Genomic DNA, 72,089 nt, shown 5'->3' on the forward strand with positions numbered 1-72,089 from the left:
GTTGTATCATTAGGCAAGACTGAATCTTCTTTTTCAGTAATCCACTCATCATCATATTATAAATCTAATAGGGTAACAGGATCATAGGACTCACATTATAATACTCTTTTATTATGTCTTACCTATAATTGAAGATTATACTTTACAAAAACAAGTTCACTTAATCTTTGTTGCTCTAAACAATTTCTTCTCTTTGAGTGCACCTATTTAAACAATACAAATATTTAAATTAACCATATATAATATTTATTAATATTTAAAAAATAAAATACTATTCCTGATCACATGTACTCCAATTTCTTTCACATTCAGTGGCATTGTAAGTTAAACTAAGAATTCTAATGGCAAGATTTTGAAGCTCTTTAAAACTTCCACCGAACAAGTCCCACCATAAAGCTACAAAATTAAACCAAAAAAAAAAATTAGTGTATATTTAATTTATATAATCTAAACGTAACTAAATTTAATCTTTTAACTGGTTGCTTTTTATTTCTCATTTGAATAGCCATATTCATACCAAACATATTTTTTGCATTTCAAAATTGCTCCAACTGTCTATTAATTGTAATCCTTAACTTTGGTGTAGGACACATTCTTTGTATGGTCTAATAAAGGTTGGCTTTTACTTCATAATCCTCATCAAATTTAGGAAAATATTGAAATTTACACTTCAATTCAAATATGATTATTTATTAAAGTAGAAGAATAAAATCTAATTAATTAAGTTATAAAAATATTATAATTGATAGCTGGACTACTATATAAAAATAAATAAATCACTAAATGATAAATAAAATAAAACTATATTGTACCTTGGATTAATAAAATAGGTTGCTGCTGATATGAACTTAGGTCGACACACGTCTAAACCCATATTATATTAGTCTGGATTTCAATTAAGTTTAGATTTTAATGGAATGACCTCAACCCCTAACTAACCTGTGATTAGAAACTTTGGTATAATGAAGACGCCACAATAGGTGATGGATATCCTATTGATAAGTCAAAACTAAAGCACTCACTCTCTAATGGTGTTTTAGGTGTTCAAAGAGAAATTCAATCTCACTATTAATTTTCTGTATGAATAATGTACTGAATATTATTGATAAAACAAGTCCTTAAATAGGCTAAAAAGTTACAAAATAAAACCCTAATTATTGAGGTAAAATCGGCCACCTAAGAATAGGAACCCTAGCTTGGTTGAAATTCACCTTCTTTCCTAATCTAATTTGGATTAATTAATTATTTCATTTTGAATTAGGAATTATTTAATTTACAATGAAAATAATAAAATAATAACATTCCTAAGTTTATTTTTCCATCAAATAAATAAATAGAAATCAAATAAAAGATTAATTTCCTAAAACAAGAAGTCAAAATCAAATTAGTAAACTAGTTGACTAGTTTGACTACTAAGGTATCTTTGACCAATCTCCAGCTTGTCTGGACTCCAAATCAACTTCTATATGCCATTTAGGATGCCAAATATGATTAATAATTATTCCCACATGTTGCCTCTTGATTGGAATGAGTCAAACAAGAAGAAAAGTCGAAGACAACGACTAAACAGCACATTTTCGGCCAAATTAAGATGTTGTCCGTAAAAGTCCTTTTTAGATGCTTTTGATTTTGCCTTGGCTGGATTCCATGTCCTCTTAATGATATTCATTGAGTTCATGAAGTGTTGGAACCATTCCTTGTTACTCAAAGTCCAAATTTGCACGAAAACAACTACCCATGTCCATATCGGCTTCCAACACTCGGATGCTTAGAATAGGCTTTGTATCTTTGGGTATGAACAAGCTTTTTTGAGAATTAAATACTCCCTGTATAAATGCTCCTAGATTATCATTAATCCTATTGGCTTGAGCTCTAGTGATTGGCCTAATCTTCATCCATATTGGGTCGACACCCCAGCGTATTGTCAGCTGTGTGGGCTCGGGCGGATTCTCATCATTCCCCTCCTCTTGAAAAGGATTTGTCCTCAAATCAAAATCATCACCTACAGCAAAAGGAAATAAGTCAGTAACAATAAGTGTAGCACTAACATTGTACTTATCTATTAAATCAAGTTTGTTGGCATTCTCGTTAATCCACTCCAAAACATGAAAGGGTACATCCACACGCGGCATAAACGTTGACTTTCTTTGTTTTGGAAACCTCTCCTTTCGTAAGTGCAACCAAACCAAATCTTCTGGGTCAAACACTATCACAACAAAATCTAATAATACATACTCATTATGGCAAAAATTATGCTTTTTAAAGTTAACAACTAATCTCTTCTTAATTTTCAAATTCCACAAAGTAAAGCTCTCAACAAGACAGATAAAGTTCTATACATCAAAAGCATTTTTAAGTAAGCATCTTTATAATTTATGACTAGCAATGGTTTTTTACTCAAGATGGCTTTATTAGCATCCCCAAAACTAAGATAAAAATTTCTATTTTTCCTCTCTTTTCTTTGCTTTTCTTTTTTGCTCTCGGTTTGGCCACCACTCTCGACTTTTTCAACCTCCCTCGCACTCTCGGGCTTCTCTTTCTCTCTCAGTCCACTCTTAGCCTTCTCATGGTTTTTCCACTCAATTTGTATTTTCAAATGCTTACCTTGGACAGCAATCTCGGACTTGCCTTCTTGGATGGATGGTGAAGCAGTAGGTACCATACTAGGTTTCTCCTTGAGTTTTTTGGCCTCCCTGTATTTGTAGTTGATCTCTATACACCTCCTTGGGAGTTAATGGCTCCATCTTGACCTTTTTACCTTTAAATCTAAAAACAATACAATTCTCTCCATCATAATGAATAGAATCTTTATTAAATTGCCATGGTCTACCTCATAAAATATGTCCGGCATGCATAGGCACAACATCACATAAAGCAACATCCACATATTTATCTATGCTAAATTTTACCTTGGCTTATTTATTCATTTTCATCTCACCACTATTATTAAGCCATTATAATTTATAAGGTTCTGGATGTTTAATAGTTGTTAAGCCTAATTTATCAACCACAATGTTACTAATTACATTTGTACAACTCCCATTATCAATTATCATACTACAAATCTTACCTTGAATTTCACATCGGGTGTGAAAGATGTTCTCTCTTTGAATTTGGTCCTCATCTTCATACACGGTTAGAACCCTCCTTGCTATTAAACTCAAATCAGCCTTAGATGCCTTGAGATTTTTGGATTCATCATGCCCATCATTTCCAATTTCTTCATCATCAATTTCGGTTTCAGCATCACTTTCTTCACTTTCGGATTCTAGTTCGCCATTACCTTTCAGCACCATGATTCTCCTATTCGGGCATTGACTAGCAATGTATCCTCTTCCCTGGCACTTAAAACATACAAAATCATGAGTTCTAAAAGGTTTAGGATCAGATTTACCTTCATTCCTTGGTGCTTGGACAGATTCAGCCTTGGCTTACCTTTTTGGCCGATTGAAGCTTTCTTCACCTAGTTTTGGTATTGGCTTTGAATCATAGATGGGATTGCTTCTCCAAGCACTTGGATTTGACCTCCCACTGTTTGTAACTCCTCCAAACCATCAACTTACACCCCTCCTCTTGAATTGATGCTCTAATTTAGTAGCCACATGCAACATCTCGTCCAATTCCACATTGCAATTCTAGTTAATTGGCTATTTCACTATTCAAACTACCAAGAAACCTTACCATGGTTGCTCCTCTATCTTCATTCATACTTAGCCTTATCATAAGCATCTCCACCTCCTTGTAGTGACCTTCCACAAACCTATTTCCTTGAGATAAAGATTGAAGCTTTTGATGCAGCAGCCTATGATAGTCTGATGGTACAGATCACTTCCTCATGGCTCCGTTTATTTGTCGCCATGTAGTAATCAATTCATCACCTACTCTCCTTTGAGTGTTTTGCTCATTAGTCCACCATTGGAGTGCATAATGTCCAAACTCCATTGTTGCCAATTTAACTTTCTTGGCCTCCGAATAGTTGTGGCAATCAAAGATCATCTCTATTCGTTCTTCCCATTCCAAGTAAGCTTCCGGGTCACTTTTCCCCATGAAAAATGGAATGTTTACCTTGATATTGCCAAGATCATCATCTACCTCCTCTCTCCTATGCCTCCCATGGCCTATCCTTTTTTGGACAGCAAATGTTTCATCCATTCCTTCCTCGAAATCATCTCCTAAATTTCCCTTTTCAAGCTCCTCTCTAGGTCATCCACGACCTCCTCGACCTCCATGGAACTCGTGCCTCAAATTCGGCCTACCATGAGATGTTTTTATTCTATCTATCCTTTTACTTATGTGGTCAAATTGAGCATTCATCCACTGTAATTGTTCCAATACAGTACTCATGTCCATTTGCTCACCACTCCCTGTAGCTCGGGAATCACCATAGAATACTACGGATTTTTCTTCATTAATTCTTAGTGGTGGATCTCCTCTCCTCAATCTTGAATCTGCCATGTTAGTATAAATAATGCAAAATAAAATAAATTCTCACCAAAAATCACTCCTTCATGTGTTTCACTTAAACAAGGTCTCAACACTCGTGTTCGCAACTAGTTTCGGCTTTTACATTTTTTGAAGCTCACACACACTTGTCTTTTTCCACTCAATGAATTATCTCAAAGTTCCAATTAAAACACCCACAAAATAGCAATTATATCACAATTATGTTTTAATTAAACTTATCAACAAAACAGTAGCAAAAAACACTAACACCAAATGAATTTAAAATACCTAAACTTCAGGTATTCTAGGCAAAATAAGGCAAATTACAAGAAAATTTTGAAATCAATAAAAACTGGACTAGATGGCAAGAAATTAAAGATTCAAGAATAAAAATTTACAAAAATAATTTCAAACATGAACAAGAATCAATTCGAAAAAAATTAAAGAATAGTATTGGTTGTTGTTCTTGTAATTCTAGTTTTGTATCAAATCCTTTATCTAATTTTAATCCAAATACTTTAAGCACCCAAAATTCAAATATCTAGTAATAAAAATAAGTCTCCAGCAACTCCAAATATTAAATAAATAATCAACAAATCAGCAGCTTCAAGAAATTTCCATCAACAAATTTCAACACCAAATGCAACAAAACAATTTGTTTTTTTTAATATTCGACTTTTCTTCTTTTCTTTTCTTTTTTTTTTTTTTTTTTAACTCACAGAACATAAGAAAACTTCAGTAGCAAGAATTAACACCAAAATTGCAATTCCAACACCAAATAATCACCAAACTTGTGACCTCCAAAACAAAATAAAAATTGTGCAGCTTATTTTTTTTTTTTTTTGGGTTATATGTTGCTGTAAACACACTTTTTTTTTTTTTTTGAATATATGAATGAAAATATTTAAGACTAAAACAGCAAAGAACAATCAACAAAAATCAAAATTAACAAAAACAATGATGAAAAACAACCAACAAACTAGGAAACAAAAATACGATAAAACTAGAAAAGCCTAATTTAACTAGGAATGATTTTTTTTTTTTTTAATAATATGCAAAACTTGTATGATGATAGAAGCAACCTTAACCTAATGCTAAAATTATAGATTAACACGAAACAAAATAAAGCAAATAAAGATAGATCAAACTTGAATAAAATTCAGCTTTGATACCAAATGATATGAACTTAGGTCAACATGTGCCTAAACCCATATTATATTAGCTCGGATCTCAATTAAGTTCATATTTTAATGGAATGAACTCAAATATGATTAATAATGATTCGCACATATTGCACCTTGATTGGAATAAGTCAAACAAGAAGAAAAGTCAAAGTCAGCTACTAAACAACACATTTTCGGCCAAATTGAGATCTTGTCTGTACAAGTCCTTTTTAGATACTTTTGATTCTGCCTTGCTGGATTCCATGTCCTCTTAAAGATATTCATTGAGTTCATGAAGTGTTGGAACCATTCCTTACTGCTCAGATTCCAAATTTGCATGAAAACAACTATCCAGGTCCGTATTGTCTCCTACCACTCGGATGCTTAGAACAGTCTTTGTATCTTTGGTTATGGACAAGCTTTTTTGAGAATTAACTACTTCTTATATAAATGCTCCCAGGTTATCCCTAAACCTCTTGGCTTGAGCTCTAGTGATCGGTCCATTCTTCATCCGTATTGGATCGGCACCTTAGTGGATTGTCGATTGTGCGGGCTCTGGCGGATTCTCATTAGCTGCACGAAAGGGTCTGTGAAGTTGTAATCACATCTTTCATCAATAATATCCCAAATAGGCTTGTAATGCTTTTGAACTTTGTTGCAATCAAATTCAATTTTTCTTTCACATGGTCCATTGCTTCATAGATATAAATCATGACACATTTCAAGTTTCCATCAACAAGTCTCAAACTTTTACTAATGAAAGTATACATTCCAAAAATAATTAATTGATGTCCAAAATTTTTTATCACAAAAAATAATATCGATAACCATTGCCCCATTTGAACTTTTAGAATAATTGCTTCTCTACCATTTTTCAAAACCAAACATTACTTTTAGTCCAATTTTATTCTCTTTCAAACTTATCAAAATCAAAGAAGAAGTAGCAAAATGAGTCACGGCAACTCTAATTAATTTTCTTCCTTGCCTATAGATATACATTGTAACCTTTTTTACCTTAGAACTGTATCACTATGTATGGGTAAGTTTCCAATATATATTAAAATCAAGTCTAGAGAATGTGCTGCACAACGAGACCAAAATAATTTTTTCCTTTTAGCTATCAAAAATTCTTTAGCTTTAACATGTGCTGAGGTGCTATCTATCAGTAAATGAACTACATTATTTTCACCAATTTCATCTATTACAAAATTAATAAGCTCAAATAAATTTTGTGCATTTTGAAATATATCGTGATGAGAATCCACCTGTACTGTACAACTGATTACTCGCTAAGGTGTTGATCCTATACAATTGAAGACGGGGCCAATTACTAGAGCACAAGCTAAGAGATTTAAAGACTATCTGATTAACTTCATTCAAGATGTTATTAAATCTCAAGAAGGCATGATAATACCCAAAGATTCAAAGTCTGTACTATGCTTCCAATTTATGAAAGTTGAAATGGATCCGAAAAGCTGTTTTATTGCATTTATGAACTCCAGCACTAAGGGATAAATTTATTGGCTTATAAACGCGATTGAGCACTCCAAAAGACCATAAAATTATGCCAAGATAGAAGTAAGGCTGATCATTCAACACATTTGCACATACACTTTCAATTTAGCCAAAATGCATGGTTTTGGTGCTGGAAAGGTATTGTCTTGTAATTCAAGCAAGTTTTGATCATTCTAATCAAGGGCAACGTATGTGAACCAGTTCTAATCCTATTTAGTATCCTACATGACATATTAGAGTTGATTTGAAGCCTAAATTAACTGGTGATCAAATAAAGATAGCTTAGTTGGAAAACTAGTCAACTAGTTTCCAAATCTAAAATTTGACTTTATGTTTTAGGAAATAGACTTATATTTTGGTTTATTTGATTATTTGCGGGACAAATTAATTTAGTAAGGTTGATATTTTATTATTTTAATTGTAAATTAATTAATTTCTATTTTAAAATAAATGAATTAATTAATCCAAATTAGATCAGGAAAGGTACTTAAATTCAGCCACATCATGGAATCTTTCTTATTGTCCGAATTTATCCTAGTTCTTTTAGGGTTTTTGTTTTGTGACTTTAGCCAATTTAAAGGCTTATTTTTCAATGGAAGAGCTTATATTAATATTCAAAAATTATTTGTAAGAAGAATTCTCTTTGTTCTCTTTGAACACCTAAAACATTGAATAGAGATTGAGTGTTTTAGTTTGATTTATCAATGGAGACATCCATCACCTATAATGACGTCTTTATCATATACCAAGATTTATAATTACAAGTTGATTATGAATCAAGGTGACGATTAGGATCTGAACTTAATTTCAATAGAACTAATTTAATATGGGTTTTGCATCATATCCAATGTGTCAATACCTTTTAGAAACACAGTCTCTATTGGACTATTCACTAAAAAATTAGTAGTAGATCTATTTTTCCATCTATCTAGCCATTTGACATGAGTGTGCATCATACTTTTTTTTTTTTTGCCATTCACCTCTATATTTTTTTAATAATTCCTTGTAATTGTTTCTACTTCTATTTTCAAATATTTAATTCTGATTTTAAGATGGAGGTTTCAAACCTGGATCAAATGAAGAATTAAATCCAACATAGCTGTAAAATAAAGACTTTTTACTAAATTAAAAGAGAGAGCATTTGCATAAAAATCTACAAATTAAACAAACACTATCTCTGTCTCTTTTTTTCCATATAGTATCTAAGGTGGTAGTTGCTGATTTTTTTGCCACTTTTAATAAAACATCGATCATCAATTTGTTTTACCATGTTCATCTTCGTCATTATCAAAAAAATTATCTCCATCATTTTTATTATTATTTCCATCTATTAATATTTGAATAAATCATGAATATCACTAGGTACTCTTATGCATGGGGTATTATCTTTTTGTGTACAAAGTAAATGATTTTTTATTCTAAAAATACATTCCCATAAACAATTTTCCACAATGTATACACTTCAACCTCATCTATTATTTTTTCTTTCCTCTAGTTTTTCATAATGATCCCAAGTTGTATTCACTATTTTTTCCCTTCTTTTTTTTTTTTTTTGTTTCTTTTTATCTACCATGTTTCCTCATGTAAAAAAAAAAAAAAAAAAAGTAAAATATGTTTGGATACCGATATATTGAAAGGGACAAAATCTTACAATGGTGCCGTCACTTTATTACTACTTAGATAAATTAGATTTATATGGTTATAAAAAAATTCTATGGTGTAGACTTGTAATATTAACGATGATTTTTGAAAAAATTATCATTAATAATATCTCTATAGGATAATATTGATAATAATTTTTTCAAAAATCATTATCAATGCTATAGATACGCATGTTGATGATTTGCACCACAGACGAACTCTATAATTATATTATATACATATATATATATATATGTATATATATATATATATATTACATATTACTACTTATTTTATTATTTATTTAAGCTAGTAAAAAGGAATTTTATTGCATTTGCACGAGTGCGTCTTGAAAGAATATAGCACGTCTTAATAAATAATAAGGAGTTTTATTCCACTTGCACGTGGGTCTTGAAACAAATCCTATCTTATCAATTTATTATAAATAATAATAAATATTATTCATCCTTTTTAATCAATGAAAATTAAAAGGAAAGGAAATAAAATAATAATAAAATTTCTTTCATCTCTACCATTATCGTCTTGAGAAATGTACAATAATAATAAATATCATTTGTTCTCTTCAACCAATCAAAATTAAAAAGAAAAGAAATAAAATAATAATAAATTTCTTTCATCTCTACCACTATCATCTTCGTCTTCTTCTCAACTTCTATAGACTCCGAAGCATCATCTTCTTCTCCATTTTTTCATTAAACCATCATCATCTTCTTCTCCATCTTCTCAACTTATTTAGTAGATCATCATCCTCTTCTTCTCCACTTCTCCAATAGATTTTTCCCTAAAGCATTTTGCAATTAGAGGATTAAAATCAATTCAAGAGCAGGCAAACAAGATCTGAAGGTTTGAAATCGATGAATCAATGGTTCAATCGGATCATGCAATTCAATTGGGTGAAACGTCAATTCACCGGCAAATCGATTCAAACAAATGATTTTTATTATTTGACATCCATCCCGATACGAATCGGATGATTTGTATCATGAATTGTTTGTCTTTAACAACAATGGATGAAAATATGAAGAAGAAAAAGAGCTAAAATACATCTTCGATTTAAATTGACAGTGCCACTATTGATACTCAAATTTCTTCTATTATATCTCCCTAGATGTATGTTCATGAGCTTCCAAAGGTGACCCTGAAAAAATGGACAAACAGCATTAGAAGGATACCAATGGAGATTCTCTCTCTCTCTCTCTCTCTCTCTCTCTAGAAATGGTGATTTTATATATAAAAAGTAAAGAAATGGTTGCTGAAGATTTTTTTGGCAAAGGAAGAAGAAAGGTAGAGAGAGAAAGAGAGAGACAGTGAGAGAAAAGAAAGTGAAGAGACGTGGTGGCTAGAGATTTGTGCCTTAACTTTCTAGGGATGTGTTCTTACCCTTACAAAGGTTAAATGGAGAGTTCTGCTCATTTTGTTTCCAAGCCTAGTGCATGAATTTGTGAAACTTGGCAAGCACTCACAGTTTGGAGTTTTGTGCAAGATGAGTATGGGTCCCATGAATTGGGCTTTTTCATCATCCATGGATTTTTGTCCAACAATTAAATGTGAGTCTTTAGGTGTTAAGGTGAATATGGGCTTTTCTTTAGGTATAAAATTCACCTACAACAATTTTTATTTTTGTTAATTGTTGTTTAATGTGCGTGAGCACAAGATTGTATTTATTTTTTTCTTTGTAAATGTATATGTTTATAGGATGAGGCTTCAGAGATTATGATGTGAATGGTTTGTATATAGATTAATGCCAAAGTCGATATTTAAAAAAAAAAAATCAATTTTGCTATATATATGTATAACAGTAAAGCTAATATTTTTTTGAAAAAACGTTAAATATTGGTTTTGGTACTGGTCCGCATACGGACTGTCCACTATAATCTTACCTTATGTTTATACTTATGTATAAGCCATTAAATTTATATGCATATGTTCTAATGCAATATAAAAGTCATATTATGATATTTTCTTATGAGCATTTTATATATATACATAGATTATAAGAGTTATACTTTTGATATGTTAATCACTTAATTAAATTATTTTTCTAATTGTGGTAGAGTTTATGATGTCAAATCTTGTGGAGCTAGAATTTGTAGTACTTGACATCTTTGGAAAGAATTATTTATCTTAGATATTTGACACTGAAGTACATATGTATGCTACGGATTTAGGGAATGCAATTAAAGAGAGACCAAAAAATAAATAAATAAATAAAAAGTGCATCCCCACATGATTGTGCTAGAGCTATAATTTTCCTTCGCCATCATTTAAATAAAGGGCTGAAAAGTGCATATCTTACCATGAAGGACCCTTTTTTGTTATGGAATAGTTTAAAAGAATGATGTGACCACAAAAAAATAGTGATTTTACCTAAGGCATTTTTGGAGTGGTTAAACTTATGATTACAAGATTTTAAATCTATTAGCGAGTATAATTATGCTTTGTTCAAAATCACTTTACAATCGAAATTTTGTAGTAAAAAATTTCCAATCAAAAATTGTTGGAGAAAGCCTTTTTTCCAAATTTCATACTTATAATGTGCTCCTTTAGCAGCAATATAAAGAAAGATGTTTAAAAAATATTTTGAGTTGATGTCATGTTTACTTGTTGCTGAACAAAATAAAGAATTATTGATGAAAAATCATCAATCTTCACCTACTAGTTCAACTCTATTCCCTGAAATGAATGCAACATCATCAAATAATTTTGAAAGTGGGTTAGATCATGGCTATGGTCACAGACATGGTCAAGACTGAAGAAATTTTCAAAGCCATGATGGTCCTAACAACCCTTCAAATTTTAAGACATTCCAATTGGCATCAAGATAAGAAAACAGATTCAGATAATAAAAATACTAAAAATATTTGTTTTAAATATGGCTATCATGGATATTGGTCATGTATTTGTCACACTCTAAGATATATATATATATATATATATATTTATTACCTTCATAAAGCCTTAATAAAGGCAAAGAAAATAGTGAAACAAATATGGTTGAAGTGCGAAGTTTGGTTGAACATTTAAATAAGACTCACTTAAATACTTCAGATTTCTATGAAAATTAAGATGATTAATTATTGCTATCAATAATTATGTTTAGAATTTTTTTTATATGTTTTTATATTCATGGACTTGTGTTGATCATTATAATTGAACACGTACAATAACAAACTGGAAGTTTATTAATTTAAAAACATTTATGATTTGGCATGACTGGTTAAGTCATCTTAAGTCAACAATGATGTATGGATTTTTATAAATGGATATGCAATAAAAGACTTGAAGATCCTTTAAATGAATAGTAATTTGTTCTCTAAGAAAATTGGTTTAGTAGACAAAGAAAATTGGTTTAGTAGACAAATACCAAATTAGAATCCTTTCAGTTCAATAGAATATATGTGGCCTTATTTAATCACTGTAAGAACCATTTTAATATTTTATGGTATAAATAGATTCATCTATCAGATGGTCACACATATGTCTTCTGTTAATATGACCTTTGTAATATATAGTGCTCAAATAATTAAACCGTGCATACCATTACTCAATTATGTTAAATAAAATTTATGTTGAACACCTTGCTATACATGTTTAGAAAAAATGGTCTAGCAAAAATTAAATGCCTAAAATTGACTGCTAGATAAGAATTATTGATAGCAAAACTACCTAATTTGCATGGAAGCATGTAATGTTGCTTGAAACGACATTAGTATGCATCAAGCCAATAGCCAATATTTGATTATAGAAATTCTCTATTTACTAATAAAACCCAGATGAGTAATATGTTTAGTAATTACTTTATTAATTGTTCTTTTGATGAGATTGATTTACTAGCATTAGGGAGAGTAAATCAAAAGCTTGTAAAATTTTTTATATGGAATGCATCTTTCTCTTGATCCTCGTATTAATACAAACTAGAAGTTTAAAAAATTTTATATACTAGTTAATTACCTAATGTATTGATTGATATACAAAAGGTGACTAAATTGTAAATGCTCATGTAAAATGTTCTTATTGAACAATTGGTCACAATAAATCTATGATACGTATGAAGTAGAATAGACTAATTGGTTCTAAATACAAAGCTTCTCAAAATAAAAGGAGCAAATATATGATATGGCAAAATAGATTAGGCAAATGCTCTAAAAGAATTTAAAGATGTAACAAATAATCAAAACATAGAAGTGGACAAAGAATTTTATATCTTAAATATAATTAGATTTCATTAAGCTACATTATTATTGGAAAATTACGGGAATCACAATAAAAGAACGTCGACGATATAATTTTATATTTTGAGGCCTTTAAATTATAGGGGAAAATGAGAATTATGAAACTATACATACTGAAGTGAATGCATATATAATTGTTGATAATATACAATATTTGATTATTTTAATAGTCTCTGAATGACTTATATATGTCTGATGAATATAGTAGCTGGAAATTTGTCGATCACGTGATAATAATGAATCCTACAAAGGATTTAGGATATAAGAATAAAAACTTCTAGATATACGTTATTTTATATCAAAAATATTTTTGTATAAGTTGAACAATCATCTATTAAGATTATTTTATTTAAGGACCATATATATTTTATCAAATGAATTGGTTTTATAGATGTAAGATATTTATCTGATTAATAGGATGATGTTTATTACTTCAACAACAAGAAGTTTATGAACAAAATTGGAATGCTTTAGTTGCGCTATTTGTATAAAAGTTAGTCTTCTCATCTTTAATGGGAAAATTTACAGTTGTACTCTTTTTTCCTTGATGAGGTAGTATTGACGTGCATGGTTAGGTATACAAAGAAGAATGTTATGATAATTATTAGTTGTGAATGCCTATTACCCTTTAGATAAAATAGTTTCTAGATAGAATTTATCCTGTATTATCTAAGTTTATTATTTACTTTTAATTGTAATTATCTAGATCATAGAAGATCTATAAATGAGATCCTCATTCTCCCTGTAATATGCACTTAATAGTAGATTTCACTCTCTCCGCCTTAGACTTCCTCTTATTTTGTCTTTCTTTTATATTTTTATAACAAATAAAACATTATTAATAATAATAAAACAAAGTAGTTGATAAGTTAATATCCAAACAAATATTTAATATTTATGTTTTTCTAAAGGTTAAAAAGGACGATAAATAGTATTTTACATGAAAAAAAAATAGTATGATTAGATTTATTTTATATATTATAAATTTAATGTTTATACATTACTTTGTAAAGTTTGTTATTGTATAGTGATGCAAAGTCAATTGTTTTAGCATTTTTAAAAATTTTTATTATTAAAAATCTATAGTTTTAATAAAATATTTATAGCTTTAGTAATTTTGCTAAAATTTCTATTTACAGAAAAATTTCCATACAATTAGATTTTTAACATTTTCATCTATACTAATATTTTCATCAATATACAATAGGTGATGGAGTTTTATATTAGTCTTATGATACGGTATTGTTTCAAAAATATGAAAAAAAAAAAAATAGTTGATTACCATGTTTCTAAGCACTTTATTTTATTGTAGTTTCGAATTTTATAATGATAGTGTATAAAGGAAATAGTGTCCTTGCCTAACGGCTGGTGGAGATTTTTTAGAAGTGTGAAATTGGAGAGGAGGGAATGACAAAGTTCAAATCTCTAATTGGGCAGAAAGGTGGTTCTCCCTCACTAGGTTGGTGAGAGATTGATATAGAAGCGGCTTTTAAGGGAGACATGTTGACTTAGGCTTTTAAGGTGAGTAATGAATATGGAAGACTTATTTTAGTATCTATTTGGTAATTTTTTTTTTTTTTGGTTAAAAGTTTTTTTTGTTAAAAAATAAAAATATTGACAAAAATCAACGAGTATTTGTTGACAAAAAAAAAAAATAGTTTTTTAAAACTGTTTTAGAAAAATATAAATTTTGTGCTTTTCTAAAAAAAAAAATTTTTTTTTTAATTTATATGGAAACTCAATGAGCATTTAGTATAACTTTTTTAGTTTATATGAAAATTTATTGAGCATTTAATGTAACTTTTTTATTTATGATTATTTTTTATTAACTTTTTAATAAAAACTCTTTTTAAAAAAAATCCATTATATAAATCTTTACAGACTAAAACTTTATTTTCATCAGCTATATCAAATGGATCCTTACTACCTTCGTAAACTAGGTGTGATGCCATTGATGGAATAATGTCATTTGGCCTTTAATATAGCATTGGTAATGAAGGAGATTAACTTAGACCAAGATTTAGGAAGATGAAATACCAGATATGGGTTTTTGAAACAAAGAGCACCTTTGATTTGTAAAATAATCATTCCTAATAAAATAATAATAATTATTCATATGAAAAAAAATGGAAAATGAACAGTCATTTCCATTAATATCATTGGTAATATATGATTAGAATCAAGTTTTGCCTTTATTTAAATATTTCTCCAAAAATTTTCAAACTTGATAAAAATTAATTAAAAATTTAATTTTATCTTTATTTATGTATTTTTGCTCTATAATAATCCAACTAAATCCAAATATATCAAAATATGTTAAGAATGTTTTTGAAGTTTATAAAGGAAATGGTTATTTCTTCAAACGGAGATTAATTTATTCTTATGAAATAATTATTTTTAAATTAAAAATGTACCAAATACAAAAAAGTTAAAGCTATAAAATAATTACTCTATTTTTACATCTGTTCCACAAATCAAATGTGCCCTAAAAAAAAGATTCAAGAGGTTCAATTGGAAGCTTCAATGGAACACCTGGTTTTCAAATCTTCTAGATGACTTAGTGGCTAAAAAAAGCCTAGAAAATACTTGTTCTTATTTTTGTTATTCATTTTTTGTAGGGATCCTAATATGGAATCCCTTCCTACTGAATTTTCAATTATTGCATTATCAAATCAATTGGGATGCAATACTGTGATGTAATATTTGTTTTGAGGCTTCTTTTTTTTTTTTTTTTTTTTTTTTTTTTTTTTCTCCTTAATTCAATGTTTTATTCACCAAAAAAAAAAAAAAAAGGGGGTCCAAGCTTTTGTCATTGTTTCTTGGATTATTTGCTTATTTGCTCCGTTAACTATGCCCACGGTTACAATTTAATCCCTGAATTATTATTTTGCCACTTTGGTTGCTAAATTATTTTTGTCTACTTTTCATTAGTTTTGCGTCATGCAATGTACTTAATACAACTTGCAAGAGTTGTGAAATTGTATGGTTTTTCAATTTTGTTTTATTTTACTTTTAGTTTTAATTGATGCATTACATATCTAAAAATTAAATTAAAAAACATTTTAACTACAAAAATATATCAAAAGTTAAAGTATAGAGATTAAAACGTCGAAATAAAAGTGTAAAGATTAAAATGCAAATATGGGCATGATTTGAAGACCAAGAACACATTTGATTTATGATAGAATAGCAATGGTCATTCTAAGAAATGAAAGCTAAAAAAATGAATTTAATAATCCTTTTCCTCTTTTTAGTTATATCAATGAATTAGTAATATTCATTTCTTTTTAATTCTTCTTTATAGTCTTTATAATTTTCTGATAAATTGTTTATGTCTAGTTAAACGTATAATTTATTAATTTGAAATTTAATTTACATTATATAATTTCATTTTTTATGTACTATTAAAATATTTTTTATTTTATATATTTTAAATAAACAGATATTTTATAAGTTTAAGATTTTTAAGAATTATCAATTTTTTTTATTCTATATTTATCACTATTTAGGTCAAAGAAGACTATTTCTTAAGTTTAGAAAATGAACTGCCACTCATTATAATGGTGAATAGATTTTTTTGGTAATTAAAATTAAGGTATAGTTAATCATAAAAAATATGTATTAACATAAAAGTCAAATAAACACATATTTATGATCTGACCAATAAAGTTAAAAAAAACCTTTATTTGTTCTGTAAGATTATATTTTCAAATTTCCATTCCAAAATTAATTAGATGATACACGATGCATATTATCACTGCTAGTCCAAAGCTATTAAATTTTTATTATTTACAATAATTTTTGTTTTCATTTTGATATTTCGTATATAAAACATCCTGATATAAATGTAAACGGTTTATTAAACAAGCGAACTTCGTTGGTCAGTCCAAACCTATTCACAATATCTAATTCTCAAAAAAGAAAAAAGAAGAAAATTCCCTATTGACAGTAGCCAATCCCATCCCAACCTTACCTGATAAACGAGGCATGGTAAATTCATGTCTAACTTGACTAGTCGGTTTAGTTTTAGTTGGGATGGTCGCACAAACCCATTGTCGTTTTGTATTGCCGAACGACATAAGTTTTATTCATCGTCTCCTCCTCATTAATCACCCAGAGTCGGAGTTTTGTTTTGTTTTTTTTTTTTTTTTATCTTTCCCTTCTTGCACAAATCCCATCGAACAAATTTCACCCAAAAATAAAAAGGCAGCAAAGGAATCAAAACAGGAGTTGAAGCTGACGAAGAGAAATCCATGGAATTTTCCTTTTAGAGGAAATCCGTATCCTTGTTGAATTTTTTCTTTCGTTTGTGTTACCTTTGAATTTGGGTTTACAGGAAAAGCAAAGTCAATATGTTAGAGAAGATCGGATTGCCGGCAAAGCCAGCAATTCGAGGGAACAATTGGGTGGTTGATGCTTCACACTGTCAAGGATGTTCCTCTCAGTTCACTTTCATTAATCGCAAGGTTCTTATTCTCTTCTTATGTTTGATTTTCCTTTCTCTGATCCCATCTACCATATTCGTTTTTTCTAACCAGTTTTTTTATATTGTTATAAAACCCATGTCTCAAAATATGTTCTTTTGGAAGATAATTATGATTTTCACTGATGTCGCTTTTAATAGTATTTCTCGTATGTTCTTGCTAATTCTTGAATTTTATGATCTACAATGTGGAATTTCAGCATCATTGCCGAAGGTGTGGAGGTTTGTTCTGCAATGGCTGCACACAAGGAAGAATGGTTTTACGTGGACAAGGTGATTCACCTGTGCGTGTTTGTGAACCTTGCAAGAAGCTAGAAGAGGCTGCACGCTTTGAAATGCGATATGGACATAGAAGTAGAGCTGGGAGAGGTATATCTTACTGGTTGATTTCTCAATGCATTGATTTTTCTTGGTAGTGTCACCAAATGTTTCGTTTTTCTCCCCTCATTGAAAATAATTATTTACTTTGGCACCTTTTCATCTGTGACATATAATTGTAGTTAAGCTTTGCTATAAACCCTTGCAAAGCCTGGCTTATGCTTCAACCCCCACCAACCCATGAAAGCATCTTCTTGTAGAACCATTTGATTTGATTTGTGTTTTTTTTTTTTTCCCCTGTTATAATCTGAATTGGGATCCTATTAGCTACTATTACTGTTAAAGGTTGTTTGTCATTTCTTGGATACTTTATGTTGTTATCAGATACTTGTTGGCTGCTGGAGAAAATTTAGATTACCTGCATGTAATTTTATTTTCTGATTGCTACAGTTTGTACTTTTCTGTATTTCCAATGGAAAATGCAAGTATCATTAGGCAAAGAAACTGTTAGCCACAGTAACACTTAACTCCATCACCAGTCAACATCTTACCTTGAATAACCAGCTGATTTACCCTATAGGTTTAATATATAAGAGTTTACATCAAGTCATAAGTTCAATAAGCACTCAAAAATGAGTTAGATGTTCAACCTGATTGTAGACTTTTGAGATGAAAAATGGTTTTGGTAATAAAAATTCGCTGGCGAATTCTTCATATAAAATAGCCAAAGAATACATGCGAACAGCATCAAACATTCTGATTACCCAAAGAAGAGAATCTTAAAAATACCTGATAATAGAATTACACATTCCATCTCTTTTAGTTTTGTTTAGTCCTGTTTGTCAATGAATGTTGAAATTTTTTTACATCCAAATACATGGATGGTGTAATGTTATTTTATCTTTGGATGCTGGGCCTTATTTCTCATTTAATTGTCAATCAAAACGTGATTTCTTTACTTGCATTATTTAATGGACAATATCGTATATATATGTATACTTGTGATCCTATTAGGATATCCTAAGTTGCAATATCTGGATAGGATAATTATTGTGTATATATATATATATGTTTGTATATGGTGCTTATCAACCTTACTTTTTTAAAGCAAGGACTTCTTTTTTGGCTGTTGGATTTGCTTAATTAGGCTCATATTTTAAAAACAAATTAAATGGCAACAAAAGAAGTCAAAGTAAGATACGAGATTCACCATTATATATGTATAAATGAAGAAGAACAGAATTGCTCCACTATTGAATGATAGCGTCAATTTAAATTTTTTTTTTTTTTTTCCCTCTTCTTTGCAGGAAGTTCAAAATCGACATCAAAGAATGAAATTGAAGTTTTAAACCAGATTCTAGCTAATGATAGAAAAGAAGTTTTTTCATCAGGACTGGAGTCAAACAATGACATGCCTTCCAGCATTCATCGGGGGACAAGTAATGCATCATCTTCAAATAGTGGAGGAGATATCACTCTGGATGGGGAAGGAGAAATACAGAAAAGTCCTATAGACAAGTCTAACCATGTAAGCGATGAGATGGGAATGAGTAGTCCTGATGAATTGCGTCAGCAGGCTTTGGATGAAAAGAAGAAATATAAAATTCTAAAAGGAGAAGGGAAACCAGATGAAGCTTTACGAGCCTTTAAAAGAGGTAAGGAGCTTGAAAGGCAGGCTGAGGCATTAGAAAAAAATTTAAGAAAAAGCCGTAAAAATGTTTCGCTGTCTACAAAGATGGAAGAGGTCCAAATTAAAAATGACTCTACAGAATCTGGAAGAATAAATAAGGTTGCTCCTCCAGAGGGTAAACAAAAAGATGACCTTGCTGCTCAGCTCAGAGAACTGGGGTGGTCTGAAACGGACATTCATAATGAAGATAAAAAAGTGTCAAATATGAGTTTGGAAGGTGAACTCTCTTCTCTTATTGGTGAAATATCAGAAAGGACTAACAAAGACAAGGGTACTAGCGCAAACGACAAAAGTCAAGTGGTTGCTCATAAGAAAAGGGCTCTTGCACTGAAGCGTGAAGGGAAGCTGGCAGAAGCCAAGGAAGAACTAAAAAGAGCTAAAATTTTAGAGAAGCAACTTGAAGAACAGGAACTATTGGCTGAGGCTGAAGATTCTGATGATGAGCTGTCTGCATTGATTCGTGGTATGGACAATGATAAACAAGAAGAGTTTTCAATTCCATATGACCACGAGCATAATTTTGATTTTGATCATCTTCTAGTTGCTGCTGAAGATCAGACTATTGATGGTATATTTGAAGTGACAGATGAGGATATGGAGGATCCAGAAATAGCTTCTGCTTTGAAATCATTAGGATGGTCTGAGGATTCTGATTTTGCTGGAGCCGGTGTTCCCCAAATTGTTTCTGTTGACAGGGAAGCAGTATTAAGTGAAATTCTTTCCTTAAAAAGAGAGGCATTAAGTCAGAAACGGGCTGGTAATGTTGCAGAGGCAATGGCTCAGCTTAAGAAGGCCAAGCTACTTGAAAGGGACCTTGAAGGCTTTGAGTCTAAACAGGGAACAATGGCAAAACATTCTGGAGTTCAGAAAGATTCTTCCAGTCAAGCTGTTGGTCACTCATCTAAGTCTTTCTTGGTGGGTGAGGGAAATATCGAAGAAATGAAAGATGTGGATTCTAGAGTTGTGCCAAGGAGTAGATTAATGATTCAGAAAGAACTTCTGAGTTTGAAGAAAAAGGCTCTTGCTTTGAGAAGGGAAGGGCGACTAGATGAGGCTGAAGAAGAATTAAAGAGAGGCAAGGTTCTTGAACATCAGCTTGAAGAGATGGAGAATGAGGTGAAGGTGAAGACTATACCAGTGGATGTCGGTAGTAAGATCTCAAATTTGGCATATGAGCATCTTCCCAATTTCTCGGGCAATCTGCCAATTGGAATTGAGGAAGGGGAGGATGTAACCGATCAAGATATGTATGACCCAACATATCTTTCTCTTCTAAAAAATTTAGGTTGGAATGAACAAGAGAGTGATGAAGGTACATTGTCATCAAAAGCTCCTAAACAAAGAGATAATCCTTCTATTCAGACCAGTGAATCATCTGTAACTCAAGCCCTTCTTGATGTCCAAGTTGGGGAATCAAGGAGAAGTAAAGCTGAAATCCAGAAGGAACTCTTGGGTTTAAAAAGGAAAGCCCTTGCTTTGAGGCGCAAAGGAGAGACCAAGGAGGCAGAAGAAGTACTGAACATGGCAAAAATATTAGAGGCCCAGATTGCTGACATGGAAGCATCAGAAAAAGTTCAGTCTAATAGCATGCACAAAGAAACTATTATGGAGTCTCCTCTTAAAAGTGCAGATGAGGAAGGCAATAAAATGGATGTCACGGAAAATGATATGCATGACCCATCAATACTCTCAATGCTGAAGAATTCGGGGTGGAAAGATGGAGAACAGGAAACTGTACCATCTCTTGTACAATCTTCTTCAGTAGTTTCTGTTGCTCCACAGAGAAGTAAAGGCGAAATCCAAAGGGAACTTTTGAATTTGAAAAGGAAGGCCCTTGCTCTCAGACGGAAAGGTGAAACTGAAGAGGCCGAGGAAGTGCTGAGGATGGCAAAAGTACTAGAGTCTCAAATGGAAGAAACAGTCTCCCAAAGGTTGCATTTGCATGATGCTTTAGATAATGAGAAAGCTGAGAGTCTTGAATCGTTGGTTGTCCAAGAAAAGCAAGGAAATGTAAAGGATTCTATCCAAATGAGAAGCGAGATGACCCAGGTGACTGTGGGTTCAAGTGACAACGTTGTTGATTTGTCATTGGGTTCAGAGAGAATGGAAAATGATGTGGTTAATCCTCCATTAGCAAATCCTATTTCAATTCCTTTGAACTCGCAGCTAATTGAAGGAGACCACCTGGACACACCGGAAACATTGGAAAATACTAGCATCCCTCAGCCTGGCCAGCCTTCGAGCTTGACAGATTTGTTGACAGGGGATGACTGGAGAGGTTCTCAAACATCTGAAAAACAGATTGATAGATTAAGTCATCAATCTGATGATATATTTCTTACTTGTCCTCCTTTCCAGTCACAAACCCTGACAAGTTCCAATGAAGAACAGACAAGCAAAGATGATGTCAAAACTGAAAGTGGAGAAAAATTGGTTCTCAAGGATGAGAAGCCATATGTTTATCATGCTAATTTATATCAGGAACATGCTTCTCAGAACAACCAAAGTACCTTTAAAGAAGACATTTTGGCTCATAAGAGGAAGGCAGTTGCTTTGAAGAGAGAGGGCAAATTGATAGAAGCTCGAGAGGAGCTTCGGCATGCAAAGTTATTGGAGAAGCATCTTGAAAAAGATAGTCCTGAGTCCAAAACTAGTTCAAGTGATGTATCAGTTTCTACGTCCAATGTTGCTTCTGTTAGCCAGAAGGTATCTAGTTCATCAAATACTACCACAAGACCTTTAAGCAGCCGGGATCGCTTTAAGTTGCAACAGGAATCCCTTGCTCACAAACGTCAGGCTCTGAAGCTTCGACGAGAGGGTCGCACGGAAGAAGCAGAAGCAGAAATTGAACTGGCTAAGGCACTTGAGACCCAGCTGGAGGAGTTGTCTGCTCATGATTCCACTAAATCTGCTGTTGATGGAGTAGAACCTGATGATGATGTGGGTGTTGAGGATTTTCTTGATCCTCATCTTTTGTCTGCTTTGAAAGCAATTGGAATAGAAGGCACTAACGGTGTATCGCGAGGGCCTCAAAGGCCACAGCCTTCAAACCTCAATTCTGATAAGAGTAATAGCTTGAATTCTGTCAATCAAGACAGAATTCAACTGGAAGAACAGATAAAGGCTGAGAAGGTAAAGGCGGTAAACTTGAAACGTTCAGGAAAGCAAGCTGAGGCCTTGGATTCTCTTCGGCGTGCCAAACTTCTTGAAAAGAAGCTGAGTGCATTACATTTGCAGTGAAGAAATGAGAAGATCCTATCTTTTGTGCTCGAAAGTTTTCCATGATTAAGCTCAGGTAACTATGTAAATGACGGAAAAAAGGGTATAGGCAATTATACCCAAGAAACGAGGATTTTTAAATATTCTTTTCTTCCTTTGCGAGCATATAGGTCACATGTGGATAAATGAATAATAGATGAAAGATGTATCATTGCATTGTCAAACGGGAACTGCCACATCCTGTTATGAAAGTTATCGTGCGTACTTAGTTATGAAGGTTGAAGATGCCTGTTCTTATAAGATTTCTTTCACGGAATTGTCTTTGTAAGCTATAATGGTATAACGAAGAGGAATGATTTACTTCTGTAAATTGCAGACTGAAAATGGATTATTTTTTTCAACTTTATTATCTTGTTTGCTTGTAATATTGATTGAATCTGCTATAGGATACATTCAAAACATTAAAATAAGCTTTTCTATACGTGTAGCAGGAGTTAATGATGGAGGTGATATTAACCACTAAACCATTCCTTAACGTGATAATTTAATAGTAAAGATGAATTTACGTACAAATAGTGTCTTTATAGGGTTGGACATGACCGTAAATGATGCATCTGGCTTATTTTTGTGCGCTTGCTTTTTCGCGGTACAAATCGCGAAATTCAACATTTACACTTCCTGAAAAGTAATAATACCAATAAAACAGATGTATTCCTTGCCCCTTGCAAGGTTATAGGCTGAAACAGAGAGTTCTAGGGTGCAAAAAATAACAGAAGTCTAGAAGATCCGTAAGAGACAAAGGCTACTGGGACACTAGCACTGTGTATGGCAAATTTGTCTTAAAGATATTGTGGTACACCGGATCTAAATCGTTGTCATGAAAGTTCTCAAATATCAACCAGGTTCTTGACATATGTAATTGTAATCTTGTTTAATTAATATTTTTTTATCTCGTTCTGTACATTAAAAAAAAAATAATAATAAATAAATAAATAGTATCTTTGATCTATTCATTATGTTTTCATTTTTATATGTTTATGTTATTTTATTAACAATCTTGATACAAATCTCCAAAATTGATGAACAGATGAAAAATATTACTAATTTTTCCCGTATATTAAAGGTTTCCATATCCTTTCAATTTTGTTTATTGTTTGTTACCCAAGTTTTTATTCTAGGTTTTATATGTTGATATGCTTTCATATCTTTGATATTTATATCAGTATTTGTGTCCCACATTTTTGTAGTCCTTTGCATCAGTGATCGTAATTAATTTTGGTTTGATAAATTTTATTAGAAATCTATGTTCTTCTGATGCCTTTTTTTTTATGTTTTGGAAACATGCGGTATTCTTGTTTCCATGTTATTTTTTGTATGTATTATTTCTGCTCTGGGTTTTGTTTAGGCTTATAGATATTGTTATATTTATACTAGTTTTGAATCCGGTAGCTTTTTGATAATTCAATATTTCTAGAAAAAAAAAAAAATTATGTATAATTTTTTTCTCTATTTGTTGCTTCATGATAATTCTTATTCCAGGTTTATATCTTTTACTTGTTGATATGTTTATTTTTACCAAATAAACCATGTACAAATAACCCAAATTTTTTGCATCATTTGTTATGGAAAAAAAATGAGACGAAAAAAAAAAAAAAATTGCTTTATGGAAAAATTAAACCTAGCTTTGGCTGTACACTTTCATATGAGTGAAATGATTTTGCCATAAACTAATGGGTATTGAAACTTTGAGATCAATTCTTCTTGGAGTAGGGTACAATTTTTTAGTCTTATTTTGGACAAATTGACTAGACGGGATCGATATGCTTGAAAACAGTGGTCAGAATTGAGTTTTCTAACAGGGTTTGTTAATGGGTACCGTGTTCTTTTCGGCGAAAATTTAGGTTAATCTCGACCTGGCAAAGAGTTGAAGAATGAAGAATTGGGCCAAGTCATGCGAGTTGGGTTTGGTCAGAAGTAACGGGTTGGGTTGTTGTAGTGGGCTATAGGTTGGGAAAATGCTAGACCAATTGGTCTGCTAGTGACCTGATTTGATGTTAACATGCTGACATCGACCACACAGTCACTTGATGATGTTAGCATGATAATGTCATCATCGTTTGTTTTTTTTTTTTTCTCCTATCCTTACTCCTAAGTATTTTTGTTGTAATATTTAATATTTACTCAACTTTTAAAATTTACTATTTTGTAACATATCAACCATAAATGACAATTGATGTATAAGTACTTCTTTAGATGACAACCGTCCTTGAGGCACAATGCCAACTCCCATAACTGTGGCACAAGTGTCTACCCTTGCAATGACAATTATTGTGAACCATGCTGAAAAACTAGACAAATTAAATGGGTTGAATTTTAAGAGGTGATAATAGAAGATGATGTGCTACTTGACTACTTTGAACCTTGTGATGTTCTTGACTGAAGATGTTTCAACAATAAATGGAGATGATAGAGAATCTTTTATGGCTTGATGCATGGAAAAATTATGACTATTTGTGTCAGAACTATGTGTTGAATAGTATTGCTGATTCGCTATATAATGTGTTAGTATGAAGACGACTACTACGGAACTGTGAGAATTTTTGGACCAGAATTATAAGATCGAGGATGCTGGCGTTAAGAAATTTGTTGTGATGATTCTTAGATTATAAGATGGAAGATAGTGGACTTAAAGACTGTCATCAGTCAAGTTCATAAGTTTAAGGTAGTCTTGCATGAGATACATGTAGAAATGTTGATTTTGAGTTAAACCTTCCAAGAAGCTACAATCATTAAGAAGCTATCTCTTGGATGGAAGGACTAAAAGAATTACCTTAATCACAAGTTAAAGGAGATGGATGTTGAAGATCTGATTGTTTGACTTTGATTTGAAGAAGACAACTAGGTTCAGATGGGAAAACTTCATCTTAGGCTAGTGTTAAAGCAAATATTTTTTAGCATACTTAGAGCTTTAAATCAAAAAAGAAGTTGAGTAAAGGGTCCAACTTAGGACTAAAAGAAGGGATATCTAAGAAGGATAAATTCTAAGAAAAATGCTTCAATTCTGATAAGATGGATCATATAGTGGCAGATTGTAAACTATCAAAGAGGAAGAAGAATAGAGAGGAAAATGTGATAGAGAAATCACACTAGAGGTTGATGACTTGAACCTCTTAGCTGTTGTTTTTGAGATAAACTTAATTGGGTCAAACCCAAGATAATGGTGGATTGCTTTTGGTGTGACCCACCATGTGTGCTCAGATAGAGGATTATTCACTTCCTTTGAATCAACTGAGAATAGGAAGAAACTATTCATAGAAAATTTTATAATGTTTGAGGTCAAAGGTGAAGGGAAGGTAATTCTAAAGATGACATTTGGAAAAACCTTAACTTTGAGCAATGTTTTATTGGTGCCGCAGATCTGTAAGAACCTCATGTCTAGTTCGCTGTTGCATAAGCATGGATTCCACATGGTATTTGAATTTTACAAAGTTGTATTGTCTAAGTTATGAATGTTTGTGGGAAAAAGGATTTGTATCTAATAGGTTATTTAAGTTAAATGCCATAGCTGTAAAACCTAAAATTATGAATAAAGCAAATTCTTCGTCTGTTTATTTGCTTGAATCTTCCAATTTATGGCATAACAAATTAGGATATGTTAATTATTATTCTTTGAGGATATTAATTAACTTAAGCCATAGTTCCACATTCTAAATTTATTTTTAACATAAGTGTGAAACTTGTGTTTGAGGTTAAAATGATAAGGTTACTATTCCAAACGATTGAAAGAATATTGAACCTTGGATTTGATCCATAGTGATATATGCAAATTAAAGCTTACACCAACAAAGGGTGATAATAAGTATTTTATTGTTTTTTCGATGATAGCATTTAATACTGCTATGTGTATTTGCTAAAGAGTAAGGAAAAAGATATAACGAAATTTGTTCTCTATAAAGCTGAAATTGAAAATCAATTCAATAAAAAAATTCTATAAATTATAGATCATCGAGGTGATGAGATTGCAACACTAATTGGTGATTATTGTATAGATGATATTAAGACTATCTTTCTCTATGGAAATCTAGATGGAGAGATCAATATAGAGCAACTTAAGGGTTTTTCTACTCCAGAATAAGAAAAGAAAGTTTGCATATTAGTAAAGTCCCTATATGACTAGAGGCGACACCACCTTATTCACAAACATAAAATGGATATTAAAACTATCTTTCTTTACGGAAATTTAGATGAAGAGATCTATATGTAGCAACTAGAAGGTTTTTCTGCTCCAGAACAAGAAAAAATAGTCTGCATATTAGTAAAGTCCCTGTATGACCCAAAACAAGTACTAAAATGATGACATAAAATGTTTTGATGGTGTTATGTTGACCAATGGATTTAAAATCAATAAGTGTGATATATATATATATATATAGGTCAACTATACAAAAAATGGCTTGTATGCTGATGACATGTTCATTGTTGGTAATGATGACAAAATGGTCAAATCTACCAAGGTTATGTTAAGCTTAAGGTTTGACATGAAAGATATAGGACATATTGATGTGATTTTAGCGCTTAGAAACCCCAGATGAACTAGTTCTTAGTCAATCACATTACATGGATAAAATATTAGAGAAATTTAGTAAAGAGGATTTTGGTTTGACTAGAACACCTTTAGATATAATTCTCCATATATTTAAGAATAAAGGTGAAAGTGTATCTCATATAAAGTATTTGAAAGTCTAATGTACTTAATGAATTGTACAAGATTATTGTAAATAGATTAGATACATGAGTAATCTAAATGATGATCATTGAAAATGAATTATAAGAGTATTGAAATACTTATGGTATACTTATAATTATGGACTGCGGTATACTAGATATCTAGCTATTTTGGGAAGTTAAAGTGATGAAAACTGGATATTCAATATTAAAACTCAAAGTCTACAAGTAGATATATGTTCACATTAGCAAGTGTAGCCTTGTTACGAAACTCTTCAAAACAAACTATTATGACAATCCATTATGGAATCTGAATTCATAGCTTTGGATAAATATAGTGAAAAAGCAGAATGATTACACCATGTATTAGAGGATATTCCAAGGTGGCCAAAGCTTATGCCTACGATAAGCGTTCATTATTTCAGCCAATTTGCAATAGGCAAGGTGTAAAGTATAATGTATAGTGATAAGTCTAGATACATACGTTGTAGACACATTACCATTAAGTAATTAATCTCAACTAAAGTTATCTTTATTGACTATATAAAGTCAAAGGATAATATTGCGGATTTATTAACTAAAAGTTTAAATAGAGAATTAGTTGAAATTTCATCGAGGGAATGAGATTAAAGCCCATAAAATAGAAAGTCTATTTAATGTAAACTCAACCTAGTTGATTAGAGATCCTAAGATTGAGGTTCAAATGGATAACCTAATTGTAAAGATCGATTGGATCATTGTGGGGTTTAGCCCTTTTGTCTATTCCTATGATGAAACATTGATGCCCATTGGTGATACAATTAAGCTATACTTTTATTTAGTTTTATGCATCAAAAAATCCGAGAGGAGTAATGCAGGTTACTTTTAGATAATAAATTACCTATATGAGATAGAAGAGTGGTCGCTTTAAAGGAGAATTGTATAAAATATAATTCTTTAGAAACTCTCGCAAAACCAAGGGAAATTTTCATGCCTAAAATGAACATAATAATGAAAACTAATAAGTGTTAGGATATGTGAGGTATATCATCGTTTACACAAATAGCAAAATGTTTTAAGGATATGACGTTTGCCATTTAGTCAGTAAAGTAAATATATTCTCATAAAGGAAGGCTCAAAAGGTTACAACTACTTATCCTAAGTAGGTTCCAACAATAAAACTCTATCGTCAATGTCGACCTTCGTTTCCTTTTATTAATTCATTCATATAGGAGACTGTTGGAATTTCGTAATTTTTAAAGTTTTTAAATGGGCTTTTAAATTTGGAATTATAGATTTTTGAATGAATTGTTAGTTATGGGTTTTAAATTATCAGTTTTGGTTTTTAATTTGGCTATTTTATGTTTCAAAGTTTGTGGTTTAATACATGTTTAATAGTCTTTTATAACTCCCCTGCTTGCTTAGGCTATATATGTGTTTGCAATCCTCTTTAAAATGATACACCAAATATGAGAGAAGAAATACTACACACAAGTATTCTCTTTAGTTCCTTAGTATTCTCAATTGTCTGTATAATAGAGAAAGGTACAATAAAGTTTGAAATAAAAAGTTCTGTGGGTGCATAATAACAAAATTCTAGAAGATCCGTTGTATTTTAGAGACAAATGCTATAGGGATACCAGCACCGTATAGGGCAAATATGTCTTAAGGACTTGTTGTACACAACTCTCAGATCTAGATTATTTTTTGTGAAAGTTCTCTACATAGGAGACTTTCTTCATAATTCATTCATGAATTCCTAACCATATATTAAATCCTTATGAGTTTATGATGTTTTAAATACTTTATAAGAGACTTATGGAAATTGACACATGATGCTGTGTCAATTACCATACTAAGGCACATCTTTAAGCTCTTGTAGGTGCACCCCTTACACAGTGTTGAAGTCTAACTTAGCAAGCTCTTTTATAAGTGGATTCTCGTCCTCTCATGTTACATACACGTTCATGAGCCACTATGCTTCGAATATTCACTCACATCCTCTAATATAATGGAAGCTCCAATATCTCTCATATTTCCATGGCAATGACAAGATCAACATTCTTGATCTCACAAGTTTTTAGGTGATTAGTTGTGAAGTTGAATGCTTCCTCCATAACAAATGAGTGAAATGAGGCTTCATACAAGCCCAACATTCCGTTTACATATTCCTTTACTTCTTCCTTAAAATTGCTCGCCTTTAAAACTATCAAACACCTTTACATATTATGTATTTATATATATATAATTTTGCTATATACGGGACCAAATTCAGTCCATAACATGAGAATATAGCATTAGACAATATTTTGAGAAGGTTAGTTTTGCTCCAAAGCAGACAAGACATGTTGCATCACTACACAAAAAAAAAAAAAAGAAAAAAGAAAAAAAGACAACACTTACGCAGCATTTTTGTCATTGTATGCCTGTTTTTTTATCACACTTTCATATATAGTAACAACAATCATGTGTCACAACGTTGACACTAAAAATGTAACACTAATAAATAACCAGTGTCAAATAATGTTGTTTGTAACTGAAAGGGTATGCATTGTGACAATAGGTACTTTGTTAGTGTTTTATATCATATTAGCTACAAATAATATCGTCACTATATGGGTCATAAAATTGTCACAGTATATGATTTGTTACTAATTGCATCCTATCATCTGGCCAAACCTATAAATTTAGTTACATAGTTATTGTCCCTGTATGTAATTGTGACATTTTGATATTAGACATTACTGTTTTACTGTTACAACTAATGTCTGATAGAAAAAGCATTTCAATTACAACTTAAAGTTGATACTGTTTGATCGATGACATTTTTAATAACTTGTCACAATAACTTATTATTACAAGTTATAAGTGACACTAAATGATTTGTTACATCATTGCATTGGCATTGACACACCCATAGTTAACCATGGTTAACTTATTTAAATTGTCACAAAAACTATGGGCATGTTCGCCCAGCTATTTTCAGAACAGTTTTCTGTTCTTGAAAACAGAAAATTGATTCCAAAACAACAAAATAGCTGTTTGACCATTTGTTTCTAAAAACAAATCCAAAAAACAAATTAAAAAAAAACAAAATTGGGAAAACATCAAAAAGATGTTTCCACCTGTTCTTTCACCTTGGCCTCTCTACTGTTCTCTCACCTTTGCCGCTCGACCCACTCCTTCATCGGCCTTCAAAATGTTCACCGGTCTTCGACCCACGCACACCAGCTAACCTTCATCGAAAAGATCTTGAATAGCCAGCTGCACCTTCAACAAATTTCAAATAGATCTCTGCTCAAGTTTACCGATCAGGTTTTTCTTCTCTTCTCAAATCTTTCAATACTGGTTGGATTCTGTATTTCTGTTGATAAATTGTGTTTATAGTTTTGTTGGATTTGGGTTTAATTTTTTTATTATTGATTGTGAATTTTTCTTGGTTAGCCTTTGAGTCTCATACCAATTCCACGATACTCTGCAACTTTCTTTCTTCTTCTTCTTCTTCCTCCCGACATCTTCAATGAAACTTCTATCTTTTCCCTCTGTCGGGCTTGCCATTCCTAAAATTAAAAAAAAAAAAAATCAAATTCAACCCAACTTGCTCAGAAGCTTGCTTTTCCTCCTCCTCCACACTTCTGTGAAACTTGGTAGAATTTTCAGATCATGTGCGATTGAGATATAAAGGGTGGTGCCCAGTTATCAAATTCAATTTTAAGTCCTGAATATGATATGTTGAAGAATAACTATATCTAAACGAATGAAAGAAAAACTAATCTTTGTTTATCAGTGTTGAGTCGGATAGTTAGTTGGCTAATTATTAGTTAACTCTGGTTAGGCTCTGTCCGATGTATTATTATTATTCGATCAAAGTTCTGCTATTACTTCCTCTGTTCTTCATTATTCTTCTCAGTGTTCTATTTCTGTGTACATAAAGTGCTTGTCTATTAGAGGCTCCTCAAGTTTCCTCTCAACAAATCATTTTCGTAAGATTTTTAAGTTTGTTAGTCAAGTTTAATAAGGTTTCAGGGAAGTCATCGATCTTGTATAATTCTGCTATAAAAATAATATATGTATATATATCTATTAATAGTTTCTATTTTTTTTTTTTGCTTTGATATATTAATTGTTTCTAGTGATAACTTTTAAGCAGGGTTTTATAAATATAATAACTTTGTTTATGCCAGTTTTCTATAAACATATTTCTTTTTCGACTGTTTCTTATAAAACATTGACACAGATTCCAATCACCTGTGTGAAATGGAAACATTTTACAGAAGCTTTGCACCAAGGAAAATGTAGGTAAATATGGATGAACTTCCAAATTTCAAAGCCAATTCAAGCTTCACTGAAATCTTCTTTAATATTTTTCAACAAATTGTGTACAAAAATAACATGGTAGTGATAGTGCTAGAAACTAGTATAAAGTTGAAAGCACTAACTGAAAGTAATTTTAAACCATTTAATTACACACCCTCAATAGATTAGTACTCTTATCAATTAATCATCTAAGCTAGAACCTTACATGCAACTTCATAGTATCTAACATTCTTTTTGTACTCTTTTAACTATTGTGAAACTTGGTAGAATTTTCAGATCATGTGCAATTGAATTTCATGCAAATGCTTTGATGTTGAAAAGTAAGACAGATGTTCTATGTGTTTTGGTCTGTGGTAGCTTCATTGAAATTTCATAATGAAAGCATCCCTTGTTCTTATGCTTTGCTCACAACCCCGAAAGTGGGTGCAAACCTTTCCTTTTTGAAAAATTCTATTTTTCTACCTACTTTAATTGAGTACACAGAAAAAAAAAAAAAACTTAATGAGTTTTCTTTTCTTTTTGTTTGGTTATTTTGATTGTGAGTTTTCTATTTTAAGAAAAACCAAAGAAACCTGACAGCTCCTTCTGCTACTGCTGTTGCTCAGCCCGCTAACCCTGTCAAGCTTTCTTCCAACTGTCTAATTCAACTGTGAATTTCATTTAATCATAAAGTCAGGGTTCTTTTTTTTTTTCGTTTTTGTTGTTGTTCAATGAGTGGCTGAGAGGCAGGGCAAGAAGGTATTGAAAGCTATACATATACCACATCTTTGAAAGATTTATTTGTCAAATTTTAGGCTACTATAATACGCGTAGACCTTAAGGCATGGAAAGCCCTGATCTGAAAAAAAAAAAAAATACACACGTTTTACTAAATCCTTTACCTTCAATAACATGACTTAAAACATTATATATATATATATATATATATCTATATATATAAAACATGTTGTGCATATATGTATATTTTCGTTGACCCTCAAATCAACTGTTGCTTGTATTCATTTAGACAATATTCCAAACTGTCCCACATTGTCATTCATAAAAAGAAACTTTTTGGCCATATTGAATCTCTTTTCTATGGCTTTGTTTTTTTGGTGATCTGGGTAAAAAGCTATATAGAAGAGAATAGTTTTTATATAAAACACAGATTCAAATGTGAAGTGCAAGTGTGGCCTAATAGAGACGTGTGGACACCTTTTTTGAAACATATATATACATGAAACCATGTACACATACATACATATACAAACAAAAGAAAAAAAGATAAAGGATGGGATGTTTTGACATGTGTGTGTATATATATATATGCATGGAGCCAAGAGAAAGTTTGTGTGGCTAAACAAAAGACATGTGGATACCTTTTTCCATATACATGTATGGAGCCATGTGCCTTGGTGAGAATTTTCATGTTTCACATGTTTATATATATATCAAAAAAGAAAAGAAAATAAAGCATATGGAACCGTGTGCTTTTATGGATTTTGTCCAAGCTCTACATGTATATATATATATATATATAGGTGGAGATTTCTTGTGGTGGGTCTCTTTTAGATATATATATATATATATATTATTCAGTTTGGATGAATGTTAATAAGTACCACCAAAAAAAAAAAAAAAAAAGTCAAAAAAAACTTCCATACCCTCCATGTGTGTAATTAGTTTGATAAAATGCCTGTGGCTATAACGTTCAGGTAAAAAATCATGTAAGGCTGTGACATTCTGGTCAAAAAATCATGTAAAGTTGGACATGTTCAATATGTTCACGTTGATCATCTTTCTTGCCTTTTCATTGATTGTTTTGTCTTTGTGTCAGCATGGAATTTGTCTCTCTCACTTTCTATGATGATTGCCTTTGTTGAAACTTTTAAATTCCTAGAAATGTTTATGATGATAGCTTCAATTCTGCTGTTTATTTTTTCTGTAGTATATTTGTACAATGTTAACTATGGAAAATGATGGTGGTGATGATTCAACTCTATGGGGTGCTACCAATGAAAAGATTTATATAGATATTATGGTAGATTTGATAAACAAAGGTGGTATGAAAGATGGTCAGTTCAGTTAAAAGGAATGGACTAATATACTTGAAGCTCTGAATGTCTAAAAGAAACTACAACATGAAGCAAATTAAGCAGAAATTCAATAGGCTTCGAAGTAAGCATCATGAGTTTAGTGAGCTGTTGCAACAAACTGGATTTGGTTGGGATGTTGAAACTAATACTGTGAATGCTACAGATGAAATGTGGCAAAACTATATACGGGTATATGTACTTTTGTTTGAGGATATACAACATATTATTATTATTATTATTATTATTATAATAAGTTGATGAATATATTATTTATTCTTTTAGGTGCATCCTAAAGCAACTCAATTTCGAAAGAAAGGATGTGAGCATTACAAGCTATTAGGAATTATATTTAACAAGTCAACTGCTACTGGAGTGTTTCGTCATGAATCTACTAGTGATCCACCCAATATTGATGATGAGATGGAATTGGAGGTTGAGAGTGCACATGTTAACATTAGTCGTGATGATCCCTTTTCTACTCTCGATAAATTAACAAGCAATTTGAGGAAACGCACTGCATCATCTAGCTCAGAGTGTAGAAGTTAAAAGAAAACTAGGTCACAACAAATGAGTGATGCAATCCAAGAATGGACTGAGACAGCAAAGGCAAAGACAGAAGTTGCTAAAGCTAAGGCAGAAAAATATAAAAGTTCCTATAGTGTGGATGATAATAGTATTGGTAATGCAAAAGATTGTTCCATTGCTACATGTGTGAGCCTTCTTGAAGCAATAGATGGAGTTGACAATGCTACTTATCTTAAAGCAGTAGAAAAGTTTAGAGAGGCAGATTGGAGAGAGATATTTATCCATATGTCTTCGCTTAGGAAGAAGGCTTGGTTAGATAGTCTTTAGCTAGATTATCATATATCATACTTATCTCTATAGTAGGATTTGATATATCATGATTTAATTTTGTCGGTTTAATGTTTGTGGAATAATATGTTTGGATTTTTTTAGATTTTTGTATGTTTTATATATTTGGATTTTTATACTTTATATGTTTACATGATATGTTCAAATGAATGCTATGTTTGCCTACAATTGGTTAATGGTGTGCTTGATTATTGGATAGTTAAATTGTTTTAAAAGTTGAGATCTTTTAATTCTTTTGTCTTAATATATATTTATATTTTAATATTATATGCAGGAAGGACAATAGGTAAAACTTATCTATGGATGATATAAATAGTTCCTCTTCTTCTAGTTCAGATGAAGAGTTTCAAGACTTTATGATGTTTCTTGATGTATGTGAGTACACTGAACGTTTTCTAGAAAAAATACCTTAAAGAACTTCAATGTTGAGTGGTCAAAATTTTATAACAGAATTGTTGAATGGGAATGAAAAAACATGCTATGAGTTGTTTCGAATGGACAAAAATACTTTTTTTCTCTTTGTACTTATTTGAAGCAACATGAATATTTGAAAGATACTAAAGAAGTTAGAGTTGAAGAAGCACTTGCTATGTTTCTTATAATAATTGGTCACAATGTGGGAATAAGACTTATAGCGGATCGTTTTCAACATTCCCTTGAAACTGTGGATAGACATTTCACTTTGACACTAAGAGCAATATGTAGACTTGGAAAAGAATTGATATGTCATACAAACTCTCCATTGCCTTCACATATTGTCAACAATCCAAAATATTTTCCATGGTTTGAGGTAAATACTTGCTTTTGTAAATATAATTTATGAATTTTGTTACTCTTAGTTACTTTTTTAAAACTAATACTATAATATTTTGGTGTTTTTAGAAATGTATTGGTACAATTGATGGCACACACATAAGCGCACATGTTCCTGTTGAAAAGCAAGTTAGCTATAGAGGTAGAAAATCTATAGTGACTCAAAATGTTTTATGTGCATGCAATTTCAACATGATGTTGACTTTCGTTTATGCTGGTTGGGAGGGCACTGCAAATGATTCAAGAGTTTTTCTTGATGCAATTACAAGATCTGAGAATAAATTTCCGTTACCTAAAGAAGGTAAAAATAAAAAAATTTATTGTATTATTTGATTTTTTTTAGTATAAAAAATTTCCATACATGATTTAATTTTATATATCTTTTTAGGCGAATATTATGTTGTTCATTCTGGATTTCCATGTACCGTGGGTTTTCTTCCTCCATTTCAAGGTGAAAGATATCATTTGCAAGAATATCATGGTAGAGGTCGCCAACCAAGAGGACCAAAAGAATTGTTTAATTATAGGCATTCTTCACTTAGAAATGTTATTGAACGTTGCTTTGGTGTGTTGAAAGCGTGGTTTTGAATTTTGAAAATGATGCCACCTTACAAGCAAAGTAGACAACCTTTGATAGTTATAGCTTGTTGTGCACTACATAATTTCATTCGAAAGTGGGCACAAAATGATGTTATGTTTACACAATAGGAAGCAGAAGAACAAGAGATTGAAGATGAAGAAGCTAGCACAAGTGGATTAAACAATAGTATAGATTTGTCAGACGAAGCAGCAACAGCTATGGCAGCTTATCGAAATCAGCTTTCACAAGTAATGTGGCATGATTATGTTATTCATATGTAAAATTAGTAATTTAATGGATATTTATAGTTGGATATTTTATATTAGACTTATAAAATTTAATTTCCTATTAGCAATAATTATTTTATTATATACTATCAATTATGTTTTATTATATAATAATAGACAAAAAAAATTCAACGGAAAAAAAAATTATATTTCAATATATATTTTATATTATATATGTATATAATTCATTAATATTATGTAAATATATATAAATATATTATAGCTACATATATTATACATAAGGTTCTTTGTATGAAAGAAAAAAAAAAAAAAAAAAAAACCTTGTATGTAACCAAAAAAAAAAAAAAAAAAAAAAAACCAAAAACTGTTTAAAAACATGTAGCCAACATATGTTTTCTATTTTTTGGTGTTGAAAATTGTTTTCAAACATCAATGGCCAAACGCTCATTGTTTTCGTAAAACAAGAGAAAACAGTTTTCTATTTTCATTTCTGAAAACAATGTTTCAAAAACAGAAAACAGAAAATATGACCAAACAAGCCCTATCTTTTTTAATTTAGTAACAAACCTTTTTTTTTGTAACAAATGATAATACTTCAAGTCTTATTTAATAAAATATTTTTTATTAGATCCACTAATTAATTATTTTAACACTAAATTTTCTTTTAAAAATCTGAAATGATGCAATTAACATACAATGAATAATCTATTATCACCACCTAATATCTTTTACATTAAAATTCCAACTCTAAGTACACTAAACAAAGTGCCCACATATAATCAAGATTTTAAATATCTAAAATTTTCTCAAAATTTTTTCAAAATTTTTATTTTTTTAAAGGGTTGAAATAAAATTTAGATTTCAAATGTAAATAGTTAAAATTTTCATAATATTCATCAAAATTTCTAAAATTTCTCTAAAATTTTTATGGAAATTTCTATCAAAATATCTACATCAAATCTTTAATAATTTAGTTAAAAAATCCATAATATCCATCGAAATGTTGGAAATTTTCATGTAAATTTCAAAAATTTCCATATAAATTTCTAAAATTTCATGAAAATTTTGAAAATATCTATAAATTTTTTTATAAAATATTAGCATTGATGTTTAATAAATTATTTTGCTAAATTAACTTTGGTGATGATTTTTTTTAACCTTTTAATTGTTTTTTAAGTATTTAATAATATAAATAAAATGAAATGAATTGAATTCAATAACCTTAATAAATTCTATTCATTAATAAAATATATAGATATATTTACTTGCTATACATTTTGTATAAAATAAATTCATTAGAATCTCATAACTACAAATTAATAATTAATTATATAAAAATAAAAAAATAATAACATAAAATAATAACATAGAAATACAATATTATGTAGAACTTATATTTATAGTATTTAAATTAGTAACATTAAGAAAATAAAAATAAAAAGATGATAAAATATATCATATTAAACATAAAAAAGAACTATACTTAACACAAAATCCTTATAGTTGATATATTAATAATTACATTAAAAATTATTAATAAAATACATCTTTTAATAATTATTTTTTACATTTTATATCTCAAAATAAGAATAAAAAAGATACTAATAATTTTCAATTATCTAAGAGTTTTATGAGTATTAAAATAATATTCATAAAATATAATATAATTATAATAATTGTTTTATCTTAATTAATAAACAATTTATCAAATATATATTATTTTTGTATATTTTTATCAATAATAGTTTATTTATGATCGTTATTGCTTACTATAAATTAAAATAATTAAAAAATATATAATATCTATTCAATATTTTTGCAAATTTTATAATCAATTTGATAATTGATTGTTTAAATAAATTAATACAAGTTTTAACAAAATTTCTATTTTTTAAAATAAATTTCAATCATTTTTGTGAATTTTTATCAATATTCAATACATTCCAATATTTACATAAAAATTTATATATTTTGAACTTTTGATATTTCCACCTATACCTAAATTTTGAACTTTGCATATAATAAGCTTAAACTAAAACGAAAAAAAAAAAAAAAGAAAAAAAAAAAGATTGTGCTTGGCTAGTCTGTAAACCATCTTGATGTTGTAATGCTGCAGCATTCTCCTTGAATGCCTTCTGTCATCTGAAAGTACCACGGGAGCTTCTTTTTAACACAAAAGACCCTTACATTCCCAAATATGCAGTTGATAAATAGCTAAATGATAAAAATGAATAAGCATAAAAGAAAATGCAAAATGGTTATATGAAATTGTGCAAGTACCATTAAGTGATATCTTATAGATTTGCACTGGCTGGAAAAGGAACTTGACAGTATATATCATAGTCTCAACCAAAAAGTCTAACCCCGAAGTAAGAAAAAAAAAAAATATGAAAAACGTGCTCCAATAATATTACATCTTAGAACTCATAAAAATTGCAGTATTAGTAGCACAACAAGCTAACCTTCACTCGGTTAAGTAGTGGAGACTCCACATCAATATAGTGCTCATCAACAATGTAGTTTATCATCTTTGGTGGTTGGACTAGTAGCAAAACTGTCAAGATATCAAAGATACATAAGGACCCCAATAAAGCAATCGCTGTAAAGTAAAAGTCATCTAGCAAGGATCAATGAAGTTAGAGACCGACAAGAATAAACAAATACAGAAACTCTTTTGTCGTGCCAAAAAATTATATCACATGTCCCAGCAATCCTTAAAATATCCCCATCAATATAGTAACAGAGTTCCAGATCGGGATCCAGGGCACGTATTAATCTGAAAGAAGTATTAGAAAGCAAAGTGCACTACATTAGTGCGTACCAGTAATTAGACTGACAGTAATATTAGTACCAAGTATGATCTAACTTTTGGCACGGACTTACATTGCAGCATGAGCTTAAACCAAAATAAGTATGTATTATATTTTTGGGAAAAAAAAAAAAAGAATTTTACCATTAACGGATTACAGAAGAATACTATACCTTGAGAAGGAATGGAACAAGTGTGTACAAAAATACTTTAGATCATAAGATATTGTATACAGTGTTTAGATCATAATTAGTCATATAATCATCAAGAAACTAACCATTTGAAAGCAACAATTAACTTTCTTTTGTTTATCATCGACTGCATGCCTCTGCCTATTTGTTATAAAATATACTTTCGTATATTACACTAATTTATATATTTGTAATATATGTGGTAAGCGATAATTAATTCTTTTCATAGACTCCTTTAATTATAAGCCCATCATTCCATTTATCTATTGTAAGAATGTGCTCCTAAATAGACAGGCATTGAAAAACATACTTTTCAACAAATTTGATTAGCATAATTTCATAAATGACTAATGCTGAAGCATAAATTATTAAGAAAGCTCCAAGTACAACAACTCACAGAGGTAATTCCCTTGAACATCAATAAACCCCATGAGCAAATAGCAATACCAAGAAACCTGACATTTTAATGGAAACAAGCAACAACACACGTCCGGAAAGCAATCATGATGCTTACCACGTGTGGAGCAATCCATCCAAAAAAAACATTAAGAATAATTATGAACTCAAATTTTTACTCATTATGATAATCATAAAGAACATATTTCTTGATTAAATATATAGAACTGGAAAAAATATTTACAAATAATATATGATATAATGCAAAATGATGTGGGTTTATGTTGGACAAACTTACTAGTTGGTTTCTCTATCTAGGATCTATTTTGGAACATTCGCACTAAGTTGGTTGCTTGTTAAGCATCAGAATCAAATTAATAATGCAGTAAGCAATTGTTATACAGTTAAATTAGAAACAAGATTATACAGAAGAAAACATAAAATTAATAATCAAATAATTACTAGATCACATCAAAACATAAAATTAATAATCAAATAATTACTAGATCACATCTTCTCCCTCTCTTAAGTTCTCTGTTTATCTCATTTATGAAAGGCCTCGTCTACATTATACCAAACGAGCAATGATAATTTCCAAGGATGAGAAGGTTGGTACTTTACCAGGATTCCATGAATCTAAATCTATGCCTCTAAAGCATAAATTGTCAAAGGTATATACATGGAACCCCCATGTTTATATTACAACTTAAGGTAATATACTTACATATTCTGCACCTGCTGTAAGCCTTGAAAAATTGAAAGAGTTCCATTCAATCTGTTGACGGTAAGATCTCTACACAAGGAGAGAGAGAAAGGGGGAAAAAAAGCAAAAAAGAAAAAAAAGAGCCTACAATAGTATTGAGACAGAAGCATGCATGAACTAATGAAGAATGTTTAGTAGTTGAAGGTTTTACTGAATTTATGACATCTGTTGCTTTAAAAGAAAAAAAATATTTTTTTTTTTGGCATCATTTCTTTTTAACAGAGGTGACAGGAGAGAAAAATCAAGTATAGTGCACAATATATTTGCTGTTAATAGTGCCAAGTAATGTGTGTACCTGCTGCAATTCCTTGACCGAACGACTTGACCTTAGCTTTGCAAAGTCCATTAGAAAATCTGGCATATATAACCAATTATGTAAGTACACACTTGTAGTAAATGGCACAATTCTAGAATATACAAATTTCAAGATAAAAGTTTCTCACTACCTGGTTATATTCAAGCCATAAAATAATGAAACAAACTTGCCTTTCTGACTGACTCAAGGCTGAAAATGCTGGTATATCCGGGCCAAAAAAGAAGAGCTCATAGCAGAATCATGCACAAGCCATCCAGTAATTTACCAGCTGACACGTCTAATATTTTTAAGGCTTATGCACAGCCATACACAGGCATCTAAGCACACAAACTTCACTGTTCATCATTGCACTACTCATTTTTAAGAATATAAAAACTCCTTATGCATACCCTGTTTGAGGGTGCTTTAACAGTACAACGATTCAGAACATGGTTTTCTACTCATATCATCTACACTCCTAATTGCAGAAATTGATAAAATATGGTATTCTATTCAATAGGATATACCATCTAATAGTAAGCTTTGATTAAAAATTAAAAAAAAAAAAAAAAAAAAGAGAAAGACAACTCAAAATTGTAATTCAAGGATACCAAACATGTGAACCATTCCATCAGTTGCAGACCCTGCTAAGATCCTTCATTGTGGTTGAAACTTAGGGATGTAATAGCAAGTGGATCTTTACCAAGAGGAAGGACCGACTACATGAAAGCCAAAAGATTATTAAGGCATCGAATACAAAAATGGCAATCGCTTGCAAATATGATGTTCCAGGTCATAGAAGCACCTACTATGTGATTCTATGTCTTCATGTTCCACACGGTTTATAAAGCGAACCCCAAATTATCAACATAACCGGAGCCATGCCTACAAAAATAATAAATTCCTCAAATCTTTCACATTGGTACCCAAACCTCACTCCTCCCAATCAAACTGAAAAAGAGAATGAAATAAATACCCAAAAAACTAATATCCTTAGAGCTTCAGCTGCACTCATCTACGACCACCACTTCACTTTCTGAATTTCCAGATATGGTTTTTTTAGAAAGTGTATTTTACAAGGCAAGTACAACCTCCGCCTTTTCTTTATTTTTAATGATGCTTCTTCCACCACCGTTCTATACATTTGCCTCTATAGAACGCCAGAAAACATACCCAAAAAAAAAAAAAAAAAAAAAAAACCATCGCAGAAAAACACAAACTCTCAAAACCCGAAATCAGAAGAAGAATAAAAAAAAATGGAAAAGTCAGAGAAAAAGGAATCCATACCAGAAAGGAGATTTGGGAGTAGAGATAGACGACGTAGGTAGGTGAAGATGGAATAGGGCTCCCTTGAGTTCTTGGTTGATCGACGAGGTGCATGATGACCAGATCTGATGATTAGGGGCAGTGGCGCAGGCGCGATGCACTCATGAACGACAATATCTGAGGCTCGATGTTGGCGCCGTTGCTAGCTAGTGTGACCATGGGCACTGGGCATACTCAGATCGTCGGAAAGTAAGGGATGACTGGAATGCGTGATTTTGTGCTATTTTGAATGTAAATTTTGAACCGGAGTGGGTGAAGTCGGTGGTTGTTTTGGACAGAGAATGGAGGTGGAGTTCAAAGACTGTAGTTAGGTGAGGGTTTATGTGGAGTGGGGATTTGGACTTTGAAAAAATTTTAGGATTTTTTGGGGTGATCAAACGACGTTTTAGGCCTTAAACAAAAAATTGTCACTATTAGTGAAATATGGACCTTTTAAATGATATTTTATAAATCTTTGTCGCCATTGAATTCAAATATTTGAAATAAAATATGGTACCAAGAAATTTTGGAAGCATTAGTGACGATAACTATGTGTCAACATGAAAGTTGTCACTGAATTTATGATACTGTGATGGAGATAATTTTTGTCATTATACGATACGATACCGTTATAATAAACAAACCATCACATTCACTGTCACAATTGCTAGGCCTTCAATGACAGTTTTGTTAGTGATATTCCGAAAATTATGTGTTGCTCGTTTTCTGCAGTGCGTGATAAAGTGTACATTCTGGAACAAAACTAGCCTTTCAAAATATGTTAATCGACCTTAAATTCTTATGCTATAGAATGTACTTTGTTCTATCTATAGCAAAACTATATATATATATATATATATCAAGCAAATAAATGATATTGTTGCTTTTTTTATATCCATTTTAATTATCAATTTGACCTGTTCCAATTTAAAGTAACAATATAAAAATATAAGAGTTGATAGAGTTCTTATATATAGGGTAAGGCGATCAAGTCAGAGATGATAAGAGACTGTATAGAAATTTAAAACATCATGAATATTATATACGTTGGAACAATTGAAAGCCATGTTGTCTGAGGATTCTAAACATCAAAAGCTGTAGCATACAATTTTTCTTTTGTTCTACTTATTATGCTTGTACTTGGCATGAAACGATTTTAGTAGATTATTTATCTCAATTTCGAAATGATAAGCCAATCCAAGTCTTTACAACGCATCAATAAGCTCAAGTTGATCGAATGGCTTGTCGACCTTTTCGTTCTATGTTTTAGCTTCTGCCTGTAGCTTCTCGACTTGTCCTTTATAATATATATATATTCCCTTGGACACATATAGTATAATTACCGGTCATGTAGAGTTGTCCAATTTCTCAATAATAATATATCTGTTCTAAAAATTAAGCAGAATCGAATCATATGCAATTAATTATTGCAAATTTCAAAGCCGTTGTGGATTGGATCAATAGGATTATTGGTCAATATTTATGGCGCATGCATCCATACAATTGGCTAATACCTTTGTAATGTTTCTTTTTTCTTTAAAAATAAAATTAATGTGTATTATCTAATTAGAAAAAGAAAAAGAAAACAGCAGAGAATATATGAATGACTCGAAATTAGGAGGATAGATACGTTGTCAATATATACATATATATATATATATATTAAATATACTTTTTTTAAAAAAATAAATAAATATATTTGAGATATGTTATATAATGATGAAAGCTGAAAATTCACTTTGATATTATAGAGCAAAATATATAAGATCATTTCTTTAATACTCGGTAATTTTCAAACTTAATTGTGCCCGGGTTGTTGGTCTAATGACATGGGTTCGTAATAGGTGCGCCTGGCGATGGATAGTGTTGAATTTTATGATTCAAATTTGATCTGTTAAATCAACGGGGGAAAATTTTAAAATACAAACTCGTTTATTAACATAACAAGTTATCTGTTAACAACCTAACAATGTTGAACTGATTAATGAACTGCCCCTTCTATTTTCAAATTCTTCTTTTTCCAACAAATCATAGACAACATTATTCAAAACATTTTTAATCTGCTCATACATTTTATAAAAACTTAGCTTCTGTGGTATATTTTTTATTATATACCATAGACACCAACGATGCTTAATGTAAGGAAAGACAACCTCAACTGCATTTTACATTGCTTTATCTTGGTCTGTTATTATGGCCTTTGGTGCACATCCACATATACATGCTTGCCATGTCCTAAACAACCAAATAAATATAGCAGTATCCTTATTTGATAATAATCCACATCTAAACAAAATTAACCATCTATGGTGGTTCATACCAATAAAAGGTGCAAAGGCATGTCATATTTATTTGTCAAGTATGTTATATCAAATGTAACCACATCGCTAAATTCTTCATGTGCTGCCCCACTTCTTGGATTTGTCCAAAATAAATTTCTAATTTGAGCTTTGTCATCCACATCCATCATATAGAAAAAGCTTACGTTTTTTTTCACTTGCATTCAAATAAAATAATTATGAATCACTTCAACATCTCTAACACCAAGTTGTAATCTTTATCTCTTATCAATGTAATTTCTACAATCTTTCTCCAATAATGGAACATTATCATGACTACCAACTTCTACAACATATGATTGGAAGTTCTTTGTCACACCAATTCTAGCTTGATCATTCAATTAAACTTTTCTTTGTGCATCGTTACTTATTTCCATATTACTTGAATAAAATCTTGACTTTCGAGCACTTAAATCATAGTTATGCTTAGGGTCAATGGAATTGATCTTACATTTCCCCATCTCCAAAAATAGTTGCACTCTATTCTTGTCAATGGATTTGAATAAGATAATTTTGTTTTTTAGTCCTCGATTTTCTTGCATGAGAACAGGAAAAACAAACAAATTTTAAATTATTATTTAAGTGTGTTGTTTTCCTTGTGACTTCAAAACCTTGTTGTTTCCCATATTTTTTATAATACAAAAAGAGGTTCTCCAATGAGCCAAAATACATCCCAACTTCAGGTGCTTCTATAATCTCATTGCAATCTAAGTTCTTTTGTATCTCTGATCCATCCTCACATTCTTCATTACTCATATCGAACATATCCTCTTTTTTTGTTAACATCTAATTCTCTATGATATTTAATTATACATGAAACAACATAAAAACAAAATAAAATAAAAAGTAATTTATTCAAAATATACACTTCTAAATATTAAAAAAAAAAGTAAAAAAAATAAAAACAAAAATAAAAACTTAGAAGACAACATACGGCAATGAAAATCAACAAATTGAAAGAAAAGATAGGGATTGATAAAAGAAAATAAAAGAACAAAGACTTTACCTTAATCCACCTAAGAATTGAGGACACCATTTCAATGTTTGATATATTAGTGAGTTTAAAGCATAAGAAAAAAAATACTTTTTGCATTTCATAGATTTAAACCTCTATTTCAATCAAAATCATAATAATCAAACCCTTTGAATCTTTTTTTTTTTTTAAAATTATATCAAACCCTTTGAATTTGTTTCATCAAAAAAAAAAAAAAAAAAACACATTTGAATCTGTAATGCTGTTTTGCAACAAAAGAGAAAGAAGCGTGTGGGGAACTGAATTATTTTTTATTTTTTTCTTTTAAGACCAAAACAAGTTAAGTGGAAGGCAAAAGCATTTTTACTCATTAATTATCATGTTTTTCACTTTTAAAATATAAAGACCAGAAAGACAGCCATGTAAACATTAGGTTCATGTAGGGCTATAGCAGTCACCCTTGGTGGCATATGGTGGTACTTTTGTGCTTGGATTATTGGTCTAGTGACATCGGTGGAGCATCAAAAGGGTAGGTACACCTGGTAATGGATAGTGATGAATTTTATGACTCAAATCTGACCCATTAAACCAAGTGGTGGAAATTTTAAAATACAAACTCATTTATTGAAATAACAAGTTATATATTAACAACCTATTTGTTTGATTATTAAAAATATAAATAAATAAATAAATTGTTAAATAAAATGCATGAATAATATATATATATACATGTGGAATGATAAATAAAACAATTGCAAACAAAATACAAGAAAATAATCAAAATTAAATTAAGAACATATATGCCTTTGCTTTGATGATCTTTTGATGAATCTATCCGAGGCCTATGTTATACCACAGTATCCTTAAGACTATTCCCGTCCCACCAATGTAGATGGTTTCTGACGGTCGTCTCCTAGGATACAACGGATTCTCAAAAGCTCTTGGACACAGCACCATCGAAGCTTTTCCTTTAAACTTTCAATGTACCTTTGCTTTATCACTTTCACAATATAATATGCAGAAAAAATTTGTTTTCACTCTTATTTTTCCAGAAACCACGTGAGGGAGAGAGAGAATCTTGTGCACACCTATCTCTTTGTTTCAAAACCCACTCGTTCCAAAACAAATGTTTGAAACTTGAAAGGCAACTCATCAATGCACATTAAGGGCCCATTAAGGCCCACAAATCATTCACTCAAATAAATCAAAATATGTTACAATCTCCCACATAAATGATTTAACTACTAGGGACTATGCAAGACTCTAGTGGTAAAGCTCTACAGTTGGAATACATAGGATAGGTAGATGTTATTCTTTGAACCTTCCCTTGTGAGACTATATTTTCTTTACTAACTAATGGTAGATGTGATATCTTTGAACCATTTCATCATTTATGTAAATGACAACATAGCTTACACAGACTCCTTCGTGTTACACTTCAGTTCTCACTGTTGTGTTCATTTTGGCATTGAACACCTCCTTGGTTTTACGAGATTTTGTAAAGAATTGTGCCCTTAACAATTCTCTTTCGAAGCAGCCACTTTTCTCTGTCATATAGGTGATTTTTATTTCCAATGTAATTAGCATAACTATGCATAGATTAGCATACACACACTAATAGGAATCATTAAAAGCATACGTTATGCTTAACCTCTTTCTATCACTATCTCATCATAGGAATGGATAGAGGATTAATCCTCACAGTAATCTATACTAGTCTTTACAATTGCGTTGTCCCATTGAACCTAGATCTTGGGATCTCCAGTCAACTACGTTGGGTTTCCATCGTATTGACTTTCCTCACGGGCTTCAATCCCATTTGCCTCAATGATTTCTCAACTAATTCTCTATTTAACCATTTGGTTAGCGGATCAATATTATCTTTTAACTTTACATAATCTATTAAGATAACTCCAGTTGAGATTAATTGTCTAATGAAATTGTGTGCACGACGAATGTCCCTAGACTTTCCATTATACATTACATTTTATGCCCTGCTAATCGTAGATTGACCATTACAATGTATACTTATTGCTAGCATAGGTTTCGGCCACCTTGGAATGTCCTCCAAAAATTGGCGTAGCCATTCTGCATTTTCACCACATTTATTTAATGAGATGAACTCAGATTCCATCGTGGATTGAATTATCACAGTTTGTTTCGAGCACTTCCATGTCACGGTTGCACCCGATAATGTAAATACATAGCCACTAGTGGATTTTGAATCATTGATATCTGATATCCAGTTAGCATCACTGTATCCTTCTAATACAGCAGGGTATCTTGTATAGTACAGTCCGTATTCACTAGTATATCGTAAGTACCTTAGTACTCTAATGATTTCTTTCCAATGATCATCATTTGGATTACTAATGTATCTACTCAGTCTACTTATAGCTTAGATTATGTCTGGTCTTGTACAATTCATCAATTACATCATACTTCCAATCATCCTTGCATATTCCACTTGAGATACACTCTCTCCTTTATTCTTGGATAAGTGTAAACTCACATCTATGGGTGTTCTGGCTATACTAATATCATCTTTACTAAAATTAGCCAGTATTTATCCACATAATATATTTGACTAAGAATGATTCCAGTCGAAGTCCTCATGATTTTCATTCCTAAACTACATCAGCAAGCCTTATATCTTTTATGTCAAATCTAAATTTTAACATGGCTTTCATAGTTCGGACCATACTATCGTCACTACCAACAATGAGTATATCATCTACATACAAACAAATAATAACATATCCATTCTCTGTATCTTTTACATAGATACATTTCTCACACTCATTTACTTTAAATCCATTAGTTAGCATGGTACTATCAAATTTTTGATACCATTGCTTCAGAGCTTGTTTAAGTCCATATAAGGATTTCACCAATCTACAGACTTTCTTTACTTGTCCTGGAGTGGAGCGACCTTTGGGTTGCTCCATGTAAATCTCTTCATCAAGATCTCTATTAAGAAAGGCTGTCTTCACAACCATTTGATGTACTTTAAGATCTCGCAAAGCTGTGATCGCCAGTACCATCCTTATGGAATTTATTCTCGTTACTAGAGAATAAGTATTAAAATAATCAATGTCTTCTTGTTACTTGTATCCCTTAATTACAAGCCTTGCCTTGTATTTATCTATTATTCCATCTGTTTCATCTTTCTTTTAAAAATCAATTTGTAACCTAAAGGTTTACGACCTGGAGGAAGATCTACTAACTTCCAAGTGTGATTCTGCAAGATGGAATCAATTTCACTTTTTATGGCTTCTTTTCATAAATTTCCTTCAGGAGAATTTACAACCTCTTGGAAGCTTTGAGGTTCACTTTCTAGCATATAAGTAAGAAAATCTGGGCCGTAGGATTTTTCGATTCTTACTCTCTTGCTTCGTCTCAGTTTAACCTCAATCTCAACTTCAGTCTCCTGATAATGATCTTTATCATGGCTATCTTCATTGATATCATAAGTTCATTTAGACAAATTCGGTCCTTCTTCAACCTTATAAGGAAAAATAAGCTCGAAAAATGATGCATTTCTCGATTCCATTATCATATTCTTGTGTCTATTAGGAATTTCTGACCTATACATGAGAAATCAATATGCACTACTATTTTGTGCATATCCTATGAAGATGCAATTGACTGTTTTGGGACTTATCTTCACTTTTTTTGGACTAGATACTATAACTTTAACTAGACACCCCCACACTCGTAAGTATTTATAGGAAGGTTGTCTTCCTTTCCATAACTCATAGGGTGTCTTTACCTAGTTCTTCCGGGGTACCTTATTTAAAAGGTCGTTTGCTGACAAAACTGCTTCCCCCCCACAAGTTTTGAGATAATCCAAAACTTATCAACATTGCATTCATCATTTCTTTCAAAGTTCTATTTTTGCGTTCAGTCATACCATTTGATTGTGGCAAATATGGTGGAGTAACTTCATGTATAATGCTATGTTGAGCATAATACCCTCCAAATGGAGTCACATATTCTCCATCACGATCACTTCTAATTATTTTAACTTTTCTATTAAGTTGATTTCATTTTTATAGAGAATAAGTTTCTCTATAGCCTCATCTTTGCTTTTAAGCAAATACACATAGCAATATTTTGTGCTCTCGTCAATAAGGTGATAAAATACTTATTACCACTTCTAGTTGGTGCGAATTTCAAATCATATCCATCGCTATGTATTAAATCCACAGGTTCATTATTTCTTTCAATCGTTTGATACGATAACCTTATTGATTTTGCGTCTACACAAGTTTTATGCTTATGTTTGGAATCAATTTCAAATGTAGGACTATGATTCAAGTTAATTAACCTTCGCAAAGAATTAAAATTAACATGTCCTAGTCTACCATGCCACAAAATGGAAGACTCAAGCAAGTAAATAGAAGAAGTACTAGCTTTATTAATTCTTTAGCTTTATAGTCATTACATTCAATTTAAATGAATCATTGACTACATAGCCCTTTCCCACAAACATTCCACATTTGGACAAAATAATCTTGTCTGACTCAAACAGTAAGCGAAAACCATGCTCGCTTAGCAGCGATAAAGACACCAAAGTCTTACGAATGTCTAGAATATACAATACATTATTTAGAGTCAGCTCTTTTCCAAAGGTCATCTTCGAAACTATATTCCCTTTCATTTGGATTTATGATGTGGTGGAATTTTCCACAAACAACTTCTCCCTATTTTTAGTTTGTTTGAAAGAGATGAACAAATTCTTGTCAAACGTGGCAGGTCGCACTAGTATCTATCCACCACTCTCTAGGATTAGATCCCACCAAGTTCACCTTAGAGACAACAGTGCTAAGGTCAATCTCATCAACCTCTCTTGTGATGTGCTCCATCATATGTGCTTTTTTATTCCTAATCTTTTCGAAAATCTGCATTCTACCATTCCTTGGCCCATCTTGTCACAGTTAAAGCACTTGCCTTGAAGCTTGGCCTTCTTTAGGCCCCCACTTGGAACTTTTCCTAAGTTTCTTCTTATTCTTGGAGCTATTTCCATGCTTCACAACATTGGTCTTCACCATGGCCTTCATGGATCTTTTGTCAGACCTTTTATTGACATCTTCAATACGAAACTTGCCAACAAAAGCCTCCATATCCATTTCCTTTCTCTTGTGCTTGAGATAATTTATGAAGTCTCCCTAACTAAGAGGTAGTTTTTAAATCATCGCAGCTACTTGAAAGGCCTCATTAATAAATATCCCTTCAGTAAGAAGTTCTTGGATGAGCACTTGCAACTCATGTACTTAACACATTAATGGCTTGGTATCCACCATCATGTAGTCCAAGAATTGGCCTACAACAAACTTTCTGGACCCAACATTCTCAGTTTTGCATTTCTAGTCTAAAATTTTCTACAGCTTTTTTGTTGACTTTATGTCACAGTACACTCCGTACAAGGCATCAGATAGGTCATTTAGGACATAATTTCAACAAAAATAATTGGAATTCTTCCATGCGTCCACCGCCATGAGTGTCTCTTTGTCACTCTTTTCATTACTTGGTGTTGTGTCTTCAGTTGGGAACCTTGCAAGGCCCCGCATAGTCAAGTAGAACAACTTCTTCTGTTGTCACCTTTTAAAATTTGCTCCATCGAACTTCTCTGGTCTCTTCGCATGATTTGCATGAGGAAGTACTTGAAACACAGGAGTCCGAGTGGGCACTTGTGCAATAGGCACAGTTACATTATTTCCACTTGTCATTTCTGTAAAATCAAAAAAATTAGAAATCAGTTAGTTGTTATTTTCTATTTCAACAACTAATTATAACCAATTTCCAATAGGAAAACATAAAAAATGTGATTTTTTTTAGGATTTCTGTATACACCACAAAATTTCTGTCTACACAAAAAAATTACTTTATACACTTACAAGATTGCTTTATACACCTATCAGGGTTGACATCATGAATTACACAATGATTATATCATCGCTGATGTGTCACTATGCTGACATGGCATTGCCATGTGGCACTACACATTGATGTGGCATTGCCACATGGAACGACATGATAATGTGGCACCTGCCACATGTCACATTTGCTGACATGGCATTTGAGGCTGAAGTGGAAGCCTACGTGTCATTAACGTCATGCCATATGGCCCTATCGGGGTCCAACATGTGGCCACTCTCTGATAGACATGTGTCACTCGTAGAGGCCAACACATGTCACTTGTATTAGGTCAACATGTGGCATCTCCTTAGTGTGACACGTAGCACTATCTAGAATCCAACACATGTCACCTGTCATAGGTAGACATGTGTCACCCTTCCTTGTACGACATGTAGCCTGGCCACTGTGTGCCATTTGTCATCGCCTTGTCGCACCACGTAGTACTCTCATATTGCGATACCTAGCTTGCTCATTTCCAAATGGGCCAAATCCTCATGGGCCTAGGGCTGGTCTGGGCTTGGGTTTTAAGCTAAACAGTAAGATGTTCTAACCACGGGCTGGGCTTTGGAACTAGGCCAGGTCCATCAAAATTTAAAATTCAGACCCAATAATCCAGAATCGGCTTGTACCCATTTTTTTCGATCCGTTAACCAGTTTTCTGACCTGTCTTCAACCTTCAGTCGGGTTTTCTCGACTTGTTTCATTGATAAACAAGTCAACCTACCTAATTGGAATTTTTTCATCATTATTTTCTTGTTCCGGTCACGGAAAAATACCAAAAAATTCATAATAGCATGGGTAGGCATTTTTATGAAAAAATTTATGATAATAGAAAATAAATAAAAACCCAGCCACAATATTATATATGGGTTCTTCAAAAAATAAATTTTAAATTTTTTTTCCTTTTAACCGAAACAACGAATAAGTCAAATCATGGGCTAGTAAATTTGTTGAAAACAATTTGGAAAAACAAAATAAACAAATGCCCATTACAAATTCTTACACACTGGGGTGAAGGAAATTAAAATTTTTTTTCCTAAAAATCTTTCTTTCCACCCGAAACACACAAACCTAAAAAAAAAAAAAAAAAAAAAACATAATCACATCTCCACATATATAAATATATATTTCGGGACTAATCTTAAGACTGTTAAATAAAATGTAAGAATTATATATGTATATACATGTGGAATGATAAATAAAACAATGTAAACAAAATATAGGAAAATAATCAAAATTAAATTAAAAACCTGTATGCCTTTGCTTTGATGATTTTTTGATGAATCTGTCTGAGGCCTGGGTGGTACTATAGTGTTTTTAAGACTATTCATGTCCTACCGGTACAGATGTTTTCTAATAGTCTTCTCCTATGATACAATGGATTCTCAAAAGTTCTTGGACACAGTACCACCAAAGTTTTTCCTTCGAACTTTCAATGTAACTTTGCTTTACCACTTTTACAGCAATATGTAGAAAATATTTGTTTTCACTCTTGTTTTTCAAGAAACCACATGAGGGAGAGAGAGAATCTTGTGCACACCTATCTCTTCGTTTCAAAACCCACTCTTTCCAAAACAAACGTTTGAAACTTGAAAGGTAACTCCTCAATGCACATTAAGGCCACAAATCATTCATAAATTTCATAATAAAGTATATTTAATATATACATTAATCAATCTTACAATTGTTCAAAACTAGATAAAAATTGAAAACCGCAAATCTAAACATAAAATTATTTTCTGATAAACAAGAAAGATAAAAGATAAAAAAATAAAAGGAAAAAGCTAAAGTCGAATAAAAAAGTACTTGTAGTTAGGTTGAGAATTTCATCAAATTATAAAGCTCCAATCTTTTTTTTTTTTTTTTCCTAGTATTTGAAAATATTTCAATACAAAAAATTATTGCAATTCAAAATATTTTCCCTTTAATTTCTAACACTAGCTTTGCAAAGTATGATATCAGGTTGCAGTGCAAATTGGCTTAAAAGCCTATTTGATTGGAATTTCAGTGGGCTTTGAAAAATCAACATTATCGCTCTCTACTGGACATTCTGGGCAGATTGCTATTTGTTCCTTTAACGTTGCCTTTACCTTGCGCCGTTAGTTAGCCACTTCATGATTCTTTAGCGTATTGGAGTTATCCCCCCTCTATTTGGAAAACAAGTCAACGAGATCGGCCATGCGAATGCCGTGAGAATTGTTCGAAAATGGCGAAGACATCATAACAAATCTACGTCACTATGAAACCCTAGCAGAGCATGAAACAGCATTAGTCCCTTTCATAATATTAATAATTATAATGCTTTAAGAGCTTTATTATTTTTACTACAGACAAATGGCTATTTAGTAGATGGGATAAAGGTTGGACTAATTTAGCCCCGAGCTGGTATTTGTTAGTCCAAAGAACATAGGATTAGAAATCCTAGCTGGTGTTTGTCAGCCTCATCTAGTAGATCTTCTCCTTCTTCTTCCTTTTTTTATTTTTTTCTTTTTCTTTTTCTCTTTCTTTATTTTCTTTTTCTCAGTTTTTCACTTTGTTTCTTAGTTTTATCTTCTCCTTTTCTTTATTTCTCTCTCACTTTTTTTTTTTAATATTTCCTTTTTCCTTTTAATTTCCTTTATTTTTCTTGTTTCCTCCTCTCCATTCATCTGTGTTTGAGTTATTTTATCTTTTAATGTCTTTATTTTTACCTTATCAACATGACAATTAAATATGAGGATTTTGTTATTATCTAGTATATACGATTTTTTAATAATTAATATTAATTATATAATTATCTAATTAGATAAAGTCTACATAAATTAAAAGACTTATCTAAATTAAATCGTTAATTAAATCATTTCCCCTTATTAAAAAAATCTAGATATTATATGATAAATTATATTTATTTTATTAATTATTATATAAAAAGTAGTTTAATCAAATTGATACCAAATACAAAATTTGATTAATTTTTATTCTGTCATATGCCGTTCTAGTCCTAGCTTGAAACGTGGTACATCCCTGCCCCACATACTATAAGGACCCAGAGTCATGATCGTACAAGGACGAAATATTCCATCATGAGGCAACTCATGAGCGACGGGTAATGGAGAGAAGACATGCCAGTACGAGGCAGCTCATGAGTTAGGTAAATGGAGACATCTGACTGATGAATTCCAGAGTCCTGACTGACGAAACACATTTTGACTATTACTCCATGGCCCATAATGTGAAACACATTGTGAAGCTAAAAACAAATGTATACAACATGTGTTGTAGAGGTAGGCCCCAAGGCCCCACAATATTTGATATCAATCTTCTCTCCACGTTACATAAAAAGTGATGGAAGGATATTTTTTTTTTCCTACCGAAGGGTTTCGGAAAAAATAAATCAATTGTAGAAGTAGTGTTATTTGAGTTTACCGAAAAACGAAACTCCATATTTGTAATAATGTCTCCCTATTATTATTTTATAATTAGTTCTCTTTCTCATAAATTTGAAAAAATTAGCCATATTCACACGGAAATAAAATAAAATAAGATAAAAATAACTTCTAAATATATATGGTTTCATTTCTTTTTGGTAAATTAAATATATATGGTTATATATGAGTTATGTATGGTTTTTTTTTTTTTTTTTTCATATAATGAAAGTTTTGTACAGTTAATTTTATTAAATTTTATTAGTTGAAGATACTAGTTTAGATCTAAGACCTAGAGTGAATTATGTGATCCTGCAAAATGAACCTTGGTGATGAGTCAAGCGAACCTTGGTGATGAATCGAACGGTACTAGCCTCTTGATGGTGGATTGTGTATTAGTACTAATACACAGTAAATCAATTTAATATGCTTCAATCATACAAAATACACAGTAAGTCAATTTAATGTGCTTCAATCATACAGAACAATAAAGAACAATATAGCATTATATTCCTACAATCTACGCACAATTATACAATTACATTCAATAAAATTACTAGCCTCTTTAACATGTTGCCATTGATTCATTGGCTCTTTTGAATTGTTTAACCTGCAAAATAAATAACTAAATATAGGAGCAATGTCTAATGTATACATTTCTCTCTAACATTTATTCCTTATGTTTTAACCAAGCAGACGCCATAGTTGTCTCAAAGCCCTAGCTTGATATCAATACCAAATGTATTATACACTAATTTATGACCTATTCCCCAATTTAATATATACCAAAAAACAAATATAATATATATATATATATATATATGTATTTAAAAATAATAAAAACAATAAAATAATGTATAATAATATGAAAACTTGGAATAAGCAAATTGAAATTTTAGAGACAATAAATCCTTCAATCCAATAGATTAATTAAAGTATTATAGAATGTGTGTACCTAATGACCCTATTACAAAAGTCAGTAAACAAATCGGTCCAATTACTGGCATAAATAATCTATGTAAATGAATCATATGATTATGGCTAGTATCCATAAGAATATCTACTTGCCTCCCACTTGGACTACATAATCATCATATGTTTCAATTATATTGCAAAATCTCCCAAACAAAATAACATTTTATCTAAGTATATTACATGCCGATAAGGCACAATAACATGCCAGATTAGGTAGTAGAGGTTCTCTTAGTAAAATTTTCAACTAGTCCTAGATTTTGCTCTATGTTATCATATCTATCATAGTATTAATCAATCTTATCATAACTCACGGCTTTCATCTTCTTATTTATCTGAAGCTCGATCTTTACCTTGAGATCTTTAAATGCAACTCAAGCATTAGACTTCTTATAGATAAGCAAGCCATCAATATAGGTAATAAAATACCTATAGCCACCTAAAGCAGGTGATGTAACAAAAAAAAAAAAAAACATTAGTGTCATAACATAAGATTTATTACTAATTTTGGCAAATATAGGTGCAACTATAGGAGTAACAATAATAAAACAAGGGAATTTAACATAAGCAGTAGCTTATAAGCCAAGTTACCACAAAATGCCACATAAGGCCTTATAATGGTTAGTCTCAATTGGCTTAACATTCCATATCATCACCTATTAAGCCATCAACTTTTAATAGTTGACCAAAATGTGTCAAAAGTTGAACCTGTTTAGCTTGATATCATCCTTCTCCTTGAAGTGAATAGTAGTTAACTCCTATAAACTACACCCAGATATTCTAATGTGTTGAGGATTAATCTTATATTGTCAAAAAAAAGAGACGAAGACTCTTCATCATGGTGTAGGTTATATATTCCTCACCAACATCTATGCCAAGGTCCATGAGCTTGTTATAATAAGAGGAAAGTTTCAAGATAAGCTTATTCTCACCATTAACTCTATTATACACAATAGAGTTTAATAATTCAAATAATGGTGTTTCTCATTTTTGTCAAACTTGATAAATTTCATAATAAGCTCATCCACAGTATTCATCTATGGAATACTTGAAAATATAGAATCAAGCATGTGATTCTCCTTGATAATCATATAGCACTTATACAAATGCTTCAATTTACTATGCAACAATTTAGCCTCAGTACCAGGATAATAATTTGGATTCTACGGTCGATCGAAACCTAAAGCTAAATCTAACTTCTTAAATGTCAATATCATTATTAGAGCCTTTTGTACTTTTTTACTTCTGACAATTTGTCTAATGTATATATGTCATGGCATCTATAGGTAGACAAATAGGGGTGCTCCCATTTTTGGAAATTACAAAAGAAAAAAAAAATGATGCATTGCATCACAAGAACTACACATCTATTATCTTTCAAACTCCCTTAATCATATTAAAATATATAATATCGCTAGGGTCCCAGTAGCATAAAGGATATCTATTAACATGATAGGGATAATCAACTAAATCACAACAATCATATATATTGAACTGAGTCATAGATAAGGTAACTCAGATCTTGTGATTCATTATATTCAATCAACATTCATTGTCATTTAAGTATCCTACCAATTAACTAAATCACTGACAGGATAGTCAAATTACCCATATTGACCTTAGTTTACAAGTTAGAAGAATATGTTACATTGACATTTTATGAAATAGGTAACCTAAGTTTTGAAATAGAGATGTACTTAGACATCCTACCCACTATGCCAACATCATGTTGACATCCATCAGTTGAACATCTTAAATCTAACAATAAAGTAAGTACCCAAAATTCCATTTGCTATGTCAACCTTTTTTTTTTCTCTCTCTCTCCAATTGATGCCCATGATATGGAAAAATTAAGCCTCATGATGAGTGGCTACTAAAAACTCCACACCATTATGCCAACTAAGCACTAATGCTTATTGTAACATCCTGCCTCCACTTACATACTTGTTACTTTTTGCCTATATTGTCTCTTACTTAGCCACCATATTCGATATGAGATTTTTTGTTCAGAGCTTCCCAAGAGGTCATCCATCCTAGGCTTGCTCTTACTTGAGCACGTTTAACTTCAGAGTTCTTCTAAACCCTAAAGCTAACCCGTAACACCCTTACCCGAGAAAATGCTCCAAGTTTGAATTTTTGACTAAGTTTGATTGGGGTTGATCAAGTGAGTCTCATGGTTCACTTTTTACTACAAGAGGAATTTCACTTTGATCGAGGTATCATAGCAAAGTACTCGTAGACTAGTAGTATGCCAAAATTGAAGTTGAGATTAGAAAGTTACGATTATAACAAGGTGTGGTTTGGACTGATTGGTGAGCTCTAGGTTGACTTTTTATTTGTATTGATTTTGATTTTGACTTATTACCATGTGATAGTGCTCATCAAAATGAGTTTGTATACTAGTAACATGCTTAATTTAGACCTACGGTTGAAAAGATATATATCTGTGAAATTGCGTTTATTTTTCTAGGATTGAATTTACTGGGTAATTTTATCAAAAGTGTATGGGGAGATTTTGACAAATATCCAAGGGTGCCACATGTCACCAATCTATCGGTTCCATGTGGCATACTCTCTCTTTTTGTTTTTTTTCCTCTTCCCTTTCTTTCTCCTTCATTATCGAAAAACCCTTCCTCTCTCTCTCTCTCTCTCTTCGTCTTTATCTCTCTCTCTCTTTCTCTCTCTCCCCCCTTGAGTAGGTTGAAATTGGTGAACTCCAACCACCTATTAATGCCACTCATTGGCTGCTGGCGAAGCCAGTCGCCGACAAACCCGGCCTCAAGTTTTGAGGCCAGCTGGTTGGCGACAAGCCTAGATCAGACAAGTGAAGCCAAAAGCGACCAATTTTATTTTTTTGACAAAATGACCATTTTCCAACCTAGCCATATGAACCCCTAAATCTATTTTGCCTATTCTGGATACCGTGATTCCTAATATGGTCTTTTTATTTTTTCCAAATTCCAAATCGCTTGAGAGATATGAGGATTTGAAGTTGGTTGAAACTTTCTAACCAACTTTCGATCATTGACTGTGAGTGTGGGTCGTTTAAGCTAGGTATCTTTAATCCTTGCCTTATAAGCTTTCATTTAATATATGGTTGTTAATTATGGTTGGGTATTTAAAATTTTACAGTTTTTAAGCTAATCTAGAAATTGCTGTAAAAATTAGACTACTTCAGAAGTTTCCCCTAAGAAAAATTATCGCATATAGGTTCATAATAGATAATAGAAGTTAATGGAATGCTCAATTTCATAAAATTGAGCATAATGAGGAGAAATTCTAGATTATAGGTAATAGGCCACTTGGAGTTACTATATAGTCGGTCCCTCTTAGAATCCAACATTGAAAATCCAAAGTAGTGAGAGTGAGTTTTAAAATATTTAGTGTGTTTTGGTATTCTTGGAAAATGAATGTGTTATTTAAACAATATTTTTGGTGTATGATAGGTATTCTATAAAACTGACAGAGAACCCTACAGTGGAGCAAGGATGGACTATGTCTTGACTGTGAGTGGCATATTCTTTTCTATGTTTTATTTTGGAGTTAAATAAATATTTATATATATGATTATATATATATATATATATATTCATTTATTTAGGTAATATTAAAAGTTGGATTCGAAGTGGTTATTTAACAAATTATTGTTAATTGAGTAATTTATAAAAATCTAAAAGGATTTTAGATGCTTATGCTTTTTTAAAATTGGCTCTATTAGTTTATTTATTATTATTACTGTTTTTATTTTGATTGAAAAATGGTTTATTTTAAATTTTAGCTTTGATAAAGTGATTACGGTATTAAAATATATTTGTATTTATTTACATATTTCTATACGTGAGTATAAACAAATACGTGCATATGATTTTGTGAAGCTAATTGTTATTAATTATTTAATTATTTAATTATTTAGCTATTTATTTATCTATTTACTTAGTTTTCTATACTGATCTAAAAGAGTTAAAAGTTGTAAAATTACTTAATATTAAAATAATATTACCGTAGTATACTTCCCTAAAGTTATGTTATGGGTTTCACGAATATTTATGTAATTATTTATTATTTATTTATCTGTTTAAAAGCTTATAATTACATTTTAAAAGTGTAAATCTAATGAGTTGACATTGTTGGTAACCATATAAATATATTTTATATATTTAATTTATGTGATTAGTTAGTTTATAGATGCACCATAAGTACAGGAGTTTTGTAGTGTTATAGTATTGATTAGGGTGTAGGTTATATTTAGTCATCATTTGCGAGCTATGGTGAACGATGGTGGGTAGGTATTTTGCGGTGATAGCATAAGTCATTCTCCTTATGGTCTGAGGATGGTGGATTTAGTCATTCTTATGGGAGCTAAGATGAGTGAGGGTAGATAGGCATTTTGCGATGATAGCATTAGCTGGCCCCCATTGCCCGTTGGATGGCAAGTTATTTAGGACTGGAACCATTGGAACGCTAATAGGGCCTCTTGCAGGCTTTTTCCTCCATCCCTTATCTGTTAAGTGGTATTTGAGATGACAAAGATCACTTAGCAACATTGGTATATTGTATGGTGCATCAGGTGTCCTATCGATATATACGTGTATATATATATATTATGCTTTTTCAGTGTATCATACCGTATGGAGCAGCAATCTAATTCGGCTCATTAATAGTTTAACATTATATTTCTGCTGCTTACGGGATCAGCAAGTTAGATGGTCATTATAGACAACCATCCTTGACCGTATTGGTAGCAATGTATCTATAACAGCTCATATCATTTTAAAAGTTAGATGGTCATTATAGACAACCATCCGTTATATTCATTTTCCCATATGTAATTTATTTTGTTAAAAGCTATTTTACAATTTATCGATTACCAAAAGTAAAATTTGTTTCGGTATATATTCTAAATATTAAAGGCAAGACTGAATAATTTAGGGTTTAGGACCTAGGTTGTATTATTATTGTTATTATTATTATTATTATTACTATTGTTTTTATTATCTTTCCGTCTACATTTATGCGGTTAATGTATTCATGAAGTGCTGTAGGAAGTGTATGATTATAATAAGTTGGTGGTGTGGGTGGACATGAGTTATAAAAGTACATATATCCTATAAGGACTTGTATCTATATTCCTATGTTATTATTATTGAAGTCCTATAAATTTGTAGAATCTTGTGGTAAGGTGGGAGAATAAGATGGATGTAGATTTTCACAGTGAGTTTCATATGCAGGATACATTTGGGGGAGTCTAATTTACAGAGGAGATACTGCCAAATTTTCTATAGAATATCTGCTGGGGTTTTTCTTTATCATGGCCATCCTAGGATGCCAATAGGTAACTCTGGAATAGTTATGACAATTTGGTATAAGAGCTCTAGATTCCATTACCCCTAGGAGGTTTAGTACGTGGTGTGGTGGTGTACCCCCAAATGATTACCCATTACCATATAGTTCGGCTTAGAGGTGGTACATACTATCTATGGTTGATCATCGGATAACGTCATCAAATAATTCGAGTAGTGGGTCCAGGTCTTGCTTTAGTTGGGTGTGCTAAATTTCCAAGATGAAAATTTAATAAGGGTGTAGATTGTAAGACCACAACCCGAGAAAAAGCAATGAATTTGAATTTTTAACCAAGTTTGGAAAAGGTTGACCGGAATTGACCAAGTGGATCCCATGGTTGATTTTTTGCTATGAGATGAATTTTGCTTTGACCAAGGTATCGTAGCAAAGTGTCATCGGCTCAAGTTAGTACACTAGTAGTACACCAAAATGAAGCTGAGATTAGAAAGTTACGATCATAACAAGGTGCGGTTTAGATTGATCGGTGAGTCAGTGATTGACTTTTTATTTGTATGGATTTTGATTTTGACTTATATACCGTATGATAGTGCTCATCGATACGAGTCCGTAGACTAGTAACATGGTTAATTTGAACTTATGGTTGAAAGGATATGGATTTGTGAAATTGCAAATGGGATTGAATTTACTGGGTAGTTTGATAAAAAGTGTGTAGGCAGAATTTGAAAATATCCAATGGGTGTCACATGTCACCAATCCATGGGTTCCATGTGGTATACTCTCTCTTTTTTTTTTTTCTTTTCCTTTTCTTTCTCCTCCATGATAGAAAAACCCTTTCTCTCTCTTCCTCTCTCTCTCTCTCTCTGTCTCTCTCTCTCTCTCTTTCTGTTCCCCCTTGTGTAGGTCAAAATTGATGAATTTCTGCTCACTTATTAATCACTTGTCAGCTACTGGTGAAGCCTAATCATCAATGACCTCAGCTGCCAAGTTTCATGGCCAGCCAGTTAGGAACGCGCTCAGATCTCACAGCTTAAGCTACTGACAACCCATTTAGTTTTTCCAGTGAAACGACCATTTTCCAACCTACCCATTTTGACCCATACATCTATTTCCTCTATTTTAGATCCCTTGATTTTGAATATGGCCTTCTTTTTTTCAGAATCCCAAGTCATTTAAGAGATATAAAGATTTGAAGTTGGTTAGAACTTTTCGACCAATTTTTTTATCACTGGTGGCTAGTATGGATCATTTAAGCTAAGTATCCTTAATCTTTGCCTTGCAAGCTTTCGTTTGATATATGATTTGCTAATTATGATCGGGTATTTAAAATTTTACCATTAAGCTAATTTAGAAATTGCTATAAAAATTAGACAACTTTGGAAGTTTCCTTTAAGAAAAATTATTGCATTTAAGTTCACAATATGTAATAGAAGTTAATGGAATGCTCAATTTTATAAAATTGAGTGTAATTAAGAGAAATCCCAAATTATAGGTAATAGACTATTTAGGGTTAGAGTTCAATATTGACAACCTGAAGTAATAAAAGTGAGTTTTAAAATATTTAGTATTGATGAGAATCTGCCTATACCCGTGCAATCAACTATATGTTGGGGTGCTGATCTTGTGCAACTAAAGATGGGGCCAATTACTAGGGCACAAGCTAAGAGATTTAAGGATAATCTGGTTAGTTTCTTTCAAAATCTTATTAAATCCCAAGAAGGCATGATAATACCTGAAGATTCAAAATCTATATTTTGTATCGAAGTTATCAAGGCATAAATGGACCCGGGAAGCTGTTTTGGTGCATCTATAGATGCGGGGCAGAAAGGGGCTAGTTTGTTAGCCTAAGAACGTGATTGAGATCACCAAAAAGGCCATAGAATCATGCTAAGTCAGAAGCAAAAGTATCAAAGTTCATCATTTACGCATAGGCCTTCAATATAGCACTGGGAGGGACCTTACTTGCATTCCGAGCAAGCTTTGCTTAGTCCAATCAATGGCAACATATGAGAACTAATTATAATCCTATTTGGCATCCTACATGGCATATTGGAGCTGATTTGGAGCCTAAACTAGCTAGTGATTAGACAAAGACAACTTGTTTGGCAATCTAGTCATTTAGTTTCCTAAACTAAAAATTGACCTTTTGTTTTAGGAAATAGTCTTTTATTTTGGTTTTTATTTAATTATTTTCTAGACAAATTAATTTAGGAAGGTTGATATTTTATTATTTTGATTGTAAATTAATTAATTCCTATTTCAAAATCAAGGAATTAATTAATGCAAATTAGTTTACGTAACATGGAAAAGTTCGACACTTTCCTAATCCTTTTCGATGTTGGCTGAATTTACCTTTAGTTGATTTAGGGTTTTTGTTTTGTAACTTTAGCCTATTTAAGAGCTTATTTCTCAATGGAATGACAGCTTAGATTATTATACAAAAATTATTTGTGAGAAGAATTCTCTTTATTCTCTTTCAACACCTAAAATATCGAATAGAGATTAAGTGTTTTAGTTTGACTTATCAATAGGACATCCATCACCTATTGTGGTGTCTTCATCAAATACTAAGGTTTCTAATCACAAGATGATTAGAGGTCAAGGTGACCATTAAAATCAGAACATAATTTTCGATGTGGGCTAATTTAATAAGGGTTTAAGAGCAAGTCGACCTAGGTTCGTATCATTTGGTATCAGAGCCTAGTTTTGTTCAAGTTTGATCTATCTTATTTTCTTTGTTTATTTTTGTGATAATCTACCCTTTTAAAGTTAGGTTAAGGTTGTTTACTACTCATACACATTCTGCATAAAAATAAAAAATAAAAAAAACAACAAATTTTCTTCACAGCCGAATTTGATTCCTTTTGTTAGTCGAATTTTTGCTTTCTAGTCTATTAGTTGTTTTGCATAATAGTTCTTAGTAATTTGGATTATTATTGATTTTTTGTTGCTATTTTAATCTTAATTAGTTGCATTCATATATTAAACAAAAAAAAAATAATAATAAAAGGAATCTGAAAGCATATTGCATAAACCTTAAAATTGCAATTTGTGATAGAATCAGGTTCGGCACTTTTGTTGGCATTGGAGTTGTGTTTTTGTTGGTGATTGTACTGCTGGGTTTTATGTTATTTTCATTCTGTTAGTGATAAAAGAAGAATTAAAAAAAGGTGAAGCTTAAAAAAAAGGGGTGCAAAAGGCAGGTTTTAAGAGATTGACAATTAAGTTTGTTTGCTTTCGGGAAACAAAGTTGAAATTGTTGAGATGCTATTTATTTATTCAATATTGATTGCTGGGTATTTGAATTTTGAGTGCTCAATTGATTGGATTAGAATTGATTGAGGGATTTGAGACAAAGATCTAAATTATGAGAATTATAACCAACAACTATCTCATACATTATTTGAATTGTGTTCTTATTAATTGTTGAATCATTTTTTTTTTCTAAATTTTATCCTTGAATTTTGGTCTTTTAATATCTTGGATTATTTCTTTGCTAAGTCCAAAAATTGCCTTGTTAATTTTTCTTATTTTGATTAGTAAAGACGAGACTAGGTTTTATCAATTCACTCGGAAATTGCTTGCTACTTGTTTTGTTTTATTGATAGGTTTAATTAAAGTATACTTGTGATTTAGTTTCTGTTTAGAGTATTTTAAAAGAACTTTGAGATAATATTTTGAATGGAAAAAGGCTAGAGAGTTTGGGCTTAAAAGAGGGCCAAAAGCCAAAACAAGTGTGCAAACACAAATACCGAGACTTATTTGAGTGATACATGTGAGGGAGTGAATTTGGTAAGGTTTTTTTTTATTATTTCACTAACATGATACATTCAAGAATAAGAAGAGGAGGATACTCATTAAGAAATCTTGAAGACGAATTTGTGGGATTCAAAGGAGAATCTAGAGCAACAAGAAGTGGAGGAGAGCCTACCGACATGTTGGCGGTTTTGGAACAATTACAAAGGATGAATGCTCTCTTTGATCAAATTGATCAAAGGATGGACAGATTTGAATATTCACAAGGAGGACCAAACCTAAGGCATGAATTTCATGGAGACCATGGTCGAGGTCGAAGAGGCAGTAGACGTTGTAGGGAGGAATTTGAGGGAGATAACTTTGGAAATAACCTTGAAGAGGAGTTCGAAGATATTTTTTCACTCCAAGGAAGACAAAATCATGGGTGACAAGGCCGGGATGAGGATGATGACCTTGGAAATATTAAGGTCAACATACTATCATTTTTTGGAAAGAGTGATCTAGAGGCTTACCTAGAATGGGAAGAACGCATGAAGATAATTTTTGATTGCCATAACTATTCCGAGGTGAAAAAGGTTAAGTTGGCCGCTTCAGAATTTGGACATTATGAATTACAATGGTAGAATAATGAGCAAGGTACCCAAAGAAGAGTTGATGATAAGTTAATAACCACCTGGAGACAAATGAAAGGAGCCATGGGGAAAAAGGTTTGTACCAAGCCATTATCATAGGATATTGCATCAAAGATTACAATCTTTATGTCAAGGAAGTAGGTCGGTGGAGGACTATTACAAGGAGGTGGAGATGCTCATGATGAGGTTATGCATGAATGAGGATTGTGTGGCAATAATGGCTCGATTTTTAGGAGGCTTAAATCAAGAGATAGCCAATCAAGTGGAATTACAACAATATATGGAGTTGGAAGAAATGCTACATGTGGCCATCAAAATTTAGAACTAATTCAAGAGGAAGGGTGCTAGCTCATGGTTTAGAGGGGTTTTAAACAGCGAGAAGACTAGTTCAAGTGGTTGGAGAAGCAATTCTACATTCGAACCAATGTTAAAACCAAAATAAGGTGAGGAAAGCTCCAAAAGGCCAAGGAAGGACACAAGGATCGATTCCATTCTAGCACCAAAATTCGAAAGTAAGTCTGACCTTAAAACATCTAGAACTCGAGATATTGTTTATTTTAAGTGTCAGGGTTGAGGGCATGTTTCCAACAAATGTCTAAATCGAAGAATTATGGATCTGAAAGGCAATGGAGAATTGGAATCCGAAAGTGAAGGGTCCGAAGCTGAAGCCCAATTTGCTGAGAAAGAAATTGAAGATGAAGAACAAAAGAAACCTGAGACCCTAAAAGCTTCAAGGGTCAAACTGAGTTTGGTGGCAAGGATGGTTTTGACCGTCTATAAAGATGAAGATCAAATGCAAAGGGAAAACATCTTCCATACTAAGTTTGATATTCAAGGTAACATTTGTAGTATGATTATTGATAACATCCCGAACAATATAGATTTCAATGGCTTAATGATAGTGGAAAGATGAAAGTAAGCAAACCTACTAAGGTAAAGTTTAGTATTGATAAATATATGGATGTAGTTTTATATGATGTTGTACCTATGCATGCTCATCATATTTTGTTGGGAAGGCCATGGTAATTTGATAAGGACACCATGCCTTATGGTAGAGAAAATGCCATTGTATTTCGATTTAAAGGTAAAATATTAAGCTTGAGCCATTAACACGAAGAGAGGTGCTTCTTCGAAATCAATTGCAAATGCAACAAAGAAGGAAGACCGAATGGCAAAAGGAGAAGATAAGCATGCCACCCACGGTTTCATCTACCAAATAAGAGAAAAAGGCCGAACCACATAACCAAGGTAAGTTTTCTAAACCTGAGAGTGAGAAGAAAAAGAGAGAAAAGATAAGAGTGATAAAAAGATAGAGGAAGCCGAGAGTGAGAAAGAGAAGAAAGAAAAGAAAAAGAAAAATTTCTATCTTAGCCAAGGCGAGATTAAAAAGACATTTTTGAGTAATAAACCTATACTAGTTTTGATGTTTAAAGATGCTTATTTAAATAATCTAGCTAACTCTGAAGAGCTTGTATTGTCAAGCTCTATATCTTCTTTGTTGTAGGAATTTAATGATGTCTTTCTGGAGGAGATTCCTAATGATTTACCACCTATTCGAAGGATCGAGCATTAAATAGATTTTATTCCCATAGCTACAATTCTTAATAGGCCTGCATATAGAAGTAATCCCATGGAGACAAAGAAACTACAAGGCCAGTTAAGTGAATTGCTTAAAATGATATGTTAGAGAAAGCATGAGCCTATTTACTGTCCCTGTTTTGTTAGTACCTAAGAAAGATGGATTATGACACATGTGTGTAGATTGTAGGTCTATTAATAATATAACCATTAGGTATAGGCATCCTATTTCTAGATTAGATGATATGCTTGATGAATTATATGGTGCATGCATGTTTTCTAAAATTAATCTTGGGAGTGGGTATTATCAAATTAGAATGAAAGAGCGAGATGAGTGGAAAACCGCATTTAAAACTAATTATGGTTTGAATGAGTGGTTAGTAATTCCTTTTGGTTTAACTAATGCACTTAGTACTTTCATAAGACTAATGAACCATGTTATATGTCCATTCATTAGAAAATTTGTTTCTTTTTACTTTGATGATATTCTTGTATATAGCCAAAATTTATATGATCATGTAGGACATTTTAGGTTAGTTTTAAAAGTGCTTAGGAAGAAAATATTGTTTACTAATATTAAAAAGTGTGATTTTTGCCAAAATGAGCTTGTATTTTTAAAAGTTGTTGAAAGTGTTGCAGGGGTAGGTATTGGAGCTGTATTGATGTAAGAAGGAAGACTTATAGCCTACTTTAGTGTGAAGTTAAATGGAACGACATCGAAGTATCCAACCTAAGACAAAGATATGTATGCTTCTATTCGAGCTTTGCAGACATGGCAACATTACTTAATGTCGAAGGAGTTGTGATTTACAGGGATCATGAATCATTGAAGCATATCAAGGGTCAAAGGAAGCTTAATCGTAGGCATGGAAGTTGGATTGAATTCATCGAGACTTTTTCTTATGTCATCTGCTACAAAAAAGGTAAGGAAAACGTGGTTGCCAATGCATTATTCCGAAGGTATGTATTGTTTTCAACCTTAGATACTAGATTACTTGGTTTTGAACAATTAAAAAAACTTTATGAGCATGATAGTGACTTTGGTGAAATACATAGAAATTGTGCTAAACATGGTTATAATAAATTCTATATCTTTAAGGAGTATTTGTTTAGGAAAAGTCAACTTTGTATGCTTTGTTATAGAATTAGGGAATTGTTAGTTAGGGAAGGTCATGGTGGGGGATTAATGGGACACTTTGATGTTATAAAAACTTTATCGATATTGCAAGAACATTTTTATTGGCCGAATATGAGGAGAGATATGGAGAGGATATGTTAGAGGTGTCTAAAGTGTCGAACATCAAAGTACAAATTGAAACCGCACGGCTTGTACATGCAATCGCCGATTCCATCATATTCGTGGGTTCATTTATCTATGGATTTTGTACTTGATTTGCCTAGGTCTAAGATAGGAAAAGATTCAATTTTATGATAGCTGATAGGTTTTCTAAGATGGCACACTTTATTGCATGTAACAAAATTGATGATGCATCTCATGTAGCTAAATATTCTTTAAGGAAGTGGTGAAACTTCATGGTATGCCTAGGACAATTGTTTCTAGAGATGTTAAGTTCCTAAGTTATTTTTGAAAAACATTATGGGCTAAGTTAGGGACTAAACTTTTATTTTCAACTACTTGTCATCCATAAACTGATGGTAAAATTGACATAATGAATAGAATTTTGTCTGCATTGTTAAGAGCATGAATTAATAGGAATTCGAGGACTTGGGAGGACTGTTTATTGCATGTTGAGTTTGCTTATAATAGAACCATGCATTCAGCTACTAAATACTCTCCATTTGAAATTGTGTGGGTTTGGTTGCACTTAAGAAAGGAGAAGTTTTTAGAACAACGAAAGTCAAAGCTTATGCCTCGAGGAGATGGAGCTTTTCAAGTTTTGGAGAGGGTTAATCAAAATGCCTACAAGCTTGGCTCACAAGGTAAGTATAATTTGAGTGCCACCTTTAATGTTGTTGACTTATCTCCATTAGTTGTAGGTTATGATTTTGATTTTAGGGAAAACCCTTTTCAAGAGGAGGAAAATGATGAGAATCCTCTTGTACCCTTGCAATGAACTACACGCTAGAGTGCTAATCCTGTGCAACTGAAAACGGAGCCAATTAATAGGGCATAAGCTAAGAGATTTAAGGATAATCTGGTTAGTTTCATTGAAAGCGTTATTAAATCTCAAGAAGGCATGATAATACCCGAAAATTCAAAACATGTACTGTGCATCCAAGTTATGAAGGTAGAAATGGACTCAGGAAGCTATTTTGGTGCATCTATGGACTTTGGGCAGTAAGGGGCTAGGTTGTTGGTCTAAGAATGTGATTGAGATCACCAAGAGGCCATCGAATCATGTCAAGGTAGAAAAAAAAGCATCTAATTTCATCATTTATGCACAAGCCTTCAATATGGCCGAAATTCACCATTTTAGCGCTGGAAGGTACCTTCCTTGCATTCTAAGCAAGCTTTGCTTAGTCCAATCATTGACAACATATGGGAACCAATTCTAATCCTATTTGGCATCCTACATGCATATTGGAGCTGATTTGAAGTCTAAACTAGCTAGTGATTAGACAAAACTAGCTTGTTTGATACTCTAGTCAATTAGTTTCCTAATCTGAAAATTGACTTTTTGTTTTAGGAAATAGTCTTTTATTTTTGTTTTTATTTAATTATTTGCTTGAAAAATTAATTTAAGAAGGTTGATATTTTATTATTTTGATTGTAAATTAATTAATTCCTATTTCAAAATTAAGGAATTAATTAATGCAAATTAGTTTAGGAAACTTGGAAAAATTCAACATTTTCCTAATCCTTTTCTATGTAGGCTGAATTTACCTTTAGTTGATTTAGGATTTTTGTTTTGTAACTTTAGCCTATTTAAGAGCTTATTTTTCAATGGAACGGCAACTTAGATTATTATACAAAAATTATTTGTGAAAAGAATTCTCTTTGTTCTCTTTGAATATCTGAAACATCGAATAAAGATCGAGTATTTTAGTTTGAGTTATCAATAGAATATCCATCACCTATTGTGGCCTCTTCATCAAATACCAAGGTTTCTAATCACAAGTTGATTAGGGGTCAAGGTGACCATTAAAATTTGAACTTAATTTTCCATCTGGGCTAATTTAATACGGGTTTAGGAGCGAGTTGACCTAGGTTTGTATCAAGTACGTTCCTGTATTCTTGAAAATGAATGTGTTATTTAAACAATATTTATGGTGTATGTTAGGCATTTGGTAGAATTGGTGGAAAACCTTGCAGTGGAGCAAGGATGGGCAACTTCATGACTTTGAGCGGCATATTCTTTTCTAAGTTTCATTTTGATGTTAAATAAATATTCCTATATATAGATATATAAATATATATATATATATATATTCATTTATTTGCTTAATGTTAAAAGTTGGATTTGAAGTGGTTATTTAACAAACTATTGTTAATTGAGTAATTTATAAAATTCCAAAAGGGGGTTTAGATGCTTATGCTTATTTAAAAGTAGCTTTTTTAGTTATCTATAGTTATCACTATTTTTTTTAATTGCAATATAGTTTATTTTAAAATTTAGCTTTGACAAAATGATTATGTTATTAAAATATATTTATATATATTTATATGCATCAGTATAATTATTTTGTGAAGCTAATTATTTTTAACTATTGATTTATTTAATAATTTAATTATGTATTTATGTATTTTCTTATTAGTCCATGCTGATCTAAAATAATTAAAAGTTGTAAAATTACGTAATATTAAAATGATATGACTGTAGTATACTTTCCTAAAATTATATTATGGGTTTCATGAATATTTACGTAATTATTTATTTATTTACTTGTTTCTTTGTTTGTTTGTTTATTTAAAAACATTTAATTTCATTTTAAAAAGTGCAATTATGAGCAAATAACATTTTTGGTAACCATATAAGTATATTTTATATATTTATTTTTTGTGACTAGTTAATTTGTAGATACACCATATAGTATTAGTGTTCTGTACTATTATATTATAGATTAACACATATGTTTTATCCAGTAGTCCTTTGTGAGCTATGGTGAGTAAAGGTACACATGTATTTTATGGTGAGAGCATCAGTCATCCTTTCTATAGCCGAAGGACGACAAGTTTAGTCATTTCTATTGGAGCTAAGGTGAGTGATATTAGATAGATATTTTATAATGATAGCATTAGTCTCCCCCTTGGCCGTGGGATGGCAGATTATTTAGCACAAGAATCATTGGAATATTAATGGGGCCGCGTGCAAGTTTGCTCTTCTTTCCTCTATATGTCAAATAATGTTTGGGCCGCTAAGCATCACTTGGCAACACTGGCATATCGTATGGTGCGTTAGGTGTCCTTTCAGTGTCTATGTATAAATATATTATGTTATCTCAATGTATATGACACCGTATGGGAGAAACGACCATATTCTACTCATGAACAGTCTTGTATCGTATTTCTGTTGTCTATAAGATCAATAGGTTAGATGGCCATTATAGACAACCATTATGGTTGTATTGATAGCAGTGTACCTATGGCAATTGATATTGTAGGACCCAACATTAGCATATTACATGGTACATCAGATGTATCTCTACTATGAATGTATAGGTTATGTAATGTATTTATCAATTTAGTTCTATTTTACCTATGTATTATTATTATTACTATCATCATCATCATCGGTATTGTTGTAGTTATTATTATTATTATTATTTGTTATTGTTATAATTATTATTATTATTATTTTTTGTTATTTTTATTTTTATTATTATAGTTATTGTTTTATTATTATTTTTATTATTATTATCATGTTTAACTGCACCACTATTGTATTTGTTCGAGTTGATAGCTTAATGGTTTTGGAGGTATTACAACCTTTGAGTAAGTACTCTAGCTTTCGGGCAGGTGTCATAGCCTTCGGGTAGATATTGTAGCCTTCGGATAGATATTGTAGTCTTTGGGTAGTATTGAAGCATTTGGACAGATGTTGTAGCCTTTGGATAGGTATTGTAGTTTTCGAGCAAGTGTATAAGCTTTTGGATAGATATATATTTTTCGGCAGGTTATCCAAGTTTTTTGACAAGTTGTATATATATATGTATAATATA

The 72,089-nt window shown here is 31.5% G+C and overlaps 3 protein-coding genes across 31 annotated transcripts; 2 read left to right on the forward strand and 1 right to left on the reverse strand.

Moving 5' to 3' along the window:
• Window positions 1-16,928: 16,928 nt before the first annotated feature.
• Window positions 16,929-23,134, forward strand: LOC107421404 (uncharacterized). The gene is made up of 3 exons (XM_016030639.4): window positions 16,929-17,481; window positions 17,699-17,867; window positions 19,124-23,134. Exons 1-3 carry the CDS (start codon window positions 17,368-17,370, stop codon window positions 22,744-22,746), a joined length of 3,906 nt encoding a protein of 1,301 aa, XP_015886125.3. The 5' UTR covers window positions 16,929-17,367; the 3' UTR covers window positions 22,747-23,134.
• An 11,254-nt stretch (window positions 23,135-34,388) lies between these two features.
• On the forward strand, window positions 34,389-36,095 carry LOC132799549 (protein ALP1-like). Its single transcript, XM_060811637.1, has 5 exons — window positions 34,389-34,657; window positions 35,011-35,065; window positions 35,230-35,484; window positions 35,577-35,808; window positions 35,896-36,095. The coding sequence occupies exons 1-5, from the start codon at window positions 34,389-34,391 to the stop codon at window positions 36,093-36,095; spliced, it is 1,011 nt and encodes a 336-aa protein (XP_060667620.1).
• Window positions 36,096-38,206: 2,111 nt separating this feature from the next.
• LOC107421337 (uncharacterized) lies at window positions 38,207-42,525 on the reverse strand. Of its 29 annotated transcripts, none has more exons than XR_009635411.1 (8): window positions 42,077-42,524; window positions 41,766-41,939; window positions 41,599-41,674; window positions 41,401-41,508; window positions 40,941-41,087; window positions 40,456-40,848; window positions 38,798-38,889; window positions 38,231-38,477 (listed from the first exon to the last, which is right to left on the reverse strand). XR_009635411.1 is itself a non-coding variant. In XM_025072170.3 (6 exons), exons 2-6 carry the CDS (start codon window positions 40,838-40,840, stop codon window positions 38,415-38,417), a joined length of 387 nt encoding a protein of 128 aa, XP_024927938.3. In that variant the 5' UTR covers window positions 40,841-40,848; window positions 40,981-41,394; the 3' UTR covers window positions 38,207-38,414. The 29 variants fall into 29 exon arrangements, 1 of the variants encoding a protein (XP_024927938.3); XR_007238913.2 differs by having other exon boundaries at window positions 40,790-40,848; window positions 42,077-42,522; XR_009635400.1 differs by having other exon boundaries at window positions 38,235-38,477; window positions 38,984-40,848; window positions 42,077-42,525.
• Between the last annotated feature and the right edge of the window lie 29,564 nt (window positions 42,526-72,089).

This window comes from Ziziphus jujuba, chromosome 1 (genome assembly GCF_031755915.1).
Source record: "Ziziphus jujuba cultivar Dongzao chromosome 1, ASM3175591v1".
Classification (NCBI taxonomy): Eukaryota; Viridiplantae; Streptophyta; class Magnoliopsida; order Rosales; family Rhamnaceae; genus Ziziphus; species Ziziphus jujuba.

What these genes read in the sequence shown, in the direction of transcription:
- LOC107421404 (XM_016030639.4), top strand. Translation starts at nt 17,368, where the DNA reads ATGTTAGAGAAGATCGGATTGCCGGCAAAGCCAGCAATTCGAGGGAAC. An exon ending in TCACTTTCATTAATCGCAAG is followed by an intron (nt 17,482 to 17,698) that starts GTTCTTATTCTC and finishes GTGGAATTTCAG; the next exon opens with CATCATTGCCGAAGGTGTGG. An exon ending in TAGAAGTAGAGCTGGGAGAG is followed by an intron (nt 17,868 to 19,123) that starts GTATATCTTACT and finishes TCTTCTTTGCAG; the next exon opens with GAAGTTCAAAATCGACATCA.
- LOC132799549 (XM_060811637.1), top strand. Translation starts at nt 34,389, where the DNA reads ATGAGTGATGCAATCCAAGAATGGACTGAGACAGCAAAGGCAAAGACA. An exon ending in AATATTTTCCATGGTTTGAG is followed by an intron (nt 35,485 to 35,576) that starts GTAAATACTTGC and finishes TGGTGTTTTTAG; the next exon opens with AAATGTATTGGTACAATTGA. An exon ending in ATTTCCGTTACCTAAAGAAG is followed by an intron (nt 35,809 to 35,895) that starts GTAAAAATAAAA and finishes ATATCTTTTTAG; the next exon opens with GCGAATATTATGTTGTTCAT.
- LOC107421337 (XM_025072170.3), bottom strand. Translation starts at nt 40,840, where the DNA reads ATGGACTTTGCAAAGCTAAGGTCAAGTCGTTCGGTCAAGGAATTGCAG. An exon ending in CGGTCAAGGAATTGCAGCAG is followed by an intron (nt 40,525 to 40,789) that starts GTACACACATTA and finishes CTCCTTGTGTAG; the next exon opens with AGATCTTACCGTCAACAGAT. An exon ending in CACTACTTAACCGAGTGAAG is followed by an intron (nt 38,478 to 38,797) that starts GTTAGCTTGTTG and finishes TGGTACTTTCAG; the next exon opens with ATGACAGAAGGCATTCAAGG.